At 51.2% G+C, this 68433-nt stretch overlaps 14 protein-coding genes and 3 pseudogenes across 14 annotated transcripts; 8 read left to right on the forward strand and 9 right to left on the reverse strand.

Annotated features, from left to right (window-relative positions):
- Positions 1-5419: 5419 nt before the first annotated feature.
- Positions 5420-7476, forward strand: SAPIO_CDS0532 (uncharacterized protein; the record flags this gene model as incomplete). The annotated part of the gene is made up of 5 exons (XM_016783288.1): positions 5420-5487; positions 5573-5914; positions 5980-6207; positions 6296-6332; positions 6439-7476. The coding sequence occupies 5 exons, from the start codon at positions 5420-5422 to the stop codon at positions 7474-7476; spliced, it is 1713 nt and encodes a 570-aa protein (XP_016646488.1).
- Positions 7477-11997: 4521 nt separating this feature from the next.
- On the reverse strand, positions 11998-15154 carry SAPIO_CDS0533 (Importin beta-2; the record flags this gene model as incomplete). The annotated part of the gene is made up of 3 exons (XM_016783289.1): positions 11998-12099; positions 12254-14878; positions 15050-15154. The coding sequence occupies 3 exons, from the start codon at positions 15152-15154 to the stop codon at positions 11998-12000; spliced, it is 2832 nt and encodes a 943-aa protein (XP_016646489.1).
- A 2029-nt stretch (positions 15155-17183) lies between these two features.
- Positions 17184-17706, reverse strand: SAPIO_CDS0534 (Uncharacterized protein; the record flags this gene model as incomplete). The annotated part of the gene is made up of 2 exons (XM_016783290.1): positions 17184-17456; positions 17542-17706. 2 exons carry the CDS (start codon positions 17704-17706, stop codon positions 17184-17186), a joined length of 438 nt encoding a protein of 145 aa, XP_016646490.1.
- An 839-nt stretch (positions 17707-18545) lies between these two features.
- SAPIO_CDS0535 (uncharacterized protein) lies at positions 18546-20164 on the forward strand (the record flags this gene model as incomplete). The annotated part of the gene is made up of 2 exons (XM_016783291.1): positions 18546-18853; positions 19036-20164. The coding sequence occupies 2 exons, from the start codon at positions 18546-18548 to the stop codon at positions 20162-20164; spliced, it is 1437 nt and encodes a 478-aa protein (XP_016646491.1).
- Positions 20165-20512: 348 nt separating this feature from the next.
- Positions 20513-21484, reverse strand: SAPIO_CDS0536 (Rhamnolipids biosynthesis 3-oxoacyl-[acyl-carrier-protein] reductase; the record flags this gene model as incomplete). The annotated part of the gene is made up of 2 exons (XM_016783292.1): positions 20513-21263; positions 21378-21484. 2 exons carry the CDS (start codon positions 21482-21484, stop codon positions 20513-20515), a joined length of 858 nt encoding a protein of 285 aa, XP_016646492.1.
- Positions 21485-23063: 1579 nt separating this feature from the next.
- Positions 23064-25111, reverse strand: SAPIO_CDS0537 (uncharacterized protein; the record flags this gene model as incomplete). The annotated part of the gene is made up of 10 exons (XM_016783293.1): positions 23064-23388; positions 23467-23627; positions 23683-23723; positions 23801-23869; positions 23934-24101; positions 24179-24214; positions 24274-24309; positions 24389-24670; positions 24748-24915; positions 25003-25111. The coding sequence occupies 10 exons, from the start codon at positions 25109-25111 to the stop codon at positions 23064-23066; spliced, it is 1395 nt and encodes a 464-aa protein (XP_016646493.1).
- A 1506-nt stretch (positions 25112-26617) lies between these two features.
- On the forward strand, positions 26618-28888 carry SAPIO_CDS0538 (annotated as a pseudogene; the record flags this gene model as incomplete).
- A 6351-nt stretch (positions 28889-35239) lies between these two features.
- On the reverse strand, positions 35240-37194 carry SAPIO_CDS0539 (Cytochrome P450; the record flags this gene model as incomplete). The annotated part of the gene is made up of 5 exons (XM_016783294.1): positions 35240-35664; positions 35778-36383; positions 36467-36626; positions 36715-36840; positions 36904-37194. 5 exons carry the CDS (start codon positions 37192-37194, stop codon positions 35240-35242), a joined length of 1608 nt encoding a protein of 535 aa, XP_016646494.1.
- Positions 37195-46938: 9744 nt separating this feature from the next.
- Positions 46939-48882, forward strand: SAPIO_CDS0540 (annotated as a pseudogene; the record flags this gene model as incomplete).
- A 2856-nt stretch (positions 48883-51738) lies between these two features.
- SAPIO_CDS0541 (putative nitroreductase HBN1) lies at positions 51739-52433 on the forward strand (the record flags this gene model as incomplete). The annotated part of the gene is made up of 2 exons (XM_016783295.1): positions 51739-52128; positions 52221-52433. 2 exons carry the CDS (start codon positions 51739-51741, stop codon positions 52431-52433), a joined length of 603 nt encoding a protein of 200 aa, XP_016646495.1.
- Positions 52434-52846: 413 nt separating this feature from the next.
- Positions 52847-54346, reverse strand: SAPIO_CDS0542 (Serine/threonine protein kinase; the record flags this gene model as incomplete). The annotated part of the gene is made up of 5 exons (XM_016783296.1): positions 52847-53040; positions 53112-53277; positions 53337-53638; positions 53710-54044; positions 54102-54346. 5 exons carry the CDS (start codon positions 54344-54346, stop codon positions 52847-52849), a joined length of 1242 nt encoding a protein of 413 aa, XP_016646496.1.
- Positions 54347-55221: 875 nt separating this feature from the next.
- SAPIO_CDS0543 (uncharacterized protein) lies at positions 55222-55677 on the forward strand (the record flags this gene model as incomplete). Its single annotated transcript, XM_016783297.1, has 3 exons — positions 55222-55344; positions 55397-55428; positions 55482-55677. 3 exons carry the CDS (start codon positions 55222-55224, stop codon positions 55675-55677), a joined length of 351 nt encoding a protein of 116 aa, XP_016646497.1.
- Positions 55678-56704: 1027 nt separating this feature from the next.
- Positions 56705-58358, reverse strand: SAPIO_CDS0544 (uncharacterized protein; the record flags this gene model as incomplete). Its single annotated transcript, XM_016783298.1, has 2 exons — positions 56705-57782; positions 58057-58358. The coding sequence occupies 2 exons, from the start codon at positions 58356-58358 to the stop codon at positions 56705-56707; spliced, it is 1380 nt and encodes a 459-aa protein (XP_016646498.1).
- A 1446-nt stretch (positions 58359-59804) lies between these two features.
- SAPIO_CDS0545 (uncharacterized protein) lies at positions 59805-61998 on the forward strand (the record flags this gene model as incomplete). Its single annotated transcript, XM_016783299.1, has 2 exons — positions 59805-60089; positions 60163-61998. The coding sequence occupies 2 exons, from the start codon at positions 59805-59807 to the stop codon at positions 61996-61998; spliced, it is 2121 nt and encodes a 706-aa protein (XP_016646499.1).
- A 660-nt stretch (positions 61999-62658) lies between these two features.
- SAPIO_CDS0546 (uncharacterized protein) lies at positions 62659-63888 on the reverse strand (the record flags this gene model as incomplete). The annotated part of the gene is made up of 3 exons (XM_016783300.1): positions 62659-63585; positions 63761-63774; positions 63867-63888. The coding sequence occupies 3 exons, from the start codon at positions 63886-63888 to the stop codon at positions 62659-62661; spliced, it is 963 nt and encodes a 320-aa protein (XP_016646500.1).
- Positions 63889-65076: 1188 nt separating this feature from the next.
- SAPIO_CDS0547 (PQ loop repeat protein) lies at positions 65077-65861 on the forward strand (the record flags this gene model as incomplete). The annotated part of the gene is made up of 2 exons (XM_016783301.1): positions 65077-65139; positions 65229-65861. The coding sequence occupies 2 exons, from the start codon at positions 65077-65079 to the stop codon at positions 65859-65861; spliced, it is 696 nt and encodes a 231-aa protein (XP_016646501.1).
- Positions 65862-66582: 721 nt separating this feature from the next.
- The window catches only part of SAPIO_CDS0548, a pseudogene marked incomplete at both ends in the record, with an annotated part of 2409 nt that continues 558 nt past the window's right edge, over positions 66583-68433 (reverse strand).

Below are 68433 nucleotides of genomic sequence, written 5' to 3' on the forward strand. Positions count from 1 at the left end.
GCAGGCCGCTGAGTCGCAGTCTACACGACAGAATTCCAGCCCAGCTCATGTGGAATGCAGAGGGAGAGGAGCAGGCTAGCAACCCCAAACAAATCCTTGCAGCCTTTTTTCCAGAAGATCCTTGTGGTCCTAGCCACCCTAGTTACCCATCTTCATTACGAGGTTTTCACCCCTTTGAACCCAAGCGATCCTATTTCTGAAACAGCACAGGCCAACATGGGCTGGGTTTTGTGTCCCTTTCTCCCAGAGAGCCAGCTGAAGAGGAAAGATCCCCGCGTCCGTGCTCGCTTTCGGCACAGACGAGGGATTACCCCAGGGGGGAAGAGGGAAAATGTGCATGGGCGATAGAGCGTGCATCCGGAAGATTAAGCATCATGCTTGGAGATGTTCACGGCCTACACAGGGGGAGAGGACCCAGAGAAAGATTACTCGGGTCTACACCACAGATAGATGCAGATGTCAAAACCGCATCGCGGGCCGTGTGGTGGAAAAAAAAGCAATTTAATTTTCGTTGATTGGGGAAGTTTCGCCAACCCAACCAGCCTTGGAGAAGGTCTTCTTCTTCTTTCAGGCTGGCAGGTGACGAGAAGGGCTCGAAGTTACCACCTGAGTCGGGGCAGGGAATAGATACTCATCGCTTCATATTGGTTGGCGTTCATTGTTTGTGAGACGAGAATTCTACGCATGGTCAAAATGTACGGAGTAGATTACCCTTGCAATAAACAGGACCTGAGTGTCAGGTGAGTGTCTCGTTGGGTCTTGGTTCAATGATTTGTTGCAAAAGGAATGGAAAAAGAAGAGGCTGTGACCGACCAGCGACTGGCACGTTACAGCGTCTCCCGACCCTGCCTGTGCATGCATAGGCGCACAAGAAGAGTGGTCTTGATCCTCCTAGGTTGACATGGATGGCTCACGCCGGCTCGCACTGGCTGGGATAGGACCGCGATGGGGGGTACACAGCAGAGACCAATGTTTCTGCTGACGACGACTTGGTGTACTGTGCCTTGGATGGGGGGAGTGGCGGGTGTGGTAGGTGTTGGATTGTATCGGTGTCACTATTACTGAGAGACTTGAAGCTTATATCACGGTATGGGCAGACTTGTTGAGGCGAATCGGGGGAAGTGGGTAGAGGAAGGTGAGATTTTTCCTTTGAATTTTCTTTTTTCTTTTCTGTGTTCCGTTTCCTGTTCCTGTCACAGCGCGTGGTTACATATTGACTTTTTCTTCTTTGCCCTGCTTCATTGAACATGAACCGGCTCCACCAACTTCCCCAAAGTCGGAAAGGTGGAGATTTGATATTGATATCAACCCGACCTTGCTCGATTTCGAACCAAGGCTCGAGCTAAAGGCTGGAGACATATGACACCTACTGTCTAGCTCGAGAGGAGAATCGACCGCGCAAAGGCAAAAGAAGAGAGATGGGGGCCCTGTTTTTTTTCCGTTTCTGGCGAATGTCAGCTCCAAAAACTAAACTAGTGGTAGTGCATATTAGTGCTTCGTCCTGGCAGGACACTATGACCTCAGTCGCCAGCGCGAAGAGGGCACGAGCTGGACCGGTTCGGAACCCATAACGTCACTGGGTTCGTCTGGGTTGACAGTGTTGATGCCACTCTCGGCTCTATGGCCCTATTTCTTCCACCAGACTCGCACTGGACCGGACCATGTCGTGCATGGGGCGTGTGGGGATCGCGTTGGTTTTGTGTCCGCATTGTTTTTTTTTCTGTCCCGAATTTTCTCTTCGTCGGACTCTCCCGCCACTTGATTCTGTCTATTTTTGGGGTTGGATGCTACCTGGGGTAAGCTGTCTCCTGGATTGTTGATTCGCCGTGGAATCATTTAATGATGGGTCGGGCTGCAATTAAAAGAATGTGTGGGAGCTACGTTACGATGGAGTGGAATGTGCTGCGTTGGCCGAAGAGGCAGAAGGGATGAATGAGCCTATGGGTGAGATGCACCGTCGGTGTCGGTCGGTGCGACGTGCTTGAAGTCTGCATGTAATGCGGACGATAATTGACGGGATCCGGAAGAGAACAGTTGATTTGATGCCCACCTAAGTACGCTGGAGTACGAAGTACTAGTGGTGATGGAGTACGAAGTACTAGTGGTGATGGAGTACGAAGTACTAGTGGTGAACTGAGGCAGGGTGCTGCCCAGCCTGTCTGAGAAGCTGGTTGGTTTCCGCCCGCTTCGCTTGCCGCTTACAACCGACCGACGGCGGCAAGTCCAACAGTGAAGTCACTACATCAATTGATCCAACAGAGGGCTGGTTACCAGCGCGACTCTGTTGCAGACAACCAGAACAGTTGAGGTTTCTTGGTGTGGCCAGGCCAGGCCAGGCCCTAGTAGTGTACCTAGCCCTCACTGGCTCGGCTCGAGATTGGTTGTCAGACACAACAATTGATTGATCCTTTCTTTGCTCCGCCTCAAATTCTCCCAAATTTCTCCCAAATTCCGCTGCCGCCACGTGTGGATCTTGGCCCATCCTTGGCATCTTTCCCTTTGAGACAGAAATGATTCCATCGTCCACCGGCGACGATTTGGTTGGATGGGGTTGGGATTGGCTGTGGGCTTTTTTTTTTACACCGCCCCCTTCGCTGGCTCCAGCTCACAGGCCCTTTTGTCTGGTGACTGGTTTCAGAGGATGGTGTTCTTCTCAGGTGGCTCTGGGCTTCGAACCGTGCCTCGGCGCTTTTTTTAGACCTCTTTTTTTCTTATTATTTTATTTATTATTATTATTATTATTATTATTATTATTATTTTTTTTTTTTTTTTTTTTTTTTTTTTTTTTTTTATGCGTGGGAATACTCTTCTTCGGGGGGTTTCTGTGGTGGAAGGGTGAGTGTGTGGTGAGCTCTCTATTTTTTTAGGCCAGCCAACTTGTTCCCTAATTTTTCTTCTTTTTCTTTATCTAGTGTTTGATTCTGTTTTACTATTTTCCTTTGGAGAGAAAGGGTGGTTGGGAATGTTTCAGCGTTGACTTTGACCTCAGTCCTGTTTTGCTGCATCACTGAACTCAGTCGATGCATCGGATCAGGCCCCGAGGAGTTATCTGTGATGGATCAAGGCAATTTCCTGCACGGCTGGGCCAACTCTTGCACTACCAGCAAGGGGTACCCTGATGTACTACTAAACAGTGGAAAAGGTGATATCAGTTCATGGGCTCTCGGCTCGGTCGGTGACATCAATCAAGTATTAGTGAAGACACTAGAGCAGCCAACCGGACCTGACGCCAACCCCAAGGTTTAGTTAGGCCTGGTCCCAAGTTAGGGTACCATGGCAAAAATAGAAACCGTCGACATCATGCCTGGACTTTTTGCTCCTCTCCCACCTCCCACCTGCCACCCCCTTGCCGGCCCTTTCCTCTCTTGGCTGTTGTGTGCGTCCTTAACCTTTGGGACTAAGGACATACTGATTGAATGTTGTTGAGAGCTTGATATCGGCCCAACCACCCGGCAACAACTCTAATACGAGTGCATTGTCATTCCAAGCCCTTCTTCCAAGAGCCGAGGCCAGCCTCTTTTGTTCCTCGATCCCAAAAATAAACCTCATCGCCGGGGACCTTTCTGCTTCTGTTTAGTCAGAACGAGGATCCCTGGGCTTGGGGGGCTCATTATCGGTGGGAAAAGGTGGAGCGATGTGTGAGCGGGGACAGAGGGTGAGTGGAGCTCGTGGTCTGTCGGTACAAGGATGCCTCGGGTATTAGTGTGTACGGAGTAGTGTGAGCAGAAGCAGCTCGCATTGGCACTGATTGATCAGTGATATTTTGTGGCGAGCATATAGTGGAGCGTGGTAAAGAAATAGGCAGGGCGCGGAGCGAGAAGCGGGAAATACCACCGTCCGAGGAATCCTAGAGGCGGGGGACGCCGGGGACAGTGTCTGGCAGCCAGGGAGGCTTTGATGCAGTCCTTGAACGAGGAGTACAGCCCACTTTAGGTTACTCTCGACCGAGAAAGCCGCGTCCAGTGATCTAGCATGCCACTGCGCTCTCTCTTCTGTTACAGCAGAGCCAGCGAGGCGGGTGGAAACCACAGTGCCCTGAAGGACAAAGTCGCAGCGGGATCCTTGGCTTGTAGTTTGCTGGTAAGTCTGACACCACTAGCACTGATTGATGGCTAGTATGGATTGATACCTGCACCGGAAACTCTACCGGTAGTGTACCTTTCCTCAGTCTTCGGACGGAGTGTACTTGTCTGCACGGCGCCGGTTACTAACAGGCGATAGGGCTCGGTCTCAGCCATCAACGGCGGGTCCTGAGCGACCGAGGAAGCGCGAGGGGGGCGAGCCTTGAAAGGGAGGGGCGACCATGAAGGAAGGGTGGGGACAGACAAGGGGGGGCGTGTGAGATTTTGCGGCATGGGCGTGCGTCTGGGAAAATGTGGTTCTAAGTACATATTAACCTGGGGGGCCCATGTTGCCGCCTCAGCCCTTTCCTCTTCCCCTCTTCCTTCTTCCTCCCACCAAGACAAGATCCAACAATCGCTCCAACGCTTTTTCCACCACATTCGCTCTCCCCCCCCAAAACCACTTTCTGAGGAAGTCCTCGTCGACTCCTGTCATTCGCTTGAATAAACCAATTTTCCCTTTTTCTTTGTTTGTAAAGTGTGTGTGTGCGTGTGTTGCGTGAAGCCTCTTCTTCTCGTCTACTCGTCATCATCATCGAAACTAGTCCGAAAAGAGTATCGATCAAGTTACCCAAGATAGCAAGACCTGAAGAACGACAAGACCAACAACAACTGAGCAACTCTCGAACCTGAATACCGATCGTCTCGAGAATTTGACAAGTCAAGTCAAGGAATCAACGCAGGAAGAAAGGAAGGAAGAAAAGACACCAGACTCCGATTTAACGTTCAACGCCTCCTCCCGACATCGAATTCACAGTATCCACCGGCTCACTCGCTCGTCGGTGTATATTGTGCAGAAAGGAAGAAGCCTCGAAGACGTAAAAGGGACCAGTTTAGGACCAGTTTACCTAGTGTTCCCTCCGAAATGCTTCGGTGACTCTAAGTCTTTTTTTCTTTTTATAAAACCAAAAACCACCCACATTCGCTTAAAGGAGACGTGGAAATTCCGATTTCTACTATCCACCCTACGATCGCTACAGTTGCAGTTGAAAGGAAAGGAAAGGAAAAAAAAGAAGAAGGAAAGGGAAAAGAAAAGTTCACGGAAGACCTCTCTAGAAATCCAACCCCGTAATAGCTCACGAAGCGGAAGAAAGGAAGGAAAAAAGAGAGACGCAAACTCACCTCGAATACGTCAAATAATCTTCGTTCGATCGCTACCCTAAAGGCACACAACCCAAATCTTCGAAAATCACTCGCTTCGTAGCACACGACAGTCCGGCCCATTGTCGTGTGTTTCTCTTCAAACGTCCAAGTTTCTCTTCATCCAAGTTCGAAACCTCGTTCAAACAAGTTTCAAGATGGCTGGTCCCGGCGGTGGTCCCCCTCGTCGCAGCCACACCAAGTCGCGGAAGGGCTGTGATACTTGGTAAGTTGATTTCTGGTCGGGTCCCGAGAAGGAGGTTGGAAAGACGTGTGTGCTGGTCCCGGTTCGACTAACACGAGAGATACAGCAAGCGTCGCCACATCCGATGTGACGAGAGCTTCCCCCAGTGCCGCAATTGCACTAAGCACAAGATCCGATGCCCTTACAATGACATGCCCGTTCCCGAGAACCGTGCTGGCAGCCCCGACAAGCCTGATCTCATGTGGACACCCCAGATCGAGGCCGACATTGAGCAGTGGCAACGCACCGGCATCTTCCCATTCACCAATCTCAACATCTACCCTGCTCCCTCTCCTCAGACTTACACCGTCGAGGAGTTGAGGTTGATCCACCACGTTGCCTCGATCTGCAGTGAGCTCGATGCCATTGATGCCAACAACTTTACTATTTGGACCCGTCAGATGCCAATGTAAGTTTCAAGAGACAGACGAGGCTTCTTAGTGAATTTTTTTTTCAGTAACTAACATTGGACAGCATCCTCCAAATCGGTGCCACCAATCGATATGTCATGCACTCCCTGTTGGCATTCTCCGCCATGCACATTGCCTTCCTCACCGATTGCCCTCTCGTCGGCAACATGGCTTACGAGCACCGCGGTGTCGCTCTCAAGGGTCTGCAGGAGGCCATCGGCTCGTTCTCTCGTGAGACGTCGGATGCCGTTCTCGCAGCTTCTCTTGTCCTCTCGTGGCAGGCCACAGATTGGTGAGTATTTCTCTCCCGCCACCCACTTATGCAAGCTGCCGTAGCCTACCCCATTTTCATTCATATGCTAACAGTATTGTTCGTGAAGGCGTAGCTGGACCCAGCTCATGCAAGGAACCTCTTCGGTAAGTGGCTGATCATCGTCTTTCAGTCACTCTATGGTCCCCATGTCCTCCCGTGCCCTGAAACGATGCAGAACGCAAATTTTGTCTCTAACAGTAGCCATTTTAGGTCATTGATGCCATGGAGCCGTGGAAGCACGAGTCTCAGTTTGGCGAATTCATCGCCGAGAGCAGCACTTTCCCCACGGCACCTCCCTCGCCCACTCCTGACCACAAGCCCAACCAACCCAGCAAGGAGGACATCGATGCATACCAGCGAACGCTTCAGCAGCTTCAAAAGGTCGAGGCTTACCTTAAGCAGGGAAAGCACGATTTCAAGTCCATTCAGCAGCTCATCACCTTCCTCAAGGGATCCCGCAAGGTCAGCCCTACTCTCTCTGTCGCCCAGCAGTTTGAGCGGCTGCGACCTCTGAGGACGTGGCTCTTCTGGCTTCCCGTCAAGTACCTGAAGGACTCTCGCGGATCGGCCAACTCGCTCGTGACCATTGCCCACTACTACACGGTGGCTCTGCTCATGGAGAGGCTCTTCCCGGAAATCGGCGCTGCGTATTTCGGTAGTCTCACTCTCGGGCCGGTCGAGGACATTGCACGCAGGCTCCTCGCCATCAACAACCGCGGAGCCAAGGAGGCCCAGACCCCACTTACGCTCATGGAGTTCCCCATCGAGACCGTCAACGAGTTCCGGTCTAGGATGGGATGGATGCACCCGGCTCGCACGCCCTCGTTCCCGCAGTTCAACCCTCCCAACTTCTACGTCGGCGATGCCCCTGTTCCCATTCCTCCCGTGTCTGGACCCTACTTGGCCTACGGAAGCCCTGCTTTCAGCTACAGCACCGAGTCACTGCCCATGCTCACGACCGAGGCTGCGGGTGCCACGGCGACTAGCAGCGCGGCGGTAAGTCCGCTGATGCTGTCGTCATCCACGTTCAACAACCCGCAGTACCTGAATATCCCGTCTCCATCATACGCTACCGGTGGGCTCAGTCCGGCTTCTTCGACCTTCGAGGGATCGTTCACGTACAGCGACACGGAGGATTATGGCAGCACCTTTGACTTTGGCGGAATGCCTCCCGTCTATGGTGGTCCCAGCAACAGCAATCTTGGCGTCGGGTTTGTCACTCCCATCCATCAAGCCGTGTGGATCTAAGTTCTAGGTTCTCTTATGGGATGTCTAGAATGCGGGCCACTTACCAGCGGATATCTTTTTCTCATTTCCCTTTTAACCTATTTATCGGTTTGGAATAATAACGTGGGGTTGACCAGAACCGTCCAGGATGTCTACGACGCCAACTTTTGCACCACCGGACGATATGACAACTGCTTCCTACCAGTTGTCGTATAGCGCTGCTGCTTCTCCGTTTCTTCTGCCTGATCTCGCAGGAATGATTCCATTGCCCGATTCTCCTCTGCCCTTTACCGGTGATGTTTCGACTCAGCAACACCACCGAAGCTCATCGGAGCCCGTGGTCAAGACTGGACCGCCGGAACCCTGATCTGATCTTTCCGCTCTGGCCGCCAACCTCTACCTCCCTGCAATCTCGACTTGGACCTCTTTTTTCGCGTTACCTCATCTCTCTGCCTTAGGATTCCCATCGACGTTTTTCTGGTTTTTTGACCTTTGCTCTCGTTCCACCTTGTCCCTTTGGATTCTGTTCTAGCACAAACGCTTTTGCTTCGGGCCTTCGCTTTTTTTTTCTGGTTTATTCTCAGCATTAATACTCCGATTCTCTCACCCGACCGGCAAACGAACTTTTGTTTAATACGGTGCCCCCTTTTTTTTTCGACTTTTCAACACAGACGCGGATGCAAACGACACTCCTTACAGTTCATGACACCCCTCGACACTCCTTTGACAGGCCTAATACTGGATATTACACTTTTTTTTCCCGAGAACGATACAGCTTCTTCCCCAACTTGGGGCTGGTACTCGATGACGCTCCTTTTTCAACCACCTCTGAACGGCTTGTTGTACAAAACGACGATACCTACACACACCACTACGGTACAGCCTAATGTTAACTACCTAATAACTCCAACTGATGTCACTCCTTTTACGATACCCGCGAGACGGATTACGCTCCTTTGTACTGGATTATTCCCGGATCATGATACCCAACACATATATATAGACGACGCTCCTTTTTTGTTACTGCGCCCTGGAAACAGCATCATTTTCGGCATCCTGTTTTTACGAATCTCATGAACGAATTCTGGAATCGGCCCTAGACTTTATACATACACTCCTTACGGATTTGATTTGATCTTTTTGCACCGACCTGCATGGCGGCTGTGGTTTTGTGTCTGGAAACCCCCTTTTTGGTCTCTTTTTGGTTTGGTGTTCTTCACCAGTGTTGCTCATTTTGGGAGCAAAGGGAAATTGCTTTGTTTTTTTGTTGAATGTCTGCTGGAGTTGAACCCGAGGGAAAATGCATATCAACGGCGTTTACAAGTTTTGACTTTGAAGATGTTTTGTTATTTTTTGTTGTCCTTTTGCGATGGATTGAAAATGTGAAGGATTACTTGCTACGGATGGAACACGGCTGTGTCTAACAAACATACTTTTTGGGAGGAATATAATATCTTGGCCTTCGGCAACCTGGCATTGTTGGGCAAGGACGGGAACGGACAGAGAGGGGGCCGTTTCTGGCTCTCCTCTCGGCTTGTCTCCCGTTACCTACCCGTCATCGCTTCGGATTGTATAGTTGGGCCTTTTATGTGTTGATTGTTTATTTTTATTTTTGTTATTTTGGAAACGCCGTTGTTGATAGTGTGGGAAATATTTAGCGAGTTGATAGCATTGAAGCGCCGGGCTGGGTGTGACATTTCCATCATGCCTTTTTGTTTAAGTGGCCCTTTATTCGTGTTCTTTACTTTTACGGTTCAACTTGGTGTGACTCTGTGAGATGAGAGATGAGAGATGAGAGGGTGGATGTAAGACTTGGACATGTCACCGTGGCTGAGGGGGTGAAGTGTTCCCCAACCCCAACCCCTCGCGAAGCACATACAGAATGCTACCTATTGATATGCGGGTTTACTTGGGCTCCCCTGGCTCCCTGAGGAGAAGTGTACGAAGTGACGACATTAGACGTGGATTGGTTGATTGGGTTGAAGAGGCTTGGTTCGGCAAGGGGTTTTGGGGGATGTTGCTATATTTAGATGGGAGGAGGGTTGGGGAATACGAGGTGTGTTTGATGACCACTCTAGTGTCTCTTGGGGGGAGCTTGTGCTCTCCCGCCCCGTCTTCCCTTTGGTCTTTTTTTTTTTTTTTTCCCGGAACTTGGGCCTTTGATTAGTAGGAGGTAGTTATGGTTGAGGTCTTTCTGGAGGAAGATGGGACCTGGTTACTAGGGAGGGACTACCTGGAGGGAGGAGGACCTCGGATCCCCTACCCCTTGGACAGATGCGGATGATACGAGGTCTATGTTAGTGTCCTGTTTGATTCGACGGTTTACGGCCCGAGCGATGCGCGAAGGTGGACAGAACAGAGCTCTGGGTGCCAAAGGGGGGCGACAAGACTGGCCGACACACCCATGATCACAGGCGCCGGGGTGTCCTGGATCAGGACGCTTCATGAGCGGAGACGTCGCGCTCGCAACCGAAGTAGACACACTGATCGATACGACCGCATTTTGATCTAATCGTATTCCTATGCCCCTCCGCGAGAGCGCTTCGCCGAGCTGGAAAGACGGAGATGGTTTACATGCGGCGTCTCGCCAAGCTCCCAGTTCAAGTGATCCTCCTTGAAGCCGGCGTACACAGCGTCCTTCATTCGCCCAGGGCCAGTGATAGGCTGGAGCCTCTCCCTTCGAGCTCACGGAAAAAGGGGCTGGGCTGGTGTTAAATCCATCAGAAGTCTTTTCTTCCACTGAGTCGATTTCGTTCTTTTGACACAGCCCGCTTCCTTGCTACATTGATCTCAACCGCGTTAGGTTGAGCCTAGTCCTCCACACTTGGGTCTTCATGAAGCTTTCCTTCGCCTGCCAGTATCGAAAACTCGGAGAGCCTTGACCCGGGATGCCTAGAAGTTTAGGCTGCTGCCCCATCAATCTGGTGTCCTCCCCATCAAGGGGGGGAGAGAGAGAGAGACAGAGAGAGATATTAAATCTTGAGTTCATGAAAAGTGAAAGCTGGTCTCTGTGGATGAGGCCGCTTCCCCCTTTCCCTCTCCCATATCCCTCAAGGATTATGGAAATACCGTCAACCAGAGGTAGAGGTGATATCCCCCGGCCGTCTTGCAACCCATCGCGGAACGGTCGAAACCACTCTTTAGAATTCTAGAGAGACTTTTGTGGTTCTGACACAGGGGCTGTATTCCGGCTTCGACTACACCAAGATGCTTTCTCATGCTCAAGCAATTTGAACGTGTACAGATGTATAGACGACCAAAACATCATCTTGTCGAAGAATGGAACGGATCCTTCGAGCCCAGCATCTCCTCCCATCCCATGCTCCCTTCTCGCTCAAGGACAGGATATCTGCTCCCCAAGACTTCAATCCATGTTGAAGCACAGTCGGAGAAACGTCTTCAAGTGGACATGAGAATAAAGAACCGCTGACCTAGAGGTCGAAATGCACATGCTATCTATCTATCTACCTATCTACAATAGAGAAAGGAAACAAAGAGAGGAATTGTCTACCAAATTAAAGCCATCGACATCAAAAAGCCTTCCATTTCCCCAGGGGCATTTGCTGTTTTGCAAAGGACTTCAATGTTTCCCTCCTGTCCTTCCTCGGACGGCTCCGTGCCCAGCTCACTGGAATGCCATAACGCGACTCTTTCCTCCATATTTCTCGTCCTGTCCATATCTCGGCGAGAAATATATCGATATAGTTCCCAGTATCCCTATCCTCCAAAGCCATCCATCAACATATACCCATTCCCAGTTCCCAACAAACAAGGGGGTCCTCCTCTTTCAGAGAACCCATAGTCCACCCAAACTCCTCTAAACTCAACAAAAGTGCCTCCTCCCACCTCCAATGAAAAAAAGAACGCTTGTCCATCCTCTTCCCAGACAGCCAGCTCCAGATTAATCCCACACTCGGCTATTCCCCCCAACATGTAAACCCCCCCCCCCTTAAAACCCAAAGTCCAGATCCATATCCATAATCAGATTTCCACCACACAAAGGCTCCTTCCCAGTTACAGCAGGTCAAGCATCCTTCTTCTCTCTCCTAGCTCAAGCATGCCCACTCTCACAGCCTTCCAGAAAACTCCTCAGCAACATCCCTAGGGGCCAAAGATGAAGATGGATGAACAGGAATGACAACATGTCAGAAGTGTTGCAAATGCAGAAATCTAAGCTAATTCATTTGAAATGTAAAAAAAAGGAAGAGAAGAAAAGAGTGAAGAAGCGGAAAAAATGAAAGAAGGCCCTGCCCCATATCAACCCCCCTGAAGACTGTGCTATTCCATGATGCTACCGTAGAGAACCCCTAATTGCTTACTTTCCATGCTCTTTCTATGTCACATACTACTGATATTACCCTTCCATATCTCTATATCATTCCTGTTTTAGGCAAGGTACAAGCTGAGTTGATGCTTCTCTTCTTTTTTTTCCCTCTCTTTCCTTCTTTATTTTCCTCCCCATACCCAGCTCGACCCGTCCTATTTTCCATCTCTTTATGCTTTTGTTGCCAGTGACATATTTTTCTCCTTCGCTATATCTCTTTAGACCGTGTACCTCGTAGCCAATGCTTGCCTGTCCTCGGGCTGCATCTGTCCGAGGAAGTCGTTGAAATGAGGAATCATTTGCTTATAAGTGGTAATGACCTGCCGATAAAGTATTGGTTAGGAAACATCAAACTCGCCAAGAATGCTAAGAGAGAGAGAGAGAGAGTGTGTGTGTGTGTGTGTGCGCGTGTGTGTGTGTGTGTGTGTGCGTGTGTGTGTGTGTGTGTGTGTGTGCGCGCGATCGTCAACTCACCTGTTGGAAAACATCATGAAGTTCCCTATTAAGGGGACTCCCAAGTGTTCCGAGCGAGTCACCATATCTCGCAATAGTGGTGAAAAATTGAAGAAGCGTCTTCTCCATAGCCTGCGGGTTCTGTCCCACGACCAAAGCGAAGCCCTTCAACGCGGTAGACTTCTCATCGCTCGGGTCTACGTCTTCGACGGCATTCAAAAACTCCTCGGAAAAGGTGGGAAGCGAGGGACCTAGCAGCTCCGCATTGTCGAGTCCGAGACGGCCGAGAGCAATACCAGCGTTCTCCACGAGGCTCCTCGGCACGCGGGGGTTCGTCATGAGCTCTACAAAGCGCTGGAGAAGCTCCGACACGTAGGGAGCCATGCCTTTCTTGTGGTGCAGGGCGATCTCTCCCGCAGACCAACACGCGTTGTTAATGACGGCGAAACTGCCGTCAATGTCCTCGTCTAACACGCTCTCAAAGTCGAGCTGCTTGAGGATCATTGGTATCACCGATTGCAAATAAGGTTGGAGCTGGGGGAAGACGTATCTAGCGCAGTCCCCAAGCAGAGCGTATGCGGATTGCCTGACCTCATCCGTGAGATCTTCGAGGCAGAGCGCTAGGAGCTCGAATAGAGAGCCATTCGTGCTGTTCACGAGCTCCGCAGCGCCAGCTCCGTCTAGCGCCTGAATAATGGCGCTCAGGAGGTCCAGGCTTGTTATGAGGTAGTCCTTGTCCGGCTGATCTAGCTCCGGGTTGCTGGTCGCCGCCATGCTCTGCTCGAGGTTCATGTGGATGATGTTGACGCAGCGCTGGAAGATGGGCTCGGCGTAGGGGGCGAAGGCATCGCGAAGAGCCACGGCAACGTACGACAAACACTCGAGAAGAGCGAAGATTTCCCTTGACTCGTCAGGGACTTTTTGGTATCTGGCGTTGAGGGCAGGCATGAGCTCGTTGACAAGCTCCGGCTTCGCCAAACCGGGTCCAATCTGCTCGGCAAGAGTCTGGACGCAGTCGTAAAGGATATACATGTTCTTATCCTTGTAACTGCCAAAGCATCTTACAAACTGTTGGATGATAGGGACAGCATAAGGTTCGACCTGCTTGCCCGATGTCTCTTGGAGATTTGCCATGGCCGATGCGGCGGCCTCCTGGACCTTCTTGTTCCGATCTAGCATGCGCTGGAGCAAGCCATCAATCATGGGCTCAAAGAACTGGGTCTTCTGAGCGGGGTCCGGGAGACTTGCGGCCCAGGAAGAGTACCGACTCAATGTCCAGCAAGTGATTTGTCGCACTACTACCTCAGGGTCGGAGAGCAGAGTGATGAGATACGGCACAAGCTCGGTAAGATGGGGGGAGACGACATCCATGCAACCCTCGGATACAGCGCCGAGAGCAAGAACAGCAGCCTCGCGATAGGGCCAGTCGGGGTGTTTCAGGTTGTTTGTTAGGAACGGCAATATGCACTCAAAGACGCGGTTCTTAAAGTCACGCGCAAACACATCAAGTGCCGCGGCGGAGCTCTTGCGAAGGGTCCACCGTTCTTCGGGGTTCTCGTCATCGTCGGACTCGTCAATTTCTCCTTCCTCAAGGTCGTCCTGATCCATCCACGGCACGTTCCCTGCCTCGGCCCCGTTGGAATCCCCTTGGCCAGCGCCGGTCTTGGTGTAGTTTCTTGCCTGAGACTTCTTTGCGTGGGCTGGCTTGATATCCTCCGCGCGATCCTCCTCGTCTTCGTCGTCCGACTCGCCTCCAAGAAGGGCAATTTCCTCGCCACTGTATGCCATGCACTCGAGAAGGGTAGGAATAATCTTATGGATGTAAGGATCTAGCGCCCTCCATAAGTGATCGTGTTCGCCAACGGCAAGCCAGAACTCAGCTGCCTCCAAGGCGAGGTCCGGATCGTCGCTTTTTTGTTGCGTCAGGATATAGTCTACGAGTCCGCTGATATGGGGCTCCAGCTTGTCGGGTCGAGCATCAACGAGTTGCACAAACGCCTTGCAGACTTGTCGGCGCACATCCGTGTTGTCGTCGGTGGCGAGGAAGAAGAGGTGTTGCAGGAGGTCATCGACAGAGTCCAGCATCGCCTGCGACTTACGCGGGACGAATACGTTGATCGCGATAAGTGCTTGTGTCCGGACCTTCACCAGGGGACTTTTGGTTGCCTCAATGAGCTTGGGTAGGATGAAGCTAAGTGGCCGTTGGCCGTTCAGTTCCCGGTCAAGCATCTTTGGGTTGTCCTCGCAAATCTTGGTCATGGCCGACATGGCGCCCTCTTGCGCAGCATCGGAGAACTGACCCGTCTCGTTCGACCACATACCCATGAGGGTGGGTAGCAGTTCGGGCCAAGCCAAGAGACCTCCTCTCTTGATGAGCTCTGTTGCGACGATTCCTATGTGGTTGCGGATCCAAGCATGCTTGTCTTGGAGAGCGTTGATGACGGCGAGCTTGATGAATGCCAGGCTCTCGGGCGGGATCTGCTTATAGTTGGATCGGACATTGTTCTTGAGCATGACGGCGGAAGAGGATCGGACCATGGTCCACGAATCGGCGTTCATTGTAACGCCGGAGGGAAGCTCGGGATTGGAAGTGATGTAGGCAAGGTAATTGTTGATGTCGGGCGAGTTTCTCGCCTGCAAAAGCATCTATTCTCGGGGGAACAGGCATCGCGAAAAAAACCGTCAGTATGCGCATGATGAATGTTGGGTGCGCGCAAAGCGAGAGGGGTGTTCTTGACCACTAGAGGTCCATCTTGGGATTTTTGGAGAAGAGGGAATGGATGCAAGTCCTGGGAGGGAGGGAGAGGGTTGGCGCACCATTTCTGCTTGCTTCTGAGCATTTTTATCGTATCCGCTGAGGGAGTCCCTCAGGTAGCCGCAAAGCTGGCTGAGGGACTCGGGATTTGGCTGCCAGGTAGTCATCGCCAGCTAGCTTGCAACTTGTGTGTCAGTGGCGACTGGCGAGCAACAGCGCAAAAGGCGGGGGGGGGGTGGGAGGGAGGATGAACTCTTCGACCAAAGGCGGGGTTCGAGGCAATGACAGACGTACAGCTCTAAGAGAGGTGGTTTGAAAAGGAGAGAAGAAGAAGGGATTCTGCGAGAAGGCCAATTACATCTGGCAATGCCTCCTTGAAGTAGCGGTGGAAGGTGCAAAGATCGAAGGAGCAGGGTCCTTCCTCCCGCAAAAAAAAATATGGGCAGTATTAGACTAGCAGGCGATAATTTTAGTGGAGGTGCGACGATGGAGGGGGAAACCACTAACTGTGAAGTAAGTGGGTGGAGTCTCTCAACTGCTCTGGTGTTTGGAGAGTGTATCTCAGTCGGTTCGAGTGAGTGCGCGTGGCTTGGGGCGAGGGCGGGCGAGGGACGAGGACAAGGACGAGGGTCGAGGGTCAGTGCTTGCTTCCTCGAACCCGGATTTGGCGGGGTTGGTCCAGGCCATTTTTGCCCTTGTCGCAGCTTCTTGATTTTTACTTTCACGTTTTTTTTTCGCTCCTTCCCCACTACTGATTCAGAGATGGAGGGGTTCTGGCATATGAGTGGACCATGTGGCGGAGGTACCCATGTACCTGTATTACCAGTGACATCAACCCAGACTCTACAGCTGCATAGACGTTGATATATTTCAACTTCATTTTCTATGCTTCTAACCGTTATCTTCATACCAAACGCAACGCCATTTTCTGTGAGCGACCAAACTTCGTGGCTCAGCCTCAGCGCCAAAACTCCATCACAGACCAAGATACATTGTATGAATCGAATCAGGTCGACCTTCTTCCTACACCGGCCCCTTCGCATCGGCCGTGTTAACAGCTCGCAGCCAGTCATTCAGCTGGTGTCGTGGTGTAGGAGCTAAACAGCTCACATGGCACAACGGGATCATCTCACCGATTGCTGTCACGGGGTCCCAGGCCACCACCAAGTTTGATATGATTAGGCCACCATGGCTCTCCGTTAGTACTTGGAGAATAAAATACTTGAGAAAGATTCGTCCAGCTTCATCAGAGTTGCCCTCCAAGAAAGCCATATCATGGCGCCATCCTCTTGCTACCAGCGGCCCGTCGCATAGGCGAGCACCCTTCCCACTTACATTGTCAGGAGTTCCAGTCTCTGTTTGCTCAAAACAGCCTCCTTAATTTTCAGCACCAGCTATTTCAAACTTTCTCGACGTCGTAGTGTCTGACGGGTGCCTGTACTACCCAATCCCCAACGACTGCGTCACTGTTCGGGGCGTTGAGAAATTATGAACGGCTTGGCTTCGGAGGCCGGCGAAGGGGAACCGACTCTCAAGGAGGCCTACCTTGGCACGATGCACAAATCCCTTGGAAGACATACAAGGCAACATGGTAATTCCTACCTAGCTAGGAGAAATGCATCTCCGCCGTGAATGGTCATGGTTTTAGGGAATGAGATTTATTCATCGTGTTGTAAGAAAAGACCTTCCCGACCGAGGGTCTCGAAATCCAGGATGGGCACCATTGAACCCTCCCCTATGTCGAGACCGCTCGATTTTGTTCATACCGGCCCATGCCAAAATCGAAAGCTCTGCTCCGGCTGGGAAGTGGATGTGTAAAGGCATGAACATGTTTGGTTTGCTTCGAGAAGGACAGGGCAAACAGAAACGAGGCGTTCCTTGTCGTAATCAAATCCTCTGCCAGCAAAGCAACACGCTCCATTCTTTCACCGCCTGGGTATCGACCTCCCACTGCCACCTCTAGTTCCTACTATGGCCCAATCTACGCGATCTCAAAAGAGTGTAACCCGGCTTCATGCCTTTGTACACCGTTGGATCGCGCAGCAGGTGGCTGACGTATTCACCGTTCGGCGGGCCATTATTGGTGGGGCCACGGTTGTTTGACAGTTTGACATTCGTTATTATCCCGAGGAAGGGACGCTGCCTAGTTGCGTATCAACCTTCCTCGATCAAAGGCAGCAAAATTCTGTTCTGCATCTAAGAGGAAGGGCCATTCGCTACCGAAGTAGCATCAGAAGGCTTGAGTATGTGTTGTGTCTTGGAGAGGATTACGTCAATGACCTTTTTGAACGCCTCCATTTCCTCTTCGGGGGTTCCGCCCATTCCCATGTTGGACAGGTTGAGCGAGCTTCCGACGTAGGTGGGGAGCTGAGTCTTTCTGGCCAGCAGCTTGGCTATGCGCGTAGCAAACTCCAGATTCGACTCCTGGGTATAGATGGGAGTAGAGATGGGTTGGTTAGGATTGAATTTCTGTAAGGCGTGTTAGAATGAGCTCGAGAAAGGACATGAACCTGTGCTTTGAAGGGAGACGACTTGCATCTGGAATGGCATAGACAAATGAGCCCATGGAAGGAGGGGTTGAGAGATCATCCGTGGTAGATGTGGTGACGAAAACGACGATGGATTTCTCTCTGATAGTCAAGTGCGCGTATATGCGAGTATCTAGAGCCCGAGGCAGCGGGAACGAGAGCTCGATAACTTCACTTGTGTGGCCCGTCATCTTGTACAAGTGGTCTCCTTCGAGGACCGAGGAGCCGGCTCGCTCTTTTGAAGAACCAAGTGGGTGGATGTGTAAATCAATGCTTTACGCTAGTCCCTCCTGCGTAGAAAACAACGAAGTTAGGGCGCTGAGAAAACCGAGAAAAGGGACTAAGCCGCTGGAGTTCTCGATATGGCGGGTCTTGAGCAAGTTGACTGTATACTCGACCTCGCTAAAGCTAGCTCTCGTTGTATCGGGCTTGGAGCACTCAACTCAAGATTCCGAGCTCTAGACAACACTGAAGTCAGCCGAGCACTCTCCGTGAGGGACCCAAATGTCTCAGTGCTTCGGGCCTGGCGAGTAAGGCTCCGTGCGCATGGAGTGAAGCTGGGTCTCCCGTTTGTTTGCTTGCATGTGCGAGGCCTGAGCTGCTCTTGCCTTGCAGTGAGAGTCAAGCCAAAGTGGATACTCCCTGCGGCAAATTTAGGGCTAATTGATGTGGTGGGGTATCTCGATGCCCACTTCAACATTGAGAAATCTTCACAGATCTCTCGTCTTTCCATGGGGAATTGTCAATATATTTTAAATTTTGTATAATAATATTCTTATAAAAATATCGTTAATTCATCTTTCGACAATAGAGAGTAAAAGTAGAAGTATTCATTTCTGAAGATTAAAAATAGAAAATAAAGAAAAGGTAATATCCTAAGGTGTAAGTAATATAGTTATTCTGATATCGACTTCAATCCCAAATTCCGCTATGACAATTTCCTCTTCCAAGCCACTCCTGAATCCTAATTCGATCCCCCCCGTTTGTGACATCTTGCTCACCAATTAACAATCCCCCGCCCTCCCTCAACATGTCTCCCAGCGCGATAAGCACCCCGCGACGGCAAGACAACAATAATGATGGGCAACACCCCACCAAGACGGCAGCTCTTGCCACAGCGCCACCACCATTAGAAAGATCAACAGATCACCTACCCAAACAGTCTCACTTCTCCAAACATACCCAATCTTCGTTTAATACTAATTCCAATCGTCAGCCGCGGATAGCTTCATACTTTCGCATCGATATGGCAAACGGGCATGAGTGGGATGAAGTGGACAATCCTCTCGAAGACCCGGAAGAGCTGAGGGTGCTCTTTACTGCTCTGGACTCTTATATGTGAGTCTGAACCCCTCCTCAACTTCAACAAAAAAAAGCTCGAGAAAAGTCCTGCCCCACCAGAACCCTCCACTCAAACTCGTCTGAGATGGGCTCAACTCCGATATGGTCCAGATGATACCGACCCATCACTAGCCCATTCGGCATGTAATATCACCGCAGGGGCTAACGTAATCTTACAGGCAATATGAAAAGGTAGCACGCTTCAACGTCACGCATCTCCGGAGGCAATCCTTCTATGCCCTCCCCGATGCTCAGTGGAAGATGCTCGCGGCACCTCCCTTCAACTTCCTAGAGACGCTAAGCAAGGTGGATGATGCGATAGGCATAAACGCCGACCTCGCCAAGGCCATCGCGAAGCATGGTCTCCATTCCTTCAATGACCCCTCGCAGAATCCCGAGGCCGACGATGTATCCATGCCGCAGGAATGGGTCGGCGTTGCTAAGCACGGCGACATTGACAAGGCGAGGAGTACGTTACGGCAGTTCTTCCGGGACTGGTCTGCTGAGGGCGCGTCGGAGAGGGAAAAGTCTTACGGTCCCGTCATGCGCGCCTTGGAAAAGGAAAGGGCTAGGGCTCCCGAGAACTCGGGGTTGAGGGTCCTAGTTCCTGGAGCTGGTCTCGGCCGACTGGTCTTTGACCTTGCAAAAAACGGGTATCATGCTGAGGGAAACGAGATATCGTATCACCAACTCCTCGCATCTTCTTACATCCTCAACTTTTGCGAACGGGCGGGAAAACACACTATATACCCCTGGATCCACGCCTTCTCTAACCATCAAACGAGAGAGAACCACCTCCGAGGATACAGCGTACCCGACATCCACCCGGGCACGGCCCTAATGCAATCCAGCAACATTGGAACAATGTCCATGACCGCTGCTGATTTCCTCTGTCTGTACGGCGACCATGAACACCGGGAGCACTACGACGCCGTGGCGGCCGTGTTCTTCCTCGATACCGCTCCGAACCTGATCCGCTACCTTGGCGTCATTTTCAGTTGTCTTAAGCCCGGTGGCATTCTCATAAATGTCGGACCCCTCCTCTGGCATTTCGAGAATCATGCTCCCGGTAATCACGGGCTCGATGATGACGGTGATGGAGAACATGACTATAAGAACTCTTCAGGTATCGCGGACCCCGGAAGTTTCGAACTCGCGGACGATGAGGTCATGGCGCTCGTTGAAAAGCTTGGCTTTGTTGTTGAATCGAGGGAGATGGGCGTCGAGGCGCCTTACATCCACGATGCTGATTCCATGTTGAAGACGGTGTATCGTGCGAGCACGTGGGTAGCCCGGAAGCCGCTATAAATTCAGCATCCGCGCACCATCCTTGCTCCTTTTGCTTTCGGGAATGATTTGAGGGGGATGCACTCTCGTTCTCTTCATCTACTGTAATTTTCTTCTTTTTCTTTCCTTTCGTGATTATGATGTGGGGGCGCGATTTCAAGGGAGGTATTTCCGTCGCATCCATAGGTTCATGGGATAGTAGGGTGATAGAATGGGGCGGGCTTAGAGGAGTTCAGCGAATCGCCATGTCAAACTATCCGAAGATCTCAGGCAGTACTTGTATCCTTGTGGCTTGAACTCATTTCAGATTTACCAAGCCTTTCCCGTTCCTATGTGATTTAAATGTACAGGATATAGAACATTGGCTCTTTAGAGCTTAGGTTCCACTTGGAGCTGGCCCCTATCCCAGAGGCTACCACCATCCAGCGCAATCACCTCGGCATTGATGTAAGCGCCCGCCCTACTCGTAAGATAGACGATAACGCCAGCAATGTCCTCCGGTCTACCAAGCCTCCCAAGAGGATTCTTCTTGGCAATGTTATCCGCGCCGCCCGAAAGCGCAAGCAACCCATTAGCCATCTTACTAGGGAAGAACCCCGGCGCAATCGAGTTAACAGTAATGTGCCTTGGCCCCAACTCGAGCGCAAGATTCCTCGCCAAATGAAGGACAGCAGCCTTACTAGCTGAGTACCCATACGTCCCCTGCTTCCCCAACGTTCCAACACCCAACCCCGCCACGCTAGCCGTAACAACAACCCTCGAAGGGTCCTCAGCCGTAGCGTTCTTCTGCAACAGCGGCGCGAACAGCTTCACGGTATTAAACACGCCCCTAACATTAAGGTCCATGACCTTGGCAAAGGCCTCGTCCGGGTGCGAATCGAAGGGCGCGCCCCACGTGGCGCCCGCGTTGGCGAGCAGGATGTCGACGTGGTCGGTGTGCTTGGAGACTTCGCGCACGAGGTGGGCGATGCCGGCTTCTTTGGAGGCGTCGGCGGGGACGGAGATGGCGATGGCGTTGGGGGCTTTGTTGGGGAGCGCGTTGAGGGCTGCGACTGCTTCTTCGCAGGCTTTGGCTTTGCGGGATGTGATGAAGACTTTGGAGGCGCCGGCTTGGAGGAGGCTGTGTGATTATCCAAGGTTTTAGCTGGTTTGCCATGTTTGGGTTTCTTTTTTTCTTTTTCCCCGGGCTGCAATTCATGCGTAATTGAGGGAAGAGTATATGGGGTTGACTTACGCTGAGGCGGCATGGAGACCGAGACCTCGAGAGCCGCCAGTCACGACGGCGACCTTGCCCTTGAGGGAGAAGAGGGAAGGGAAATCGTGGAGATCTACGTCGGACATGATCGGCGGAGTGGGGATAAGACAAGACTGCAGCTGTACTTTACTTCGAATCAACCAAAAGAAATTGGAAATTTTCTAGATTTGAGAAGGGGGAATCGATCAAGATATGGAGGTTCCTGAATTGCGTCAACAAGAAAGGGTGGGGACAACTCTCCGGTGGGTTACAATTGCATCGAACTTCCCCGGACTTTATGTGCTTCCACCAGCGACGGCGATAAAGAGGTATGCTTGGCGCAAGTAGGTTTTAGTAGAAGCTAAGGCACGGAGCTACCCCAAGATCCCTCGGCTTCTTTCTACTCTTTCGGAGGTCCCAGCAATGGTGATATGACGACGTCCCATGACGGAAGGTGCTCCGTGGGATGTACCGAGGCACAGCCAGAGGAGATGTTTAGTCATCAAGATTGAGGGGAACCGACGACGATGGACGGGCTTCATCAAGGTTGCAATCAGATAGTGACAATTCCAAGTCTCACTTCTGTTGAATGACGAAGTAATTGTCTGCCCAATTCTTCATTTGATCAATATTGATTCTCATTACTTTCTGTCCTCTGTAAATCTCAACCTCACTAGGATCACAAACATCAATGGGCATGAGAACGACACAGTCAAGTTAACCTCTAGACTATTCCAAGACACAGCATATCCAGATGCACAATTTAAGATATCTATGAAACTTAATGATGCTTGACTGTTGAAAAGAGATGTGAAGGGAAAACAGTAGAAAGATTGGCAACATTAAAGCAGTCTCGTCAGACCGTAGCGCCCCCATAAAAGGAAGAGGGAAAAAGGGAGGAAAAGAAAGAGAGAAGTGATGGAGGAAGATGGGTTCCATTATGATATTGAGCATGCTCCAAAAGAAAAAAAAAAAAAAAAAAAAAGAAAGACACAAGAACAAAAGAAGTAATAAAGTATAGAGAAATCGTATAAACATCATGCCAGGGGAACGGTAAAAAAGCAAGGAAACGTGACCCTGATATCAGGGAAATGAACGACTCATCGTGTGCTAGATTTAGATTGACAAAGACATAGAGAGATAGATGAGAACAACAATATGAAGAGGGAATGATGCCGTATTAATCATAAACCTACGGCCGTAGTCTGTCAGTCTTCCTGGACCTGGAGATATATCGCTTGATCGAGGATGATGTGCAAAACTAACCAGCCGAGGTGCAAAATATCGTTAAATCTCATCCTCGGCCGTGCCGAAATGCGGCTGACACATTCAAGGATGTTTTGGTGTTATCGGTGGCCATTAGGTTCATGGCCAAGAGTATCTTTCTCAAAGAGGAGCCGCGGGGATGAAATGATGGTCACTGTCTTGGGAAAGAACAGCGGAAATGCCATCAAGAGGCTGACGGCAAGCTACCGGAATAGCCCCGGCCGCTTGCCCAACGTATATATGTGTGTGTAAATCGTAATAAATCGTGTGTCGTGGTTCTGATTTTCTGAGCCTCATGCTCGAGAGCCCAACAGACACCACTAAAAAAACCGCACGCGTGGAATGCGGGCGGCGAACGTGGAAAGGTTGCAGAGGGACCCGACAGTAATGGCCCATCCTTATTCAGAGGCGAGGGTTTCTCTAGTGCCTCTTTCTGCGGAAGGATTTTTGTTCCCAACACCTATTGACGGAATCGTAAACGTAATCGTAGTCTTCGTCGACTATTCTACCGATGAAGAACACCTTGACGTTATGCTCAACGGTGATCAGCTTCGAGTAGTTTATACGCGATTGCCAGGCAAGCCCTTCGCCTTCGGCGAGCATTTTGACTTTGACAGTCGGCATGCCGGGCCTAGGCTCACCAGGTACAAGTCTTGGCTTGTGGCCAAGTTGGAGGGCAATTCCGTGTTTTTCGGGCTTGACTCCTCGCTTCCTGCACGCTTGGCCTCCATATGTAAAGATAGGGCTAGACATAATCAGTCAGCTGTCTCTGTGCCATGCGTGATTCTTGGGAAATTACACGTTGAGTAGAAGCTCGACTTACACGCAAGTGCAATGGCCGAAGTCATTGCCTATCACGACGAATCGTCTGTAACCAGCGTAGACTCTGCCGCGATAGAAATCCGATACTTCTCTCTTCTCAGAAACCGAAGGCGCTTTATGACCTGATTCCCCGGTGGGCTCTGGCCAAAAGACTTTGAAAACCTGCACTGGGATTTAGCAGACTGCTCATCAAAGACACAGATGGAGGCGAACAAACCTCCCCAGGCTGGAATTTGTGGGACGGCTCGACTTTGTAACCTGTTTAAACGAGCCAAGATTAGAAATTACCCACTTCTCAATGTTGGCCGTATGAAATGGGTGGGTGGGTTTCATACGAGGATCTACGGTCTCAAGCTCAGAACCGCCTGCAATATGATCATGATCCGTTTTGATACTTTCGGAAGCTGTGGCTCGCATATCATGTTAGAAACATCTTTCTCCAAGAGTTAACGGAGCTGAGATACATACGTGGATATTCTCCAGTAGAGGGCCCCCCTGCTCTTCCTGGCTGCCGACTAGCGTTCATTGCTCTCCGTATCTCTTCCTCGGGAAAGTCGGCTCCCACATCCTCGTCATCGTTCCCATCATCGTTCCCGTCATCATGGTCGTCTTGTTGTTGTGGAAAGGAGCCGCCCTCTGAACTTCTGTTAGTACGAACAGACCTAAGGAGGCTCATTCTAGGTCGATTGATGAGAATGGGTAGAATTACTCACCTGTGTGGTCGAATGCGGGATATCCTTCCGTCGACCCTAGCAATCGCAGTTAGCCTTTAGTTTGATCTCGTCACAGTAGTGCCCATGATGCCTACTCTGCCCATAGTCTGGGTAGTCGCCATATCCCGCGTCTATGAGGTGTGGGTTAGCCAGGTAGCGCTAATGGGGTGGGTAAAACGTAGCAGGTGTTGGAAGGGGAAGAGAGCATACCGTCTTCGTCAGGCTCATCATCTGATCCGTCGCGGTGCTGCCGTCGCTTTCCTTTCCTGTCCTTCTCTGGTTCTCCTTCTTTCGGAGATTTGGCCTTGGTTTTACTGCTCCTCTTGTCCGTACCTTTGCCCTTGGTCTTACGATGCTTATCTTTTGGGTTTTCTCTTTCATCCTCTCTGCTCTTCCCTTTAGATCTCACCTTCTCTTTCTCTCGCTTCTCTCTCTTGGTCTTTTCCGTCCTTGAACTCTGGGCATGGCTTGAAGAAGAGATGTTATACTCCGCTAAGTGCTATGTTAGTGACAGAGCTACACAACATATTCAGAGGGGGCCGGGGAGGACGATGATGAAAGGTACTTACGATCCTGGTCATCATCTGATTCGGCATCTTCCTCGCCTGACTCTAAACCAGCATTCCCTAACTGTTCAGCGACATCATTGACCTCATCCTCGTTTTGTTGCCGTGGAACATCATCACCATCATCGCTCGATTCGTCGTAGACAGGGCCCCACTCGGTCTCGATGTTACCTAGTCATGGGTACACATGTTGTGTTAGCTGTTTATGCCATTCTGATGACGAGTGACCACGACGTTTGGTAACTTCGAATACCCTACCTAGGCTGTCCTGGCGCTGACGATAATATCGGTTGTACGTTTTCGACCAGACCCAACCCCCCCAAGCACTCCACCCAACACTCCCTTTCATATATGAAGATTTCCTCATTTCTTCATAGTCGCAGCTTTACAATAAAACTGTCTCGATGTTTATCCGTTCCAAGAATACGATACGGCACCGAGAAAGCATGGGAATAGAGGTCGTTTCCCAGCCAGCGAGATGGAACGTCCGTTATCTGACGTGTGGATACAGCGGAGGGGTTTTCCCAAGAGAGGGTCGTTGACTGGAAACCAATCCGAATGTACCAGGAGTGTAGACGGATCTTGAAAGTCGATCAACCGAGAATAGGTAAAGTCCTTGACTTGGAAGGTAAGGTGGTAGTCTAAGACCGGCTAGAATAATTGTTAGCCACAAGGAGGCACCGGACAGCAGGTCTAGAGGAGTGTGATAGAAAAAAAAAATGTTGACGCTCTTGAAGTGAGATTATACCTCAATTGCTCACGGCTAAAGTTGGGCATCCCTCGGTGCATCGGGTGCCCATGCCGGGAGGGGAAAGGAGTCTGTCCAAGGTGGGGGGGGGGAAGAATAAGGGAAGAAGCGCGAGGGAAACACTGCGAGTATCTCGTGCTGAACTGTGCAGCGTTCCTGCAAGGCTCGGGTTCGAGCAGATTGGAGATGCGCCTGGGATTTCTTGGATCGTTAGGTAGGAGGGTGCAGGAGAAGCGATAACGCAGTGCAAGGAATCCCGATGGCGGCGTTGCTGGTGACTCAAGTCGTTCCCGCGAGCAAAGCAGCCTTGGTGAGGGGGATAAAAAGGGTTTTGGGGGGGTGGGTAAAAGACGAGGTAGTCCTACTCGGAGAAGGCTACGGGCAAGAGGAATGATTGTATAGATTTTATTACACTACGAAGTAAGTAAAGTAAGTACAGAGAGACGTTACAGCGGAGCCTGCGTAGGCAGAGTAACACGATTCGCCGAATGAATGGGCCTTCGCAGGATCGTAAAGAAGCACACGAAGTAGATGCGGGACGAGTGGCCGAGTTCATTGGATTTCAACTTGATATGGGGAAAGTCCAAGTTTCCTGCACTTGGGTTTACCAGGTACAAAGCGGGGTGGCACCGCGAAGTCGAGGATACAAGAAGACTGATCTCCGTCGTTGCTTCTTACAGTGTGGATAAGATTATGTACTGTGTAGGCGAAGAGAAGGCTTTATGCCTGAGGTTTAAATATCTTTTAATTTGGCAAGTCCACCTTTCGGTTGGGTGGAACCATAACTCTGGTTAGCGCGGACCCACCTGCCGCCTCATGTTATCAATGGCAGTTGGAACGTGAGGACAAGGAGAGCTCGAAGCCAATCATCGAAGACGCTAAGACTTTCGCCTCACTTCTCCACATCCCAAGCATCAATCTAAGCTCGAAGCTATCGTCGCTCACACGCTTCTTCAACCTCAGCTCAGTGATATCCTACGTTCCGCATAACTATCAAACACTTTCCCTTCTGTTCTTTGGTACCCCTTTAATATTTGATGAGGCACTTTGGATGAATCTTTGCCTCGCTCGCCATGACCCCCGGGCGCCGTCATGACTGACTTAATGTCGAGAGCACCGGTTGCCATGACATCTCTGAACAAGGTCGCGCCTGATTTCAATCACCCCATTTGGCCTGAAGATGATCCCAGCTCGGACGACGACGCCGCGACAATTTGCGCCCCAGAAGATACCCGCAGAAACCATGACCTACCTATTCCGACATCTCGAGACTCTCCCCCCCCTCGACGATCACCACGTCCACGTCCTCACGAGAAGGCTCCCCCGGCTGCCAAAACACCACCACCACGTCGCAGGGGACCTCATCAGGAAAATCCCAATCCACCTTCATCCCCACCGCCTCGTTCGCGACCTCGCTCGGGCTCATCCCCACGGAACTTAGTCGATTCCGAAATTCCAGCACCACCTCCCCCAAAGAAGACTCCTCCACCTCCTCCTCGAGCCTCGACCTACTCTCCGCCGCCACCACGTCCGCCACGTCGACAAAAAACACCAGAACCGCCTCCTCCCCCTCCCCCTCCGCTCCCTCCCTCGACTCCACAACTTCCTGACCCTCCTCCTCCTCCTCCTATCCCTTCCTCGACTCCGCAACCTCCCGACTTCTCTGCCTCAGACGCCAAGTCTCATATTACCCGGCCGCCAAACTCTCAAGGCAGCCAACACAAACGGCCGCCTCCTCCGCCGTCATCTCCAGGTCGTGATGTGGGTTTGACCGCGAATGGAAGACCCATACAATGTCCCACACCACGCAGGGTCGCACCCCTTCGGCGAAAAATTCGTCTCCCCTACGAACACGCTTCGAGCGACGACGACTCTAGTAGTAACGGTGAATCAGCCCAATTCCCACCAACTTATCCGGCCCGGCATCGTAAAACTAGACCTTCGCGTTCGAGATCTAGGACCAAGATCGACATGACCCGTTCGATTGCAAATACTGTAGCCCAGCTCGAAGAACAAAGGCGGATGGCCCCATCTGCCCAGACAACGAGCCAGACAATTCCACAGCAGGCGGCGGGCCATGAAATTCAAAAATTGTGGACAAATCTAAGACAGAAGCGACAGAATCTGTACGAAGTAAGGCAGGATATGGTCAAGGACCGTTTAGCCTTGCAAGAGTTGCGGCGCCGCAGAATCGAGGCTGACAATAAGATGTTGACAATTATTCGCCAGCTCCTGCCGAGGCTGAGAAACAACTTGGAGAAAAGCCTTCTTGGTGCCCAAGCTCTATGGTCGGAGTACGGCACACTGGAGCTTAACTACGAAGCGCAGGAGCTAGCTGTGGACCGTCTCGAGCAAGAAGTTGTGGGCCTGGAGATGCAGTTCTTCGCGGTTCTTTCTCAACAGCAAGGTGTTTCCGACGATCAAGGAATCGGCACCTCGTCCGTCCAGAAAAACGATAAGGGCGCCAAGGAGGAAGACGTGCCGTTCGAGCTAAAGGGCATCGCGAGAGACAAGCCCCTGGAAGATATCCATCCTCTGTATGAAGAATTCCAATCCGCCATCGGTGATTTTGGACTAGCGCAGGAGAGCTGGCATGAGCTTCAGGCCGCCAGACAGGCCATTGAAAGCAAGATAAACATCACTCAGCATTTAGAGGTCACGGGACTGGACGAAGAAGAGGTGGACTTTTTGGATAATTTCTCAGAAGACGAGAGACAGCGGGCCGAGGATCTACGCGAATGTCAGGCGAGAGTTTATCACTTGAAAGCCCTATGTAAAGAGAGGGGCATCAAGCGGAAGCATTTCTCCTTCCAGATGGTTTACCTGCTCCATAAATTCTTCCCAGGCGATAGAGATAACCCGGAGTTGGCAGAGGATATGGATCTACCTGACAACCCAGAAGATTATTCTCACACCATTGCCCGCCCCGTGTTCCCACGCCTGCTCGCGCAAGAACCTCATCTCTTTGGAGATTTCCCCATCCTCCCCGGCGAGGCACTCGAAAACGCGGAAAATCTACCCGAGAGCGACAAACGAAAACCTGCGCTGGTGGACAATGCGGAGGAGGAAGTGTTCCTGGATCGCATCTTCACGGACATGCCGCGAAAGAACACCTCGGCGTTTATACACCGATGGCTGTATCACCAACTGAGGCTATCGCCATTCATGGCGCATACCCTTCTCAACACACTCGGGGAAGATGCCGAACGTGTCGACGTGAGAGCCTGGGAGGAGGAGGTCCTCCGTACGTGGTGGGACGACTTGAGGCCGTCGGTGGGACTTCCGGAAGCCTCAACTGTGCAGTACGGTGTTTCGGAAGAGAGCAGCAGTATTTTTGGCATGGTCCTGGATCTCTCCGACTCGAAGCTGATTCAAACTTGGGGTGCCGATTACTGACGGTCCCTCGGCGCTTCAATCTCTGTTTGCTCTTTTTTGTTTATAGCTTTTTTCTTCTTTTTTTTTTTTTTTCTATCATCGCGGCGCTATTTCGAGCGGAGTCTTTGCAAAGGTTTGCGGAGGACAATATTGGATACCATACCACAAGATGTGACATAATGTTGGGAAAAGCGTACAAAGGAGGGTTTCGGGATATGATCACGGTTTTCTATGTCTCTGGGAGCCGACACGTTGCGGCAAAATTCCATTTTGATATTGTTCAAACATGTACGAAGTAAACACAGGCTTATATGCTCAACTTCGTACTTACAACCGCCACAACCTATTATCATCTAGAAAGGACCCTTGAAATGGAATAGTGTCAGTCAATGCTTCCGCGCCGGATTGGATCGGCCCGCAATTGTAATTCCGTCGTCGACCTGTCAGAATAGAGACCGATCAGATCTCTCTTGGATTCAAATTCCAGACAGGAGCCCGAAACGTGTTAGGCGCCCAGCGAGAAACCCAAGCTAAGCTCCGTCCTTCAGCGGGGTCCTCTCGTCATTGATTGCTGGATTCCAGGGTCATGCTTCAGCTGATTGGCTCTCATGAGCACACTGTGTCCTCGACCATCTTCGACCTTGAGTGAAGTACCGACGACTCAACGTTGGCAGCTCTCGTTGTACCACTTCACTCCTCGGCCTTCGTCGGATTGTCGTCTCTCTCCTCAGTAGGTAGGCAGTAGGCACCACCCTGCAGGTCTCAAACTCGAATAGCCACCACCCCCTCAATTCGAGCGAAACCCTCCGTTGGAACACATCTCAACTACAATCAGGTATTGGGGTGGGTGTAAAGAAGTAGTTACTCGAGTTGAGTCATTTGACAACTTTCGCCATCATCGACTTTGCATGTTGTGATCTGGGCTTGCTATTTTAATCTTACAATGGTCTTATCAAGGGTGATGTTGCATATCCGTAGTTTCGGCGTAGGGGAACAGATACCGCGTGGTTTAATGAGATTCATTCATTCCTAATAAAATCTGTCCCCTAGAGAATGCGGAGAATTGGTTCCCCATCGTGCATATCAGAAGGGATCCCCCGGGACGCGCAGAGTGGAGGGACGGACGAATAGAGAGGGGCCAGTGATTCCAGCGAAGCGGCAGAAGGAAAGAGGAGGGAGGTATCGAGGGACGGGGAGGGGTGAGCGAGGAAACGAATGTTGGTTTTCGCTTCTTCCCTTGTTGCAATTGTAAATTCTTGGAAGAGGCATTGGCGACAGATCTTCCTGAAGCGATTTGTTCTTCCAAATCCTCCTTGCGCATGGGAGATGCGCAATTTTCCTTCTTTTCTTTTCCTTTTTATAAGGAATTTTGCTATCTCTCCAGCGGTGGCGAATGGGAAGATTCCCCTTCTTCCTGGTGGCGATGGTTTTCCTGCATGCCGGGCGGTCCATCACATGGCACTACTGGTGGGATTTTACCAAAAATTGTAGTTTTCGAAGGGGGGAGGAGTTTTCTGACGGGCTGGACAAGGCTGGGGAAGGAACATTGTCTCGAAAAATAGAGAAAAATAGAGGATGGAAAATTCCAAATTTGTCTTTGATGCCTAGACGCCACTTCTTGTCACCGCTCTTTCATCAGGGGCGAAGCAATCGTGCGACCCAACGGAACCCAACAGGTTTTAATCGTTGGTTCTTGAGATTTTAAGCCGCTGAAGCGTATCAGGTCATCAGGAACGTTGAGGGTTTGGAAGTTTGGAGATCTGTAACCAATGCCTCTGTGGACGGAGATGCTGGACGCGGTAACTTCGGCAGAGGGATCATTGGAACTGATGCGTTGGCAGTTCCCCAACCATGCATGTTCGCGACCCCTTCCCTTCCAGCTGCCTTGGTGTGACACAGTGACGCCAAATATGTATGATGTAGGTCAGGACGCAGACAGGCGGCTGGCTTGCTTCTGCCTTCCACATCGGAGCCTTGCCTGACGATGACATCGTCTGTTCCTGCCGTCGGTAGTCACCGCCTAGAAGCAATTTGGATCTCGCGCCCAATCTCCCGATACCATTACCTCATGCCATCTCATAAGTGGGAGACAAGTGGGAGACAATTGGGGTTCAATACGCGCTAATTTATTACCGATGCATCTTAAACCAGAAGGAATAAGAAGAAGGACGGCTCCTTGATATCAGTCCGAGGGAAGGCACGGAACGCAATAGGCGTAGATACCCACCACCGATAACACCTACCCGTAGAGGTTCTCCTACAGTATTGTGTATGCTGGCGACGTCGCAGCGGCTTGCTGATGACGCCACCAGAGAGGTCACGATGGTCCAGGTGCGTCAGTTCCCTTGGGAGGTACTCGAGTACATTGTAAGCGAAGTTCCCACCACGTATCGCATTTCCGTTCTTCCCCGAACCATTCAGATGGCCCCTTCCTAACTCTCCTAGCGTCAGATTATCGGCGACCGAAGTCGGGAAGAGCGTCACGGCTCAAGACTCTGTGGGTGGGTTGTGTGAAGGCGAAATCAATTCACATGTGATTGCGATTCCTTCTGTGCTCTGACGCGATGGTAGAGAAGGTGTGTGTATTCTAGATTATGTGTATGTGTGTTCGACGTGTATGGTATGCGTCCGTGCTGGATGCAGATTCGAGAATCTACAGCCATTCAGCTATCAATTAATGTGAACACCCATGTCTCCGCCTCTGAAAAATCCGGGGTAATGCGACACCCGGAAAAGTTGAGGCCAGGTCCGGATATCTCCGGAATTCTCGGGCCACCTCCTCCGTTGATTCGGCGCCTGGATAGCCCCGAAATCGAGGAGATCCCAGAAGACGGAAGAAAATAAAATCAATGATGAAAAGGGAAGGAGAAAATGAGCGGGCCCCCCGACGGCTTGTTTATTCCAGCTACGTTCTCGGGCTCGGCCGTCCCAAGCTCCTTGTTTTGCGCTATTTTCAGATTGGAATCAAGCTCGGCTCTGCGAACGATCCTTCAAGTCTTAGCTGTATGCAGTTGGTCATTCCGCCCTAAAACCGACTTATGTATTAACATCTCATTGCTGAGGGCTTGTTTGGAGATCAGGTTTAATCAATCGCCGCATCCTACGCGTCTCATCTGGCTCAGACAAACTGGTCCCTCTGCCAGTCTGCCCCCCAAATAATAGAAGCCGGGGCTGGTGGCAGATCTTCTCCTCACCCTGGGTTATATTACCGGCTTTCAGAGGCTCATAAGCTATTTTAGACATGCCACTATCCTTCCTTATAGGTTTCTGATTATTTGAGTCCATCAGCGTCTTGGTAGGATCCTATATTGTCATCTTGAGCTGCTACTATAAGTCTCGTTCGCTTGCCGCGTGGTGATCGGAGGAGAACTCGAACTGGATAATCCCCCAAATCCTGAGAGCCAATCTACCGAGGTACGCTCAGCTTAACATCCTCTCCGGCTCAGGGGAGTCCTCCAGCAGTTCACAGCTTCGTCCCCAATCGGTTCCAGGGTCATTGCATATTGCTACTGGATCGCAATGACTCTGTGAGCTCCAAAGACATTGACTAGCACTCGAGGCAGTACTGGGGTGTTAGGCCGATGGAATACTACAGTCAGAAATGAGGTCTTGATCACTGCTATCCATCCCTTCAAGAGCCGCTGGCTCGGGAATTAATCTTGTTAGGGAGTTTGCCCCGGGGGGGGGGGGGTTCTAAATAAAGATTATCAGAGTGCAAGGGATACTCAATCTACCTCCAACGACCCGCGTCCTCCATCTGCAGCGAATAGCTTTGTGCTCCACTGGAATTTCTCGGCAACAGTCACCAAAGGAGCTTTCGGCCGTGGAGTAGTCTGGGGTGCATCGGCTCGGTTGGATATGAGCGGCACGCACCCCAAATCCTGAAGACAAAAGGGCCTTCTCCTTCCAACCTCGTGAGTCGCACAGGCTCTTCTCCCATTCTATCCTTAATCACTTGCCTCTCTCTACCAGGGTAGCAAATTAAACAAGATGGTATATTAGGTTGGTCAGTGTTGACAAATTGGCAGAAAGTCCTCCTCTCATCTACGTCCCGTTCTTTAGCCTGATTAACTGCACTCCCCACCTGACTTCCTATTACCTCCTATTTGAGAGCACGATTCGAATAGGTGCAGGTGAGTGCCCAGTTAAGCTTTTCGATATCTGCAGAACCCTGGTAACGAGGAAGTGGAGTTCGGAGTGGAGGATCAGAACTGTCAATCTCAAGCATCACGTTCATGGCGGAAATCTATTCTGGGCCCCATGGTGCCCAGGATGGATTCAGATCGCCCGCCTCGTGATAAATCATGACATTGGCTTGCCGTGATCAGGAGAACGCTGAGAAGGAAAACCGAGGAAACAGGTAAACCGAATCCTGGAGCGTCTTTTGAGGAAGGGAGGTTGGTGGCATGAATATTTATATTCACCGCGCTTCCCTCTTCATCCCCACGCCTATTCTCATTATGGCCGAATCACCATAATATGTAGGATCTAGCCTAAGATCTTTCCGGTCTTCTAAAAATTGTCTTTACGACTATTTTGTTCTACTTACTGATTCCCGGGAACGGCTCGAAACAACCAGTGCAAGAGGAGACTCTCTCTCACCCACCCTCTCACCCACACACCCGCACACCCGCACATACACGACCTATTTCTGTACATCTTCCTTCGGACGGGCAGATCCGAAAAAAAGATCTATAACCGGCGTCTTGTATACTTTAGCTACTCGGCTTTACGCACGCAGCTCAGGAACCCTTGGCTAGCTCCGAGAGAGCTGAAACATTCCTCGTCACCTTCCACCTTGCTTCCAGAAGCCGAGTACCCATTCTATCCTGCATCCAAGAACCAATTGATATCGGGGGAAGATGTCTTGCGCTCGCTCGCTCCTCATTCTCGGGCTCGCCATGGGCTCCGTCACGGCGCAAGGGTTCTGGACAAACTGCACACGATGGGCCCTCGGTTTCGAAAATTCAACGATTTACCGGAACATGATGTTGGCCGAGTGTAGAGACGATGAGGAGAAGTTACATACATCCTTCATCTCTCTCAATGACTGTTTAGCGAACCAGGAAGGCCAGCTAGTAGCAAAAGCTAGGTGAGTATCTTCATCCCAATTGGCCTTTTGACATTCGTTCAAGGGGGGGCATTGGCTAACCCGGGTATCTCTGTTCTCCCAATGCAGCGGCGGGTTTGAACCAACTTGCGCGAGGTGTTCGACACGCCGCTCTAACTTGACGTGTGAATGTGCCCCAACCTGGGGCCGGCCAAAGGAGACATCTATAGACTTGAGTAAGTCCAGCGGTTCATCTCATACACTAGGAGTGATAGGAGGCGTCCTGATCAGCGTTTAGATACTGTAATCAGCAACGTGGACGGCATCATCTCATGCTTTGGCTTCCTAGGTAAGTTCCCTAATCGTGTTAGACGTGGACTAGGTGGTTCTAACTAGTTTTGTAGGCGTGGAAATAGACGACTTCAACTCGAGCCCAGCATAATGCAATATGGGCATATACGAAACTGAGAAAAGGAACCCCCGGCATTAACTGGGAGGCAACACTCGTCAATACGTCGAAGCCTTGATGGTCGTTGATGGGAGACGCCCTACTAAATTATTAGCTCATCTGTCACACCTGCCCAGCTCTATAGGACCTGGAGCCACAACACTAGTAGCCATCTCATGTCCATTTCCACTCGCTTCTACCTCCATAATCATGCCTGTCGCTATCGCTACCAAGAGGCTCGGATGGGACAATCACGCATACTCCCTGGAAGGAAAAAGGACTTATCACAGCATCATCTCCAAACATATTCACTCGATACCCTGAGTTATACCACCCTCGCTGAGATCACCGCAACCTAGTCACTAAGAAAGTTGCCACAAATTACAACCATGCTTCGATGTTACCTGTTAAGAACTCACTAAAGAATGAGGATGTAACGGGGTGGGTGCACGCATATATATATATATGTATTCCATGTATTGTATATACAACGTAGTGCTTGCCAACGAGTTATCACTCGGGCAGCTCTTTTCCCCTCTGGATCTTCATCTCTCTTGATTCCAGAAATGCGTATGTACCCTAAACTCCATGCTGAATCTCAATTATCACAAAAAACAGACAGGAAAAGATTGGGCGCTGTGTAAGATTGCCCTATCCTTTCAAATTTTTTTTTCTCCTTTTATACAAGCCGCCGAGATTCTTCAACAATCTCAGCGTAGCCTTGTATATGGGGCCCCGCGGCCTGCGGACTCGAAGCGAATTGGTCTTGAAAGGCGCCAAGGAGCGCCAGGCCCTCTTCGATGCCAAGATTCCCCTTCCCTTCGCTTCCTCTCACTCTGATATCACCTTGCAGTGCCAAGTGTTGGATACCGCTTCACCCATCGACTTCCCTCCTCTTAAATAACAACTCCACATTCGGATCAGGCGCTTTACTCATAACAACCATCATAGGCCTCGGCCTCTCCTGCCCCTCCCTCAACTTCACGTCGTAATTCAGCAAGAAGTAAGCCAACGCCATCTTGACCTCGTTGCCGGCGAAGAACCTGCCGGGGCACGCGTGCTTGCCTGCGCCGAAGTTCATGTTGGTGTCGTTGATGGAGGTGAACTGCCAGCGGTTGGCGTCCTCGTCGGATTGCCGCCGGAGGTTGTAGAAGCGCAGGGCGTCGAAGGTTTCGGGGTCCGGGAAGTGGCGGGCGTCCCGCGAGAAGCCGGCTTGTGGGGCTAGGAGCTTGGTTCCGGCGGGGAGGTGGGTGCCGTCGGAGAGGTCGATGGGCTTGATGACTTTGCGAATGAAGGAGGCTAAGAGTTTGACGTGTTAGTTACCTTTCTTTTCTTTTCTTCTCTCGAAGATAATGAAACGAAGCCCGAAGGAGAGGGTTGATCGAGAGGAGGAGAGTGAGGATTTATCGTACTGATATTTCCAGACAACCGCTGAACCTCCTTCATGAAGCTGTCCATCTTCTTCAACTTAGCCATGCTGTCCTTCCTCGCCCACCCCTGCTCCACCTCCAAAACCTGATACGCCTCCTCCCTCAACATATCCTGCACCTCCGGATGCGCCGCCAAATCATACATGCAATCCGTCAGCAAATTATTCGTCGTATGGATCGAAGCCGCAGATAAAATCAGCTGCAGCTGCGTCTGCGCCGCGATGTCCGTCTTCTCGTTCTCGGGCAGCGCCTCGAGGAGCCATTGGATCAGGTCGTCGGGCGGCTTCTCGTAGCCGGGAATCTCCATGTCCCGTAACCTCTCGCGGATGATGGGTTCGAGGAGCCGGCGCGCCGTGTCGAGGTCGCGGCGGATGGCGCGGATCTCGGAGACGAGGTGCTGGCCGAGGGGGCGGAGCCACTCGGGGAAGAGCTGGAGCTTGACGACGGCTACGAAGACGTGCACGGCGAAGTTGATGGAGGTGTCCATCCATTTTTCTTGGCGGTTGATGGAGGGGCCGACGAAAGCGCGGCCGCTCATGCGGGCGACGGCTCGGAGGGCGAAGGGTTGGAATTTGAAGGGGGTCCAATCTGGAATTTACCATGTTAGATTATTCTCGCGATAGGTGGAAGAGAGAAAGAAAGTTGGTGCACAGAGGGAGAGATCGGCATACCCTTGCATTCGGGGAACTCGGTGGCGGTTATGAACTCGAGTTCTTCCTTGAGTTGGGGAACGAGTCGCGCGAGGTTCTGGGATAACCTCTTACGGACTAATGTCGCGAGCATTTCACCATTGTGGCCGGGACTAAACTTTGTGTACTTGGTTTGAAGCGCCTGGGAAGCATACGGTGTTAGTTCTTGGAGGAATAGAAGCAGATCAACGAAGGGAACGGAACGAATCTTCAAGTCGGACACGGCTTACTTCGCTCACTGCCTCCGTTGCGCTCAAGACATCTTCAGGAAGTCCCTTCAACTCTCCGATTAAGTTCGCTGGTATCAAGACTTGAACACCCTCTGTCGCCTTGATCTGGTATACTTGATCTCGGAACTAACACCACCAGTTAGTATACATCACTGATATCATGTTTGATGGACAGAGTGCTGTTCTAACAGGGGCAGCAGTAGCAGCACCGCCACATATGCCAAGCAACGAGCCGAATGAAGCCTGGGCCACCTGCAATGTTAGACTCACCTTCTTGTAGCTATCGAGAATTAAACTCTCGGCACTGAAGGCCCATTTTAACCTCGAAGCCTTGTAGAAAGGCGCCTCTACCTTCGACTGAGAGGTCCTCTGCTTAAGAAGCCAGGCCAATAACAAGACGGCGCTAATGGCCAGATAGTAAGTAACGTTCTTGCCACCAATAACTACCCATGGCAGTCGAAGCTCGATCGCCGTCGCCATGCTGTACAAGAGGTTGAAATCTCTTATGAGGAGAGGGGATCGAAAGTATGATGCCCTTCTCCAGATAGAATCCTGCTTCGAGGATTAGTGAGATCGCAACCGCAACACCTGCATAAGTGTTTGGGCCTGGTAGAGGTCCCGTTCCCGTCAAGCACCGAGTACCGAGATAGGATTCGGTGACGAGTCAATGTTCTTCCAACGCGTTGGAAGACGGGGCCGGATTGGTGGAGTAATTGACAGAGTCTAAGGGACTCGGTCTGTGAATATGTTCCTCCAAACCAAAACGCACTATGCCATCGAGTCGAATAAAAGAAGTGGTTCGGGAGGAGGTGCTTATAGATTGGTTGGGGAGAATGGATGCTTCGAAAAGAGATACAAACTCTCTATCCTATCATGCCGAATTAGGTGTAAGTAAAGAAGAGTAACGCAAGGCTGAAAGAATTATTTTCTTCCTCGTCGCGATGCCAACCAGCATAAAACGCTTAAGCAGACAGACTCCAATGTAAGTCAACGATGCCGCCGAGGTTGATGTTCCAACGAGTTGATGATACGCCGCTCGAGGTCGACAAGGAAACGTGAGAGATTGTGTGAAGATGCCAAGAAGTCGAAAATGAGAGACACGAAAAAGGGATGAATGAAGAAGAAAAAGTGGATTGGTAGTCTCTAGAAGTTCAGACTCGCCAAGTCTAGAACTGGCAGGTCCGGCATGAGAGGAGGAGAAGTTCAGAAGGGAACGAAACAAGGAACACTTCTTCTTCCCCAAACCCGCATGGGTACGGGATCGACCTGGACAGGCGGGCAACAGCTGTCCAAAACAGCGGGAAAATCGGGAAAAGGTAGGATCAAAGTAAGGATTCAAGACCAAGTCTAAGGGAGGGAGAAGAGATAGAAGGGACGGAACGAGGGGAGAGAGGAGGAATGGAGACACGGCTACGGTTGGGATAGCCACGAAGGAAAATCGCAAACAATACCTCGTAGGGGAGATCCGGACATTGATCCGACGAGCGACGGCGAGGATCACAGATGGAGAAGGGGGGGGGCGAAGCGATGTACAGGATTGCCCTTTTGGTCTCCCTCCCCCCCTTTCCTTCACATTTCTTCACAGCATCCCGAGCGTACTTCACAACAAGCTGGGGCTTTTCCCTTTGGATGCCAATACCGGATCCAGATAGGCGGAAGTAGACACGCTTGGGACGCGATCTGCAGCTGGCAAAAGGCGGGTTCGGCGTCGCGCTTGGTGCTCATCCAACCGATCTGAAACCCGTTCGGTGCCAAGGAGACTGCCGGGAGGAGCCACCTCCGGCACTGCGACCCTGTCCGGCGCCTGTGCTGTGCGTCAGGGAAAACAAGGGTATTGTGAGCGACCGGGATCTACTGGGGTCACGAAGGACACGAAGGGCACTCGTTTGCAGGAATAAAATGACTAAGGGAAAATGAATGAATCCGTGTTGATTTCTAGCTCGTATTTTGTTTTCTCCTCTATTGTTTCGAGAGGCCCTTTTCCAGACAAATCTGCGGCATCGAGCCGGTAAAGTTTTATTCCTTCTCGAGATCGAATGAAAAATTGTTGGAAGTGGGCAGCCGCTGCCCTTTTCGGGACTTACATTGCCCCGATAAGGAACGAAATATCTATGTAAGCACTTCCTATATTCATTGTATTCGTGTTCCAGAATATTCCTTACCCCAACATGCATGTGTCGCAGCAGCTTCGTCGAAGAAAGGAATCAAAAAGCCAAGGTCGCCAAAGTAAAGTCTAGATTTGTTACAGAACCTTATTGATCCCTGTCTGCTACAGGGAGCTCGTACAGGAGGGCGAAATAAGATAATAACCGGCGCGTGGCATTGGACGAGCTGCTGAAGAACGGCGCAGCAGATGCAGAGATTAAGTTTTGCTTGAAGATCGACAAACTGTCACACCAAGACGTTATTTTCCGACACTGACCCCCTTTTCCCCCTTTCCCCCCACAGCCAGGATGCTACCTTGATACTCTCGAGTCTCAACCATACGCGAACCACACAGCTTGCAGCTCCTCTCTCCTTCTTCTATTTCTCGCCAGCGTTTCGTCTCGTGTGAGACTTGTAGCAGCGTTTGACATTCTCCGACTCGTGTGAAGAGAGGTTTTTCCGCCGCTCCGCTACCTTATCCCCGACGGGTTGGGTATGGCCGATGATGGATGATGCCTCTAGTTCAGACTATGTCATGCCTCGAATCTCGTTAGCGAGCTGAGTTAGGTGAAGCTCCCATGCCTAGGAATCGTCATGCGATAGATGGCAGAGGCTTCCTTGCACCACATCAGATGAGGCAAAAGTTGGGACGCCATATAGATTGGAAGACGGTTTCTACACCTCTCTGGGGTTTAATATTGCAACACTTGCAGCCAGCAGTCCCGGCGCTGGTTTACCTTTAAAATCCCCTCGATCTGGTGTCTTTCCTTACACATACGCGCTGTGATCTAACGTTGCTCTCGTCCCGCGCCAACTGTCAATGTTGTCCTTCAAGACACTCCCTGAGCAACCATTCAGTCAGTTGCTGGGTCTATGTCCTTCACTGCCAAGAAAGGTTGACTGATGGACCATTTTGTTCATTCTAGAAATGAACCGCTCGCCAATAAAAGCGGAGCTGGAATCTGCGCCGTGCGGGCTCATCTAAAGCTCGGAATATACCCACGTGGTTGTCGAGATGGGATGCCAAGAGTCCAAAGACTAGGTCTGCATGTGTGGGCAAAAGCCAGCTCTGCCATCTTGGAATGGACATGTTTGGTTAATCTCTAAGAGCTCATCGAATCTCGTGTCATTCCCCCCTTGCCATTGGCCACTATGCCCGAACGACTTACATACCTTCCTATTAGACGAGACGAGTCTCCCACGATTTCACCCCAAGGCATCCATGTCAGTCGACAGCCTTTTCCCAGAGTCCAATCGTCTCCGCTCCCGATGGCAGTGGCCGTAGTTCAGTGGACTGGATGGAAATTTAACTCAACTCCTCTAGCCAGTCGGGGTGCTGGGTCCCAGAGGTTGTCCCAGAGCGAGTTCCAATACCGAGTCGAAAATGGCGTTGACTGCAGGCGATCATTCGCGAGGGACGCAAGTGCGAACCATATCAATCTTCCAGCGTCCAGGGCATTCTTGGAGGCATTGGTCTCCTCTTCTTCGAGGACGACGATCACGCTCCCTACGTGCAGCTTACAGCTCCGTCCCTTTCTCTGAAAACCCTCTCGCTTCTGCCTTTCGGCTCAACCAGATCGGGGAGGGTAATATGAGAACACAAGAGCTCGATCCTATGGCGAGGAAACAGGAGAAACTAGCTGCGTCAACGCTGTCGTGCCTTTCGAGCCATGCTCTAGTTCCCGTCAACAAGGCGGTTGGCAAAAGAGTAGGGTCTTGTGCCGGACCCCCAATCCTGCTCGACCTGCCTCGAGGATACATATGTAATCTAGAACGCTTTGTCACCGGCATTTCTTCTCGACTTGTGCTAGCAGAAGTCGGAAACCCTCTCAGACTCTTGAGAATACCTCTCTGTTGTCTTCATGGAGGTGAACGCATGATATTCAAATGGGTCCGGTTCACTCGGCATACCCATCTTGATATCTCAACTGGCGCCTTCACAATCGGGGAAGGGGGGGTGCTCGATAAGGGGGGCGGCCATTATGGTGATAATAAAAATACGACATTGGGTTTGAGAACACGAGAGAACTGAAAAATACCACTGGTTAAATAATCCTAAGTCTCGGAGTTGTTTGGCGTTTATTTCATGATTATCGAAGATACTAACGAGTGTTCTCCAGAAGATTGAGTTTCAAGGGGCTATTGTGAATACATATTGGCATCCAACCAGCCCCTGGCCAAAGGTGACACCCATCGAAGTCGGAGGAGAGGTGCCCATGTGGAGGACATCTAGCTTTCCTCATATCGTTTATGGCGGCATCGTGGTTTGGATGTCGAAAAGTTGATGCCGAGTTCGTCATGATACACCCCTCAGCAAGTCGTTTTCGTTCGGCATCGGCCATCAACACAAGCCATTTTACACTTTCAGAATGAGATGGAGCAGGATCGAACACGCCGAGGCACGCTGAGGCACGAGCAAGTGGGAAGACTCTTGGCTTCTTGGCCATTCACATACGTCTTTCAGTTCCCACCTTATTGTCAACCTCCAATTGGAACGAGCGGTTGCATTATTGCGAGAGCCTACCACTTGGTCAGAATGGACTTCGATCAACGACTTCCTCAGTGCCGATTGGGCTTCTGCGGACCAATATGAAGTCCCTTCACAGTACCATTTTACAACAGTCCAAGGCTTAGAAGATAGCTTGGATCTCGTTACAGCGGTCTGGGTCATGTACTCAGCCTAGTCACGGTTTTCTCTTGGATCGCATATCAGGACCAGCTCTGAACGACATCCCCTCGTATAGATTCGTCTCGGGCTGTGGGAGTTATGGAAGACACCCAGCGAGCCTCGTACGGTTCGGTTCGGTAAGTACGGCTTGGCCATGGAATAGATAGGATCAAGGAACATTCCGGTCCGACTTCCCCCCTGACCACTTGAACACGATGACCGCCATAGCTCCGAGCCGCTCCCAGCCTTCATCATCCATGATCCTCGTTGAGGCGGAAGGAACTTCCGGAATATCAAGAAAAAGCATGATCATATCAGCAAGGATGCCTGATTATTCGGTCTACCGCATTCTCTTGTTTCGAGGGAACGCGGGAAGAACTTTGCGCCACGTCGCCGAATATCGGCTTAAGGATTGCTGCAAGGCCTCGGATGCAAACCTCGGACGCCCAATTAGACCGAAGCGCGGACACAGAGCCTCAACGAGAAACGGTGTCGCGGGAAAGAAAGAGAAGAAGTCGCGTGCACTGTACAACTGGGTACCGAGTGGTTGCCAGGCTGTGTACGCGTCCGTACCTCTTGGCGATGGCTCCTACATACCTGGAACCGTTTCCCAGGTAGGTGGGAATCTACGAAGTACGAAGAGATATTTCAGCCGCAAGAGAGTGATGGCCTAGACTCTCCGCCATCCTCCATCACCCTGCCCCTTTCCTCCTAGTCACAAGCAGGACCAGTAGCCTTGCTCCTGTGCAATAGAGAAAGCATTGTATATGATGCTTGCCAATCATTCCGCGACACGAGTTGGGCCACCCATACTTTTGAACTTCAGGTTCAGGGTCATTTGCACAAGTACGAATAGATTGTGCTTTGCAATTTGTGACAGGCCAGTAGGACCGATCAATCCTAACTCGTCAGGCTTTCTCACCCATCTGTGTGCAGAACCCCTCCCAGATTTATTAGGCCGCGATAACGCAAGGTACAGCTATTATGGTCACCCGTCCATCGAAAGTAGAAGAAGGCTTCTTCCCCGCGCGAGACCCAGCATCCTGCTGAAAAGCAGCCAAGAGCTCATGTTTGCGGGCTTTTTAAAACTGATAGAAAGTTTCGAAATCCGAGCCCAAGATAACGCAAAAAACTCTCCATTCGACCTAATGCATCACGAAATCCTGCATCTCTTCAGTACTACACTACTTCTCATATGTACTCGCCCCCGGTCCGAGGGAGGACAAGAGCGTGAAGGGAGGAGAAGACAACAGAAGGTGGGAAAGAAAAAAAAAAAAAAAAAAATGGCGCCCCAACAGGCTGGCAAGCCCTGCAGGAGGTTGCATTCTGGACTAGGGTTGAGTGTACGCATGAGAGTCTATTGAAGGTGAGGAGAAGAACGCCCTCCGAATCAGGAAAATGTTTACCAGGGCACTGCGCGTTCGTCCAATCGTAGTACGAGCTTCGTAAATAATCTAAATGGGTGACAACGGTTTCAAGAAGAGAAAAAAGGTGAAAGAACAAAAATGTTGAGGCGAAACATGATGGGTTGCACGAAACATGTTGATCGAAGGTTTGCTTGATGATCACTCCTTGATCCTTCGAGAAGATAGCGTTAGACCGAGATCGGAGATTGATCTGATTGATAAGATTAAATCCTAGCCCGTGAAAAGGGGTGCTGCCGACTCTCCGGACGGGCGTTCCATGGTAATACGGGGAAAAAAAATTGAAGGTGGTCAATGTGTGTCGGAGAAACGACTGGTTCGGGTCATGATTACAGTTAATTTCGACTTATTTTAGTTTGCGTTTGACCTAAGAAAAGGGAGGACCACAGGGAGGATGTGAGACAACTGCATCAACCAAGGAACAAGCGAATCACTATCGGCGACTTGGAGAGGGTGGGGCGGGGATGCTCGCCCATTCAAACCGGCAGCAGTTCAGGTTGGCCATCTTTGAACTGCATGGACTGTCCGTAGCGTCCAACTAAACCGAACCACTGGTGGATGTGAGGATAGGATTGATTTGATGCCAGGAGAGTACGTACTCGCCTTCCATTCCTCTGGAGAATGTCGTAGTGCTACTGCACGCACAGTGTTACAGAGGGCTAGCAAGGGTGTCATGGACACCATCCTCCGAGCTGGTAACTCTTGGCCAGGGCAAAAACGACTTCATTCCTTCTTGTTCTTAGCCAAGGGAGAAACGGAAGTCGTGCTTTGTCGGGGCAGGAGGATCATTTCGTATGCGAGCCAGCGATGATCTACATGAAGGAAAACGACGCGCAGGGCGATCAATTGAGTTGCAATGGTCCTTTTTGTTCCTGGATTTGCATCTCACGTGGCCGTCGAGCCATTCTTGGCCTTTCTGTTGGGGCAGTCGGGGCAATCAGCTCTGAACTCCCTTCATTCCCCGAACATTCATGATCCGATTAACTGTGTATTGTTGAACCCCTTCATACTTGCATGGATTGGTCTGTTAAGATCAGCCACTTTGCACGAATTCCCAGGGCGGAGATAGTCGGATCCAGAGTGGAGGTAGTCGGCTCATCTCCCAAGGGGCATGGCCTGATCCGGAAGAAGCCCCAACCACTTCACCGACACCGAGGACAGGGCTAGAACCTTGGACGTGAAATTCCGGAGGTCGGCATTGAATGAACCGAGTCAATTTTGGGCTCGAGGCTGAGCTGAACATTGAATCTCACCAATCTTTTAAATGAATGGATGTCAATTTCTTAATTTCAAACGTTACCATCATCCAGCTTTCAATTGATGTGTGTGGCGAATCAATGTCCTGGGGGAACTGAATCAAGGTTTTCAGTGGACCACGTCGGAAACACCGTTTCGTGCAAAACTGCAAAAGCTGTCGTGACTTTCCGGAGCATTTGTTCGCAGGTCGCCGCAGAGCCTCAAACATTCAGGTGAGCGTTAGCTGTATGATGCAGAACTCAGTAGCAGGTAAATTACGGTGGTTGTTTATAGTTTAGCAGCGATGAAGAAGTGTGGCATTACTTCGTACGATTTTTTTCTCATTCGCAGAGTTTAAAAAGAAAACTGCCGAATTTCCCCGGACCCCTGGAGGAACTTTGAAGAAACAACCTTGTAGCGTGGTGTACGGAGTACTCTACCGTCGACGTGGACTCGTACGGCAGGGTTCGCGGCAAATGGCCAGCGTTAGATTATCAATCTATCCTAATTGAGACGGAAAAGAAGACACCGTTTAATGTTCTTTTTTTCCAACAAAAAAAAAAAAAAAAAAAAAAAAAAAAAAAAGACAAGTCATGTCGGATTGTCTCAATCCTCTTCTCTTGGATTCTGGGGCTTCAATTGATTTTTGTTAAAGTTAATTGCAGTCCGACTAAAAAGACAAGAAAAATAAAGGAAAAAGGAAAACGAGTACGAGAAAAGAATCGGAGGAAAATGATCTAGGACATTCAGTTAAAGTCAAGCCATGTGTTCAATCCAGCTGTCCCTGTGTCCCGGCCATCGGCTCGGTTCGGCATGTGAGGGAGTTTTGCTTTTGGGTGACATATCGAACATCGCCGTTATTTCGATCTGATAAATTGAGGAGGAGACCAGGGTGGTTGTTTATAGTCAATGTTAAAACGGCGTGTCGGTTCCAAGACGTTGGGAACATGGAGGGGAAATTTGAAGACATATGAATACGCTACGTGTACCTTCGTAAGGAGAGTTGCATTCATCCTACCCATTTATCGACGTCAATTGATCCCTCAAGAAAATAGACGACGAAACACCATTCGGTTTAATTTTCTGGACCTTCGGCAGAAGCCAGGCTGGGCCTCTTGAGCGTTGGCTGCGGAAAGAGTCATTGACGCGTCGGCTTGAGATTCCGAACAATGCGCTTGCAAACGGCACTAAATAAAAATAGGATGGACATCTGGAGGGAGATGGCGCAGGGCACATGATCCTCGGGGCTAACAAGGAAAACACTCGGGTCGCCGTTCAACTTGGATTGTGTGATTGTTGTCCCTTATCAGATGGATGCGGACACACCGTGGACGAAGCGTACTCCGTAGTATAGGCTCGTGACCGCTAGCACTAGTAATCGATCACAGCGCTGAGTTATCACTGTCCACGAGGTTGAGTATGGCAATGACAATGGAAGGAGCAAAAGGCATAGCCGACCGACAAACCGACACGGCGACCCACTTAATCCTCCCTAGTGTACATGAACTATGTACTCCGTACATTAGTGGACTACAATTGAAGGCTACTTCGGACAGAGTAAACCAAGCCGAGGAGGTTGAGGGTTCTTCAAAGAGTCAATTGTTTGGAGCAGATGTCGGAAGGAGCACTGGTCCACTGGAGTTGTACCGAGTACTGATGTTCGGTGGGAAAGAAATCAAGTCACCATTACCCCAAAAGAGTGCTATATTAGATTCAATCCATGGGTCAATTGATCAACGGGATATGATGCGCGATAATCAGCATGTTTGTACCTCGTACTGATCATAAAAAGTTGGTCCTAAGATCACCGGTGCATCACCCTATATGACGACGGTCATCATCCAAAAAAAAAAATACGGAGTATGCCTCAGCTGGATGTCAATCCAAGGCTGCCCTCCCCTCCATGAGTCCCTGCTGCGTCATGCAGGTTCTCCTCTCCGTCAGCGACTCAGCACCCAGAGGGAGCGTAGACAATTACCACACCTTGGGTAAGCGTGTCAAATGTGGTCGAGGACTCACATTGGATGATTTTGATGCTGTCTGCATTCTGTGCCCCCCTGTCTCCATAGCCGCTAAAAGTTACCTCAGAGACTCAGGAAGAAGAACGTCAAATCCAAGGCTAACTGGATTTGGGCGGTACTTCCGCAGTGACACTGAATCTGTGTTCACTGTGCAAAACTGTAGAATTGATTCGGCAGGACGGAAGACAAAAACGGAGTTCCGCGGGCTCCCCAGTCTCCACGCCACTCGCCGACGTAAAATCCATCAGATAAACCAGCGAACCCTGCAAATTATCGCTGTTCCTCAAGAACATCTTCGCCCCAATCCACTTTTCGCTCAACAGTTCGCCTTTTTTCCCCTCCTAGCTCTTAAACTTCATCAATCCCTCGATTTTCGAACTACCTAAACTTATCTTCCTTCCTACACCCTATTTCTACCTAATTGTCTAGTGTGGCTGTTTTCCTGTCAGAGTCACGAAGAAGGAACAATCCCACCATGCATATGCTGATCGTCCCTTCCTAAGAGAAAAAACCTCACATCCTTTAATAGGAGACAAATCAACAAATCGACCTCAAAATTCCAAAAGAAACACCTCAACACACTCACAGAGAGCTTTCCTTTTACTGAGAAACTTCCTCTTGTCTTCTCTCCTCGCCCTCTTTCTCTCCTGTCACGAATCGCACACCACACCACCAGGAGAATTTCTTCCTTCTCTCGAATCCTTCCTTTCTCCAATCAGCTGTGTTAAAGATGCCTTCCACGGAAATTATCAACACGCTTTTCACGCCCACGCCGACCGCGGAGCAAATTACTGACCACCTTGCCGCCACACAATTGACCGTCCCGACCGCACCCTCGGTGGCCCCCTCCCTTACCTACTCTGACGAGTCGGACGACCAAGACGACGATGTGCCCCACCCTCGACGCCGAAGGGCCTCGACCCGCCTAATTTCAAGTAGCGCCGCTGATGTTCAGCGAATTACTGGCGAGACCACCGCCGAAATCATTACCAGGTGCTGTGGGGGTGGTTGTTGCCTCAACCTGAACTCGCGACGGGACGACCTCGAATATGAGCGCATCGAATTGCCCGATAACGATGCCTTCCGATCCTTGAACCTCAGGGTTGATGGCGTCATTCCCACCACTCTGTCTAACGTCGCCGAGCTACCTGAGCAGACTGTCTTCATTGAGCCCCTCAAGGCCACGTCCCGACCCGCCAAGGAAGTCGCGACCCCCGCATCCCCAGTGGAGTCGACGGCTTCTCTACTCTCCAACGCCAGCTCCATCCCTAGTGAGGAGGAGAGCAAGGACAAGGCTGAGGAGACCCCTGCCACTACAGCCCCATCCTCCCCTGCTCTCACCCCTCTCGAACTTGAGGACCTCGATACTACCATTCAACCTCCCAGCTTCGTCCAGCCCCACCCTCCTTACAACGTTTTCCCCGCGCGCATTCACAGCGCCCGCGAGTTGACCAAGCCTGGCGCCGAGAAGCGGACGTACCATTTCGATCTCGATGTGACCGACTATCCTCCCGAGACTGGCATCGACTTCAAGGTTGGCGGCGCTATCGGCGTCATGGCTCCCAACGACACGTCAATCGTCGACCAGGTTCTCGATTGTCTTCTAATTCCTCGATTCCAACGAGACAAGCCCATTCTCTTGAAGACTACTACGGGAAGGTGGCCCACCGTTTGGGGTGATGAGCAGGCGCGTGAGCTCGTTACCACGCGACGCGACCTCCTCACCTGGTGCGTGGATATCCAATCGTACCCGCCCAACAAGCGCCTCTTGCGCCTTCTCGCCGAGCACGCCGATGACGACAACGAGCGCAAGCTTCTCTTGTTCCTCTGCTCCGCCGAGGGCCAGTCCGTGTTCTGCGACTTCCGAACCGGACCCCACATTTCCGTCACGCAAATTCTTAACGCCTTCCCCAGCTCGCACCCTCCTCTTGATGCCTTCCTATCTGTTCTCCAACAGCTCATGCCCCGATTCTACTCGCTCTCCAACGACCCCCATAAATCCTTCATCACCAAGGACGGCGAAGCCCAGCCGCGCCGTGTTGTCGAGATTGCCGTCACGGTTCATGAGACCGATGACTGGAAGCTTGGCAGGCGCACCGGCGTAGGATCCGGCTTCTTCGAACGCCAGGCTAAGAAGTTCATTAAGGCGCAAGCCTCAGGAATTGCCTCGCCCGAGATTTACATCCCCATGTTCAAGGGTCTGATGGCCAATCCCCTCGCTACCCAGTTCGTCGCCGACGGGCCCATGCTCCTCATCGGTGCCGGTGTCGGTATCGCGCCCTTCCGCGGCTTCGTGCAGAGGCGTCTCAAGACGGCCAACTGTGCCAACAAGGTCTGGGTCATCCAGGGCATTCGCGACTCGCTCGTCGATGAGATTTACAGCGGCGAGTGGGGCATCCACGAGGACGAGGTCAAGAAGATTGTGGAGAGCCGACGTGGCGAGGGCCGTTACGTCCAGGAGGAAGTGAGGCACCAGGCCGATCTCGTTTGGAAAGTTATCAACTCAGTCGATGGTAGAGTCTTCGTCTGTGGCAGTTCCAAGGGGATGGGCGAGGGTGTTGAGGAGGCGCTTCTTGATGTCGCCATGCAGAAGGGTAACCTCGAGCGAGAGGAGGCCCGGAAGTTCTGGGGATTGAAGAAGGAGGCGGGCCAGTACATTGCCGAGACGTGGTAAATTCGACACCGACTATACCCTTCCCTTCCCTCTCAACCCAAACAAGCAAACCACACCCACCCTCCGCTCGAGGAGGCGTCGCATTTCCTTCTCCACCATTGATTGACTTCGGTGGGCAGTTCATTACCGGGCATCTTTGTCCAAGGAAAAAAATGTTTCTTAATGCCTTTCTAATCAAAACTTTACACGGGCATCGAGGATAGACAAAATTGGAAGAGGCGGCATAATTGGCGCAAGAAGCATTTCTTCTGTCCTAATTTATTTCCTTTCTTTTTTCCATCCGTACCAGAAGAGTGGCTACTGAAGGCGCGACGGGACGGAGCTTACCCCGAAGCGAGGAAGTAACGGGAGCAATTCAAAGCCGAAGGCACGGTTTGGGACGAAATCCTAGAGGTGCATTGCGGCGCATTGAAACTCGTTTTCTACCGCTCTTTCGTTTTCCCTTTTTCTCTTTCTTTATACTATATTAACACTTACGCTTTTTTTTTTTTTTTTCGTCATGCAGAGCGGTCTACTTTGTTTTCCCGAAATTCATAGCCGCTGCATTTTCCGGAGTTTCGGGGTTTCATGGGAATATCAAACAATGGCATCGAAAGGTTTGGGGATGGACGAGAGAAGGAAGATGACCTCTTTTTCTTCTCGATGTTTTCCCTCGAGCTGCTCTTATGAGAGGTACACGTTTTTTTCTCCTTATGTTTTTTATGGCATTGGCGTGATGGGATGGCTTATACACCAGATGGAAGCCTTTACAGAGATACACAGATTTCTTTTTTCAAAAATTCATTGAGCAATCAACATTCCGTCCTTGATCATAATTCATGTTCGTATTCCCCTTCCTCATCCTTTGCTAAGATCTCGTTGAAGTTGCCGTGGTATGTTTCGTAGGGAGGGTGTACATCGTAGATTCTCGACGCCTGATAAGCCGATATCGAATGTCGTCTGACAGCGCAGATGAGGCTCTGCTTCTGGAAGGGACATGGGTTGCATCCGACATGGCGGGGTAGCTTCGGATATCAATTTTGTTTGGGAGGGGCAAGTCAGCACGTCAACCCCCGGCAAATCGAATGCTGTGGTCTGGCTGCAGGTGAGAAGCCTATTTTACATCATAAGAAGGAAGAACTCGATGCAGAAGGTGTCATTTCGGACTCTGTCCTTGAAATTCAACCTCCGTAATTGTTGCTCTATTATATGGATATTTGAATAAGAGGTACGAAGTAGTTTGGGAGAATCTATACTAGACTATGAGCCGGCATTGTTCCCGGATTCACCTGGACATTGTGGGGTTTGTTTGTCAATGGAGGATTGTGCAACGTCGGAGATAGTGTCGTGTATGGTGGGGACCAGGACGGCCGGCGGGCCTGTACTCCTTCGTGGTTTGGCAGTCTGGACTCAGAAGGGGGTCGAGAACATCAACATCCTTAGAATGATGCCATTCCCATCCGGGGTTGATACCTCCTCACCCCCAGAGACACGCACTTGCGCAAAATCACTTCTTCGTTGAGACTTGTTCCACCTAACTGGCGGACACCACCACCCTTCCTCGCCTCCTTCCCTCCCAACTTTGGATGCTGGAATCCAGGTACGATTAGCCTGCACATGCATATGAACAGGAGATCCGAGCTCCAATCCACAGGAGCAGGGAGAGTGACAGACAGGACCGGGGGCGCAGGGCGGATTATAGAGCATTACGAATCGAAACATGTCATGGTGATGGACAATGCAAAACGGGAAGCACCAGGATTGACGGAAATATTCTCGAGTCGGAAGTAGCCTGTAGCTTATCGTCAATCGAACAACACCACCTCTCGATCTAGAATTCCAACTTTGGAAGGGAAACAATGAGCAAGAGCACACCACTGCCCCACCCTAGCCGATCCTCCTTCCAATTGTCGTTGAATCTCTCGATGTGTGCATTGTACCCAAGCAAACCAGGCTGACAAGTTCACCCCACCTTCCGGCCCCGCCGTTGTACCTGGATTACGGATGCTTACCCAAGCACCCGCTCCACCTTCGCACGGGATTACAAATGTCGCTGGCACTGAGAAATTGTATGATTCCAATGATTTCGCAGCCATGACAATTCGTATCTCAGCACGTCGTCTACCCCAACGCTCCTAGACGCCCCCGTCGTGTCGTCCGATGAGACAATGGAACTTACGAAGGATTATGTTTGCATCATCGACGATTATTACTGGAAATCTGGAAAATCTGGCGGGGCAGAATCGCACACCCCCGATTGCGTCTTCGTGATCGCACGCTTGCGTTTTGCCCACGCCCACCTGCCCCTCCATCATTCATCCATCCATAATCACCTTTGCCGACAGAGCCTGGACTTGACCAACCGGGCTGTTTCCGGCTGTTGCCGTGATAACATCAGATAACATTAGCAATGGTCAATCTTGTTCCTAACTAACTGAATCAACTATTACGAAGTACACTAACTCCCGAATATTTTTTTTCTTTCTCTTCTCTTTTTCCATTCTTGGTTTCCAATCCATTATGTGATGCATGCGGTGTACCTGACAAGTTAGTTCGACATTGATCCACCCCCCGTTCCTGTTGCTGTGGGTATCTTAGTCTTGGTTTCATCGGCTGCGTTGCCAAGGTGGAGAAAGCAAGGCAGGAGTGACGGAAGCGAAGAACAGATCAATTGATCCCCTTCGATAGTACTTCGTAGCTTCCGGCAATATATATGTCCCCCGTCCCCCCCCGTCTTGTTTTCTAGATCTCTTCTCTTCCGTATCAATCAATCAAACAAACCAAAAGCAAGGCATCTTCTCTGCCATCTCAGCCTCCGCGCACACTTTTTCCAGACTTACACCAAAAATCCACACTTACAAAACCCAAACTGTCAAAATGGCCGCCACCCTCCTCAAGCTCATCAAGGACCGCCGCACCTACTACCCCCTCAGCAAGGACCTCACCATCCCCGCCTCCCGCATCGAGGAGATCGTCGGCCAGCTCATCACTGACGTCCCCTCCTCCTTCAACTCCCAGTCCAACCGCGCCGTCCTCCTCCTCGGCGCCGAGCACGACAAGCTCTGGGACATCACCTCCGATGCCCTCCGCGCCGTCGTCCCCGAGGAGAACTGGAAGCCCACTGGCGACAAGCTCGCGCTCTTCAAGGGCGGTGCCGGCACCGTTCTCTTCTTCGTCGATGAGGAGCCCGTGAAGGAGTTGCAGAAGAACTTTGCGCTTTATGCTGATAAGTTCCCCGTTTGGGCTGATCAGTCTCTTGGCATGCTCGTAAGTTTTTTTTTTTTAACCCTTGTCTTTCAACACAGTAGCTTCCAACACTACAAAACAATGGAGTTGCTAACACAGATTCTTCTTTCTAGCAATTCGCTGTCTGGACCGCCCTCGAAGCCGAAGGCCTCGGCGCCAACCTCCAGCACTACAACCCCCTCCCCGACGCCAAGATCGCCGAGACCTGGAAGATCCCCGCCTCGTGGAAGCTCAACGCCCAGCTCGTCTTCGGTGGACGCACCGGCGAGGCCGGCCCCAAGGAGTCCAAGCCCGTTAGCGAGGTCTTCAAGGTCCACAGCTCTTAAGCAGCTGAAGGAAGCTTTCGATGGCTTGACTAGATCGACGATTCCTTTCTCTCTTCGTTTATGTTTATGATGCGCTGGAGTTTATAAACGTTCTTTTCTTCGTTTTGGAAAAATGCATTGGGCGGAGTCTTCTAAGACACGGACTTGAGATGGCGGGGGACTTTACATGGATGTCGATGGTGTGTTAAGCGCTTAGGGGTTGATTCCTGACTCTCCTGGTAGATAAACCTGGTTATTACAATAGAGATCATGCTTTGCACAACTACGCTTTCCAAAGATGGTGCATGCGAAGGAATCCGAATCCTGTGGTGAATTGAGAATGCTTGCTGATGTTCAAATACAACCAAAACGCCCAGTAGATGCTACAGGCATTTCTTGCCCAGACAGACATTTTACTCAAGATCAATGCCCAGTTAACCCTCTAAAGTCTTACGGATCCACTCGTCGTCTTGCAGTTCCTTAGCAGAGCTACGTTTGGCCGGATCCCACTGCAGCATCTTCTCCATCAGGCGCAAGAAACTGGCCCTCTCCTCCTGTCCTTCAAGGGTAGTTTCCCTCTGTTCAAGCGGTTTCCGATCCTCTAAGAGATTCTCGGGGTAAAAGGCACCTAGAAACCCAGAGATGGTGAGCTGCTAATGGAATGGAATTTGCCATAAGATAGAGATATTATTGGCCTACCATCATCAGAAAAGAACTTGTGGGTGAGGTTCCCTCGGGCAAGAAGACCGGGCGGAGGAGGTCCGAGCAGTTTTATCATCTCGGCCAGGTGAGCTCGGCTTCGGTAACTCTCAAATTCCGGATCGTGACCAGTGAATAAGGACTCGCCTTCAAAAATATTCCAAACCTGCGCGCAAACTTGGTTTAGTTCATAAAAGTCATGGGTTATCGACCAAACCGTCTTACCATGCATCCCACATTCCATATATCAACCTCATACGACCACGGGACCTCCAGAATGACCTCTGGGGCTCGATAGATATTAGGTTGAATATCTTCCAAGTGCTCTACACCACCAGGTATGGCCGATCCAAAGTCACAGAGAACCGGGGCACCCCATTTTTGGGGCATTCTGAGCTCCCGGGACACGTAGATTGTTCTTCCATCTACCTCTTTCCTCGGACAAGGGGTCTCAAGCTCATTCTCCATGAAGCTACTGAAGACGGAATCATCGTCGATGCCAAACATGATATTGTCCGCCTTGATGTCTGATAGATGGCGTGCGTAAGTAAATAATGGAAGGAGAAGAGGGTAAAGTTGGAGAATATAGAATATATACCGGCATGTATAACCTGGCATTCCGTATGCAGGTAGTCTAGCGCCAAAAACACGCGCTTGAGCACAAATGCTAGAACTGGAGCAGGAAGTCTCTGCACCGGGTTGCGGTACAAAAAGGTCAACACACTGTCCCATAATGGAGGATGTACGAGGCACCGATGCTTGTCCTCCGGGCCATCGACATCAAACGAGTCAAGTAGTGACCGAACGGCGCTGCGGCCTGGGTGACTTGTTGAGCCTCTCTCTATGCGTTTGTACATCTGCAGCTCATCATCCAGTTGCTGTCCCATAGATGCAGACTTGATAAAGATCTTTAGGGTAACGTAGCGACGGTAGCTATGATCAAAGGGTGAGCAGATGCGGACTTCCACGGATGGCATCGGGGATCCTTACGTCATGTCCCGCGCAAGCCACACAGTTGAGCTGGCTCCGAATCCCAGTTTTCCTATGATCTGATACTGGTCTTTGAAGATTTCTCCTATTCGAGCTGGGTAATACCGGGAAGCAACGTAATCTGGCATGGTCTCTTCTTCGATTTTCTGGCTCACTGGTATTCGGACGAAACTCGGATTGGTGAAGCCGACAGGCTTCCATGTACGCCCTAGCCGGGGCAAAGAGCGTAGAAACGACTGCAGCATCGTTTAGGATGATGGGAATGGGGCTTATCATACAAAACACCAAATAAAAGAGTAGAATGAAAGTGATCAACACCGTTTTGTTGACAAAGGGGACGGACGCGGATGATGGCCGAGAACCGAAAATCAACTTTGAGGTAAGAAATCCGCGTCACGTGATTAAGCACAGCTCGAGAAAAGGATTAGGACATGATAGTGAGGGAGCTCGAGCTCTTCCTGTAAGCGCCGATGGATCATGAGGTCTCTTTCATATTGAGGAGGATGCAGGAGGCTATTGATGGTCCGAGAATTGGCTTCTATAATTAGTGGATGTGACCGTTCGATTACCTCTGCGTGTGAATCCCACTACACACGCGCCGTTGTGGGGCAAACAGTACTCCACAGTCCACCCTTCCGTGTCGACTGCATTCACGGTTGTTTCAACGCCCATTCTAATGTAGAAATCAGTTCGATATCTAACCCTCTCCATTGAAGCTAAAGGTGTAGCACAGGTGAGAGTTAGCCGCCTGAACCCGGTGTCTCCGCCAGGCACCAATAAATTCTAGGTGGTTTGACGCCTGCAGTGTGCAGGTTATTGGCTGTGGATCGCCCATCATAGCCTCGCCTCTGTCACAACCCTGTGCACCCATGAGAATCCTACGAGGATGGTTTCTCACTCACAAGTACCTCAAGTTAGCCGCCGGCCGACGACCTCGTGTGCCATGCGGCGGCCTGATGAATGAGGGAGAGACTAGATAGAGCCATGCAATTGAAAGCATGCCCTCGATGTATAAATCCCCTCGTCTCCTCCGCAACCAGCATCCGTAGAGTATTGCAAATCACATCCCCGATTTTACCAACTTTAGCCCATCCTAAGAAGGTACCGAAGCACCCTCACTATGTCTCGAGCTTTCTCTACCGCTATTCCGAACCTTGCCAAATGGCTGGGGTACAAGAGGGAGTTGCTTCCTCCCGTGTTCGAGCGGGCCGCCGTGCGTTACGCAGAGAACGGTGCCGTGAAGGTATGTATGTTATCAGAAATGCCGAAAGGCCCCTTTACTAAACCTTACTCAGAAAGTCGGGAAAATCGAATCTATCGAGATTTTGTAAGTCACATTTTATTCTTGTTAAGATGTCTACTGACGAATGATTCTTGTAGGCATCGCAATGATGGCAGTAGCCCCGTTCACCAGTCCAGCTACAACCCGGATGATAAGGAGCTGATTCTCAGCGTCCGAATCACCCCGGCCGACGGTAGTCGGGCTCGAACTCACCACATTTACGCGGATGGTACCGGCACCATCAGGAAGGGCGACAAGCGCGAATATTCGACGTCCGCCAGGCAGGCAGCTTGAATACCGCCATCTCCATACATGAGTTTGCTGCTATCACTCCTGGCTGTTGATTGAAATGAGATCTGATATATTTCTGGCTAAGGTCGAGTCTTGGGTAGATTTAGTCTATTGTTCAATGTCCAATTCTGTTTTGCGGCGTTGGGAGGGAATGCATTGGGGGTATAAGTTGGGTCTCTTTTTGTTTTTGATAGGGGAGGTTTCATCTGCGAGAATCTTTGCGTTTGAGGCAAGACGCAGTAGAATTGTCTACTTGTCAAATTAAGAATCAGTATAGCTAGTTTTTCTCTCCTCCAAAGAAGCTTTTTTGTATCAAAGTATATATTAAGAGCTCCCTTAGATTAATTTTGTCAGGCGATTATATCCCTCGTTGATTCCATCTCCCACTTGAAACATACATGCCATCGTCTTCCTCGGAGGACGCACCCCGACGATGTAAGCCAAGAGGAAAGAGCCCCGGCCCCGCACCTTCCTCGACACCCACGCCCTCCACCACATGCTTTACTATGAGCCAACGGCAAGAACTTCCAACCGAGCAGCTCAAGTAGTGGTGACACTACGACCAGTGGCCAAGTGGTCATTGGAGCGCTCAGAAGGTTAGAAAAATGCAATTTTTCGTAGCTCGCTGGAAGCAACCGGGATTCGATCCTGGGAGCGACCCGCGAGCGAGCTTTTTGCCTTTTTTTTGTTCTTTATTCTATTCCTATCGTACCCGCCGAGAAGACAATAAATATACCTGGGTGAAACGATGGACGTATCCTCATCGTCTCGATGATGTAAATCCCTAATTTTCAATGTTTTGTTCGTAAACTCGGATCGGCTGCTCTGGGGATGTCGTCGGGATTTCCATAGAGAGTTGCCACGATCAAGAACTCGTTGCCATCCGTATAAGCTAGATTTCGAACGAAAGGTTCTATCTGAGCGAGTGGTTTGTGCTAACTGCGTAGATTATAAGTTATCTGTTGGGGTATGTTGTTGAAGTCTATATCCAATGTTGAAATTAAATCCTCGGTCGTCCTTTTTTTTGTTGTTAGACCCGCGTCGTGTAACCCAGGGCCTGGCCCATCTTAATCTTCTGGCCCTTCTCCACCTCCCAAACCCACCCGCTGCGCGTGCCATCCTCCTCCTTCTTCTCTACCGGCGCCTCAAATACAAGTACAATGGTGCTACCCAGCTGGAACCCTCCCATCTCCTCGCCTCGTCGCACGCAGTGACCGTGCAGGACAGGGCTGGCGGAGGCGTAGGTCGCCTCCGAGAAACCGAGGTAGGTTTCGCCCTTCGCCGCCGCTTCCTCGGCAGCTCGGTCGGCGGCCGTGTCCGTGGTGAGGCTGTTCGTGCGGAGCTCGCGATCAAAGTTGATCTTGATGGATCCTACGTTGGTGGCGCCGACGGGGACGTAGCTGAAGAAACCCCACCGCCAGCGTCCAAGGAGCACCACTCGCTCGTTGAGGGTAAAGAGTCCGGGAAGTGTCCTCTGCAGATAGGGCGATACGCTGTAGAGCTCACCAGCGAAATGACGGCGCCTCTCGACTACCCAGTTTGCGGGCGAGTGGAATCTGTGGTAATCTCCGGGGGCAAGATAGATGACGGCGTAGTAGAGTACGGTCTGCTTATCGGGGGAGAGCATGTCGTACCACTGAGGCTCGCCACGGGCAAGATCGGCCTCCACCGCGGCGACAGCAGATTCGGAGTCTCGCCTCACGGCCTGATCCCTGAGCGATCCCTTGCGTCCGTTCGTTGCCTGGCCAGTGAAGAGGTTGGGGAGTGTGTAGGAGATTCCGTTCAGTCTCGCGAATTCTTCGTGCTCGTTTACCAGCACCTCATCCTTCGCCATGTCGTTCGGGTCTCGAGGATCGGACGGCCAGGGCGTGATGCTGGGAGGCGGTGTGTGCTTTCCAAGGAGACCATCAATTGTGTACGTCATGCCTTTTACCTGTTCGATGTCATTGCCGTCTATCTGACCGAATTGAAGAATTCGTCCGTCCGAAGGAGAGAGTAACGCATCCGGTCGAGGGTCCAAGGGTCGTACTCCAGGTTTAAGGGTCCGGTAAAAGAATGCTGCCAAATTTTTATAGCTGCGAAGATCGGGTTCTGCTACCTCATCAAGACTGTTGAAAACGTTAGATATCACAATGTGTGTGTACAAGAAAGGAAGGAGGTCACGCGAGCGTGAAACATACTTTACGCCGAAGAAATACGAATATAGTTTAAAACCAGGAGTTCTCAGGACGGATGGAATAGTCAACTCGTTGAACCATCCCCAAAGCCTCGAAATTGCCTTCAATGGCAGAGTAGACATCACACGAACTTGCCTGCAATTGGCCTATACGTAAGAATCTGGAAAGGAAAAAAAATGTGAGGAGAGACCACCTGCAAACTTACCATGGTCCGTCGGGCCGTACCCTAGGCCGTTTCTTGGGCCGTTTTGTGCTCCTTTCCTCTTGAATCTCCGGACGTTCATTCTGCTCCTGCTGTTCGATTCTCACAGGCTCCAGATCTTTGCCAGTCGTCTTGTACGACTTGTAGAGATGTAGGAACCCAACAACGCCGATGCCAACGCTCACGGGAATGGAATACCATTGTATCTTGGAACCCTGAGGGTTCCTGGGACGCTGCCGAGACTGCTGGTGATATTCCCGGCGAGAGGCCTCGGGGACGCGTCGACGTCGGAGAGACAAACGCATCGTAGTGGTGGTGGTGGTGGAGGTGGGAAGCTGCCGGTACAAGCAGCTGGGAGCGTGTGTAGTGACAGTTCCAGGGAACAGTCCGATCACGCGGGGACCACGGGGGAGTCCCCCGGGCAGTCTAGCGGCCATGTGTGTAGGTAATGTACTGTCTCAAGGCCTGGGCCTTCGACAGGTTTCCATCAGAAGGCGGTGGGGAGGGAGATCCGTTGGAAGGGAAGACACAAAAAAAAAAGACTACCGCCGGGTCAGGGTCAGGTGTCGGTTACAATAACCGAAAGCTGCAGCTTTCACCGTTGGCGGCTGGGAGACTGGGGGGGTTTCTCTTCAATTTCCCTGCACAGGCGACGCAAAGTTCGTTGGGGATATGCACAAGATCGAAATCGGCGACGCACTTAGGGGCGTGGGATGAGCTCTTTTTCCTAGCTAACGCTGTTCTGGTTGGGCCGGACGAAGACGCGTAGGTTTATGTACTCCGCTCTTGTCTAGTGGGGACGGGATTGTTGAGGCGTGGGATTTTAGTCAAAAAGGGGGTTTTGGCCAGACACATCGTCCGCACATGCAAATTATTTGCAGTTTTTTATCAATTTCATTTCGAGATTTGATTCAATGACGTCCCCATCAGAGATTGCCGTGTTATGCAGGCTGCTTGTGGTGGCCCGGAAAATCAGAATCTCCGTGTCCCTCGGCTCTTTATTGGCCAGGGGTTGTTGGAGGGAGTAGAATGTTCTGATTGGCGCAACGGTAAATCCCGTTGCCCCACCCGTTTTCACGAGTCTTCTTCCTTAGCCCTCTACTTAGCCCACGCCTTGGCAGCGACGACCCAAGCCACCAAGCCTCAAATCCAGCGGCGAAGTCGGATTAGTCATGTACACAGGAAGAAGAATCCAGCTATTCCTCTCGTGGCGACAGGTGTCAGGTACCACGAAGCGGAATGGAAAGAGCTCCCGAACGAGCAAGTTGTCAATGAGCGAACATGCCAACATTTTAGGCTCATCGACTCGAGCATTTTAACTTTTAGCCATCCGTCCTTTCGTTCTCGGGTCCTCCGACCTTGAAGTTGTCCGCTCTTTTCTGTTGTTGACTCGTCGAAGAAAAATCACTACAGCGAGCTTTACCTGTGCCGTTGTTCGATTGCGTGTCATCGCCGGAGAAGTACACACACAATCTTCAAGCCACGGTATCCATCACCGACCAGCGATACACTCTCTAGCAACTCGAGCCTTTTCGATTTCCTATCCACCCTGGTAGCAACTTCCTTCTCCGGCCGCTTACGGAGACGTGGATGCAAACGAATTAAACCTCCCAAAGCTTATGTCGCACCCTGGCACAGCAACGCCGTCTTTTATCCAACTCATCACGAGACTTAAAACTGCGCAATCCTACCTTCACTGACCTCGAGCGTCACGATACTTCAACAGCCATCGCTTTGAATTCCCATCCATCATGGAGCCCGAGGAGGCTCCCCAGGCCGCCCACGATGCTCCCGACTCCGAGGCCCCAGTGCCCGCCGAGCAGCTCACTATCAACCTGAAGATCATCTCTCCAAATCTCACCCAGCCCCTCAGTCTTCCCGACCTACCTGTGACTACAACCGTTGTGCAGTTGAAGGAGAGGATACGGCAGCAGCTCCATAGCCGGCCGGCTGATCCTCAGCAGCGCCTAATTTACAGAGGTCGCATGCTGAACCGTCCCGAAGAGAAACTTCTGGACCTGTTTGGTGAAGAGATGGTAAGACTGCCAATATCCGGAACTTTGGTTAGCACTTGACAACATTGACTAACTGTTCATCTCCTACGTCTAGATCCGTACCTCCGACCAGCAGTCCATACATCTTATCCTCCCCGAGCAACTCGAAAGCCCATCACTCTCTTCCACAACGACGCCGGTTCGCGGTCAGAGCCCCGCGCCAGCGCAAGCGCCACGTGCTCAGGACGCCATCAACAATGCCCACCAGTATTTCGACTCCGTCTTCCAACAGAGTGCTCGTCACATGGCACGAAGATTACCTACTGTGACAACGACCGTGACTACACCGATCGGTGGACCTCAGCAAGCACCTGGCCATGCTGACCAACATGCCCACCACCCTAATCCTCATCCTGGTACATATAATGCCCACCCGACCGCTCCTCAGATGTACCGCAGTCAACACTCCCCCGCCTACACACAGAACCTCCAGCAATTCGCCCAACGCCTGAGCAGGGAAGCGGCATGGCATAGAGCGCATATGCAGTACGACCGCGCCGCGATGGGTATGGGTGGTCTTAGGTACAACAATCTTCCTCCTCAAGTGCCTGCTGTCAACACCCCAGAGGCCAGTGGCGCCCAGCGCCGCACCAGTCCGGTCCCGAATACCGACGGGCATCGAGTAAACGCAACCGAGCAGGGGCTCTCCGATTCCGAAGTACAGAATATCCTCCGAGGGGCGGACACGCGCCAGGCGATTCAAACCATGACAGCTGCCATGCAGAGAAGCACATCGGGTGCATCGATGGGCCTGCCCCAGAGCGGGAGGGCTACGCCGAATCAAACGTCCCGCACTCCCAGTGGCAGTACTAGCTCTGGTCTGTCTGGCGCTACGGAAGTCTACATCCTGAACTCGCCGAATGGGCCCCGCGGCCTGTTGATAAACAACCATTCCGAGACATACTATACACCATCCCTACGCCCGACGGCCACAACAACTGGTTCTTCTTACGGATTACCGCTCCCTCAGCTACGGAGGAACGTCACGTTCACCACGGACACCCACGCGCCAGCCGCAGCGTCGCAGCAGCAGCAACATAACCAGCCAAGAGAAGGACAGGGTCGAGTTCGGCGCCGAATGAGGGTTCAAGTTCATCGTGCGGGACGCATACCTGTTGGTGTCCGTCAAAACAATGCGGGCATGGTTGCGCTGATTGCCAGGCTGTGGCCCCATTTCTGGTTGGCGGTGAGGCTTGGACTGTTTGTGTGGTGGTTCACCTCGCCCACCTCCAGCTGGTCGAGGTGGATTGCCGTCATCGCGATTGCTATTTCGATCTTTGTACTGAACACTGGCGCCCTCGATGGATTCGCTGATCAACTGTGGAGGATCATATGCCGTCACATGGAGAACCTCATCCCCATGGCAGGTCCGGAGGCTGTCCAAGCCCTTCGCCGAGATGGTAACCAGAATCAAAACCAGAACCAGAACCCGAATGAGGCCGGGCACGCCGCTCCCACGCAGCAGAGAGGTGGTGGCGGAAACGGCGAGAACCCCGACCCCGCCACCATGGCTGCCCGGCTCGTCGAGCAACGCCGGGAAGCCAACGGCAACTGGCTCCTCAACCGCGTCCGTCGCGCCGAACGAGCTGGCTTGCTGTTCCTTGCTAGCATCGCCCCAGGTGTTGCCGAGCGTCATATTGCGAACCTTGAGGCAGAGGCGGGGCGGCAGCGTAGGGAGGCTGAAACTGAGGCAGCGGCTGAGGAGGCGAGACGCGCTGCTGAGAGCGAGGCTGCTGCGGAGGCTGGTGACGAGGCTTCGGGTGCTGAAGGATCGGGTGCCGCTGAAGGTGAAGGCAGTAGTGAAGAGGAGAATGTCCCTCAGGTCAATGTCGAGGGGCCTCCTCCACCTGCAGACGCACCAGCTCCACAGCCTGAACTCATCGCAGTTTGAATGTATCGATCACCTAACATCCGACCTAAAGGGATGGGCAGCAGGCAGTAGGAGAGTGTAGTTGCGGGCCTTCAAACCTCGAGAAGTGATCATCATCCCTCAGTCGTTTTACTTTTCTTCTTCCCTTTTTTTCCTCGTTTTTTTTTTTTTTTTTTTTTTTTCACGAACAGATTAAGGCTCAGGCCCTCGACAAAATCAAAGCAGAAGCGAGTCAAAGAGAGCTTTTTAGGCGTTTGGGGGGAAGCATTTGAATTTGACTTTGTTTTTTTTTCCCAATCCTATGTAGACGACTTGAAGATTGTGGTGGAGGAACATTAATGAACCAACACTGAAGTTTCTTTGCGAACGTCCTTTAGCGCTGTTCACTTGTGTACATAACTTCTCGGAATCTGTGATTAGCTTGATTCTATGTATAAAAAAAAGCTTGACTCTGGTGAATTCGAGGCTGAGGAGCCATGTGTGATTTTGTGACCTGACTTCACTTGGAGGACTATAATAGATAGGATGCAGCAGGGTAAGTTTCCGTTTGTGACTGACTACCGGTCTATAAAGCTCCATACAATCAAGCCCAAGAACCGAAATATGAGATGATCAAAAGACAAGAGATCCCTATGTTGACCTCTAAGATTATACAGCCTCTCCCTTGCTATGCCTTCCATCTCATCCTTCCATCTCAACATCTCCACCCTGTTTCCTCGCTGCCGTAATCTTCTGCATAGCCATCCACTCCGCCTCCCGCTTCGCCGTCGCATCCTTAATCCACTCATCAAACTTCCCCTCCGCAACCTTGGCCTTAACAACGCCCTTGAGCACCTCGCCCGCGAAACCGACAAAATTGTGTCTCCGTAGGGCATTCTCAAACATCCAGGCCTCGCGCTTCCTCTCCTCCGCCTCGAGGGTATCCACGTCTCCAATCTCCCGGGCCGCCAGCCGTCGATCCCTCACGACGGCGAGCAGATTAAAGCGTATCTCCGAGGCATCGTAGCGCGCGATGCGCCTCTGCAGCACGTCCATGACTTTCGCAGCGAAGGCCTCGGGCGCCGCGGCGCAATCGCCGTGCGAGATGGGCGCGGGCTGCAACCCGTCCAGCTCGTACAGCTTCCCATTGATGGGCAAATAGGCGATGAAATGAAACGCATCATCGGGCTCCCCCTCCTTTTGCGTCTCGTCGACAAAGGGACTACTCTTGGCGAAGCTATTATGCACCTCCCTGATAAGCTCGGAATTGCTCAGCGCCTCGCCACGGATATCCGGCGGCAACACGCCCGCGAATTCTTTGAACTCGGCGAGCTGCGTGCCGACGTCGATCTCGGGCCGGTTGAGCACGACGCTGAGGAGGGCTTGCGTGCCGCAGGCGTTTTGGATCGTCTGGTGGGCGAAGAAGATTTCCTCGGAGGCGGCATGGTCGTAGGTCCCGTCGTGAGGGGCAGAGGCCCCCATGTAAGGGCGGTCGGTGGGGAATTTGAAGAGGAAGATTACGCCGTAGACTGGGTGAAGGGCGGAGAGGTAGGAGGGGTCGAGGGAGAGGAGTTCTTCGAATTGGACGTCTTTTACGCCGAGGTTTTCGAGGAGGTATGTGAAGACGCCCTGGAGAGGAGAGCATTGTTAGCTGTTGGTTTCTTCTTCTTTTTACTTTGTTCTTTTCTTCTTCTTTTTTTTTTTTTTCTCTCTCTCTCTGAAGAATAGCGGCGAGCTGTATCTGACGAGCTTCGAAGGTCTTCGGGGAAGGGTAAAGATGGCAAACAAGTGGAATCACACATACCGCATCGGACTCGACTGTAGCAGAGATTATCGGTCAGTATACCTCAGTAAATAGATAGGCGCCAGAGCTGTATCTGGGGAAGAACGAGCTCAAGTCAGGTACTCACTTGTATTCCAACCTCCACTCATCCTTCTGTGATGTTTAATAGTTCTGCGGGAGAAACGTGGAGTGATGTAGCGCGGTGGTATGTGGTGGGGTGTGGCTCTGGTCAGTCGAGCTCAGTCTGCTGCGCAAATTTGCAGGTTGGGGAGCTTTCAATGTTGTTCTTGGAGAGCTTCGCAGTTCAGCAAGGTCTGGTGTGTTTGATTTTAGGTAGGAGCTGACGTTGCTCTGGGCGGTTGCTTTGGGGCGGTTTCTAAAGCTATGGTCCCATTTGTCACTTGTCACTTTTTCTTGAACCTCTGTGCGAGACATGGGACGCTAAGCATTAATCCGTAAAGTGATATACCGCTAAAAAGGGGGCAATCCAGTTGTCGGGATGTTCGATTCAAGACGGAAAATAATTGTGCCAACAGTCTTTTTTCAAAATATTTCCCAGATTTTAGTATTTTGGAAAGTCAATTCCCAAGCTCTTGCCGAAGAAAGTGTACTCGGTCTCATCGTCGCAAAGCGAACCGGACGAGGCTGTCCTGGCGCTTGTGTCCTCTTCGTATACTTTCACTTTCTGCTTATTGTTCCTGTTCTTCGAGATCTGACAACCAATCCTCTCCCAGGGTTGAAGCTCAGCTCTCTTTTTCCCACGTGCTCCTTCTTTTCCTTTCTCGCTTCTTCAGGGTATCCGTCTGCACTAGCACTTTACTATCCCAGAGTTGTCTGGGGCGCTGAGGGATGGGCGGAGCTATTGAGCAATGCTTTCCAAGGTTGCACTCCATCAGGCCGGGATCGGGATAGCGTGGGGGAACGCGAGCTTTTTCACACCCTGCTCTACGAAGTATAACCTTATCAATCAATATCCATCATTAATCTTCTTTCCTCTTACCTTTAAATCACCGATGCTGCCTGTCAAATCCTAGCCTCCAACTTCACAAACTAAAGAATTCCTCGTCTCTCCTCAGTTCCCAGCGTTGAGCCTGTGTCCTGGCCGTTCCTGTTCCTCATCTCATCCTCCTACGCTAGTTGCTGAGCCAAGCCGGTTCGCGTCCGAGCTTTGATACGACAATCCCGTATCGCTGTGATCTTCATATCAAAAAGACTGAGTAGAAAGCACTTGAAGACAACACCCGCACAATAGACCAAAACCCCCCATCCGCTCCTCCTCGGATCTCCTCATTGTCTTCAGCCGCTACCTCCAAAAGAAACAAAGGGCACAAAAAAAAATGGATAATCCAATAGCCGCAAACATCCTAGGAACCGCCGGCGCAGTCTGCTGGTCCATCCAGGTCCGTCCACCCACGATGATCACCACCACATCACTCCCTCCCTAAGAAAGAAAGGGAACAACCAAAACTTATACAACCCCCCACCACAGCTCATCCCCCAAATCATCAAAAACTACCGCCTCCATAGCACCAAGGGCCTCCATCACACAATGTACATATCCTGGGCCATTGCCGGCATCCCCCTCGGCGTCTACAACCTCGCCCAAGACCTCAACGTAGCCCTCCAAGTCCAGCCCAACATCCTCATCTTTCTCAGCCTCGTCGCCTGGGCCCAGTGCAAATACTACGGCGATCGTTGGCGCTTACCCCGCGTGCTGCTCGCCACGGCCCTGGTCGGCGCTTTGATCGGCGGCGTGGAGGCCGGGTTGTATTTCGCGCTGAGGTTAGGAAAGAGGAGGGGGGTCGAGTGGCCTTTGACGTTGATGGCTGTGTTGGCTGCGCTGTTGCTTGCCGTTGGCGTGTTACGGTATTATTGGGAGATTTATCGGGCGAGGTCCGTTCAGGGTATTTCGTACTTGTTTGTCTCTATCGATGCTGGTGGGGACCTTGTTTCCATTCTTGCTATCTTGTTTAGCCCGCGGATTGATGTTGTGGGTATCGTCGTCTACTCGGTCGAGTTGGTACTTTGGATCGGGATTGGACTCTTGGGCGTTCATTATAGGCTGCGGGTGTGGATATGCAAGAAGCTGTCGAAAGAAGAAGAAGGAGGAGAAAACAGTTGAATCGAAACAAATCCATCTCCATCAGTGACGCCGATTCCCTACCTCCGCTATGAGTAGTACCACGAAAGCCTACCAGGCCGGGGTCGATGTAACAAGGAACCTAAACGAAGCACGAAATCGACACATATTAAAGACTCACGACCCAGAGAGGAGACATGCCGGATTCTCATCCCCCCAAGTCTGTCAAACTGTGAGACCAGGATATGGTATATCATCTACCCTGTACCTCCAGAAGCCAGCCAGGACTGGTATCGGTAGACCATTAACTCGAACCACTCAGGTCAATCATTTGCACTCGAGCAACCATCAGCATCACACAAAACGTCCTTTCTCCAGGTTGCTCATTCCATAATGCATTTTGCTCCCTACTTATTGATGCCATGCCAAAGTAACTACCACCTTCACAATCCAATGGCCGATCCAAATTCGGCCGTATAAAAACACCTGCGGATCAAATCCTAGGCCTCTTGAGCAAATTCGCTCTGTCCAGCGGCATACATCCCTTCGTAGAAACATTTTCGTATGATCCATAATTCGTCCCGGCTCCCAGAGCTAGAAGAGGGCGCACATTCCATATTCCACACCAGCCGCGAACTTCGCGTCACTCTCAGTTACAAATACATTTCATAAAACATATAACCTCACACTTGACCTTTGCTGCAAGGTTTCGGCTCAAGAACTTTTGACCGTGAAATCTTGGCAAAAAAATGCCAATTTCCCATCAATCCTTTGTTGAGGGAGATCGCGTCATGAATGCCTGCGGAGGGGAGGCAACGCTCATGCTGGCCTTGCCTTCCGACGCCGAATTCTGACAAGACAGGTCAACCGAGCTTTGTCCGTCTCCAAGATTCAGACCTCGTTTGCTCTGACTCGCCGGGTCGACATTCTCGCGGCGCATCCGGCGTCTATTCATCGCGCGTACGAACCATGGTTGTTGTCCTGGTCCTTTCCATGTCCAATACTCCTTGAGGTCATACTCGCGTGGTTCTAGTCGGCCTCGAGAAATCCACACGACGGCCCCAATGGTAAGATTAAGAGCGGCGTATACGAACAAACCCCTGTGCGAGACATGTTAGTATTGTGTATGCGTGATATAGAATTTTTGACAATATGAGAATAACCTACGCAATGAGTCCATAAGCCACGCTGTAACTGAACGGAATGAAGGCCATGACAACGAATGACGGGATTGCATCTCCCACGTATCTCCAGTTGATGGCGGTTATTTGACGAATCATCATGCAGCCAACCTACAGACATTCAGTCAGTGAGTGTTACCTTTCTTATATAATTGAGCTGAGAGATATTCTTACCAACATCAGGGTGCATCCGGTGGCCCACGGGGGAATGGACGCAAAGATTGGGGCAAAGAAGATTGAGATCAGGAAGCATAGTCCCGTTGTCATCGAGGTCAACCCAGTCCTGCCACCTTCGGCAATGCCGGCTCCGCTCTCGATAAAGGCTGTGACCGGAGAACATCCAAAGAGTGAGGCTAGGGAGATGCACGATGCATCTGTGCAATAGGCGAGAGTGGATCTTGGGAAGTCTCCATCACTAGGGTCAACTACACCACAGAACCTCACCATCGAGTAGAGCGTCGCCGTGGCGTCGATGATATCCACGTAAAGGAATGTAAACAGGGCAAGAACAAAGTGCGAGCCCTTGGACGTGATATCCCAGTCGAGCTGACCCAAGGTGTGCTGAATCGGATGTAACTCAGTAACCTTTTTGAAGAACTCAAAGCGCGAGTTACCATCTGGTGTATCAGGGAAGTATGTGATTGATGTATTTCGCCTAGTGTTCATCCCCGTTGTTAGTCTTGTTGTTAGTCTTGTGTGATTAGGGGATGCCATCTTGAGATTTTCTTTACTTACGGCCATGAGAGGATTGAGACAAAGGCAATTCCAAGAACAAGGGCATATTTAACTCGGAACGCCATGAGGAAAGAGCTTAGAACACCTCCTCCGAGCACGCCAACCCAGAGCTATAGAAGGTTAGTAACTGAGCTTTCTCAATTCCAATAACATGCGATGAACTCACCTTAGGGTTGGTCATCAAGCCTCCATCACACATGCCCGTTTCCGCGTTGATCTGCTCCGGGCGACATCCCGCCAGGGCGAGGGGAGTGGCATGCCATCCACCAGTGATTGCACCGATGCCTGCCGAGTACGAAAGACCAATCTCGGTTAGGAACATGCCAATTCCGACCCCGGTCGCTGTCTTTATCGTCGCCGGTATGAGCTTGACGAGCCATTGCCGCATCCCAGTTAGGGCAAGGAAGATGAAGACCAAGCCTTCTACAAACACGGCAGTCAAGGCCAACCTGTACGGGATTGTTCCGGAGCCGTTGGCCCCGACGACCTGGAAGGCGAAATAGGCGTTGAGACCCATGCCCGGTCTATATTCGGGTTTGCCTATTAGTCCAGAAAACTCGAACTGACTGGGCCCTGGAGCAGCAAACTTACCCGAGAGCGACAGGGAGGTTTGTCAAAAATCCGAATAGAAAGCTCGAGAAGCCGGCAACAGCGGCGGTTGCTGTGATGAGGTCTCTCCTTACCTCTGAAAGGTCACA

This window comes from Scedosporium apiospermum, assembly GCF_000732125.1.
Source record: "Scedosporium apiospermum strain IHEM 14462 chromosome Unknown SEQ_SAPIO_0022, whole genome shotgun sequence".
Taxonomy (NCBI): Eukaryota; Fungi; Ascomycota; class Sordariomycetes; order Microascales; family Microascaceae; genus Scedosporium; species Scedosporium apiospermum.